Below are 72,089 nucleotides of genomic sequence, written 5' to 3' on the forward strand. Positions count from 1 at the left end.
AAAATAAAAATACAAAAGCAAGTATCAATGTGAAAAACAAAGATCAACAGTGTTTTCTAAGGGCTATAAAATCTGCAGTACATCGTATAGATAAAAATTCAGAAAGAGTTACGAAATACAAAAACGTTGGTTTTGATCTTGATCAGAACTCGGAGACACCCTGCACCATACTGCACATCATTCCCTTGACCTTTTCCAAGTGTTTTCTTGTTTTCTTCTTTCTGGTCTCGTTAGTGGCCAACTGTGCTACATACTCTGCTTTACCAAAGTGAACCTTGTTCATCCATTCTAGTTCTCTTATGCAGTTTGCTCCAGCATTAATTTCCATATGCTGTAGCATTTTCACCCCACCAATGTTGCCATTATTAAAAGCAATAGCATCATCATTGCCCCCCCCCCCAATTTAATGTCTTCATTGCAACGAAAACATGTTTTGTTAAGCGAGTCCATATAAGACTATTGAACGACTCATTGGGATTTTGAGTCTGAATATGTAGACACTTCTTCAATATTTCAGGATTTGCCAGGTCTCTGTAAATAAGTTTTATGATATACTTGACTGCTACTGGAATGGAATGTTCACAGCTGTATGAACTGTTTGAGGACTGACCATTGTAATAATAGCACCATGAATCAGGTCCAGATGGGCAGAGGTGGTTTACTGGTTTTTCATCAGTTGACAGTCTGTGGAAGAAGGTAGCCCATACTGCCTGCTTCATTTTCAAAAAATCCTCAGTATTATTTCTAATGGCCATCCCATAATACTGCTGTAGTTCATCGATAATTTTGTCAGTCAGACTGCTTCTTATGGCTTTACCTTCCGAACGTTTCTTGTCTCTCAAACATTGTTTCAACTTCCTCGACATGGTGCATATGGTCTTCTCGACATGACCTTCATAACACAGCAATCCACAGCTTTCTATATAAAAATTTAACGGTTTTATGAGATCTTGAAGTAATGCATGTAAAAGTGTTAACATTTTCAACTGGTGTAAATTATATTTACAAAATACAATGAAATACTCCCCATGTGAGTTTGATAAAAATCCTAAAATGTGAAAAAAATTTCTGTTAAAACTCGCCTTAATACCAAATAATGAAGATAGATATATTAATTCTGGTAAGAGAAGAGAAAGCTTAAAAAGAGACTTATTGAAACCTTTAAATATATGGCTTCTTCACTTGATAAACATTTTATCAAATATGAAAAGAGATCAAATGAAAAACATCAAAAAATTTCTCCCAGAAGAGTTGTTCAATTTAATGACAAGACAAGGTAAGTCTGTATGATTTCATGGATTCTTGAAAAGAATTTGAACAGGTACAATTACCAGTAAAAGAAGAATTCTGTAGTAAACTGTACGGTTGTGAAATATGTGATGAATATTATAAACATGCCAGAATAGTTCGGAAAAATATAATATTAATAATCTAAGTGGGTATCAACATCTGTATCTTAAAACAAATGTATTTGTTATTGTCTGATGTACATGAAAATTTTAGAAAAACTTACATAAAAGCATACGATTTAGATCTATCTTGGCATTTTACTGGACGAGGATTATCTTGGGATGCAATGTTGAAAATGACTAAACAACCACTTCATTTATTACATGATTATGATATGATTTTAATGGTTCAATAGGGACTAAGAGGAGGAATATCACAGGGTTGTAAAAGATATGTTAAAGCAAACAGGAAATACATGAACGATTTTGATAGTAAAAACATATCAAATTATCTAGCATACACTATATGATCAAAAGTATTGGGACACCTGGCCCTCCATGAAGAAAACGACCACACCATAACACCACCACCTCCAAATTTTACTGTTGGCACTGCACAAGTTGACAGATGACGTTCAACAGCCATTCACCATACCCACAGCCTGCTGTCGGATCGCCAAATTACGTAAGCTGATTCCTCACTCCACACAACGTTTTCCCACTGTTCAGTCGTCCAGCATTTACACACCTTTCACCAAGCGAGGCGTCATTTAGTATTTACCAGCGTAATGTGTGGTTTATGAGCAGTCGCTTGACCATGAAATCAACGTTTTCTCACCTCCCGCCTAACTGTCATAGTACTTGTAGTGGACCCTGATGCAGTCTGGAATTCCTGTGTGTTGGTCAGGATAGATGTCTGCCTGTTACACATTCGACCCTCTTCAACGGTCGGCAGTCTCTGTCAGTCAATAAGGAGGTCTACCTGTATGTTTTGGTGCTGTGCGTGTCCCTTCTTGTTTCCACTTCACTATCACATCGGAAACCGTGGACTTTTGGATGTTTAGGAGTGTGGAAATCTTGTGTACAGACGCATGACACAAGTGACACCCATATTTTTGAAGTAGATTTTGAGTATTCAAAGGAAGTACATGATTTACATCAAGATTTACCACTCGCTCGTGAAAATTAAATTGTGCCTGGAACTAACGAAAGAAAAATGTTAACTACTGTGGAAACCAAAAATAAATGTGTAGTTCATTATAGAAATCTTAAGCAGAATTTATCTTTTGGAGTGAAATTAAGAATAATACGTAGTTTTAAAATGTAATTAATCGGATTGGTTGTGAGGAATCATATAGATTTAAATACAGAAATGAGAACCAAAGCCAAACATGATTTTGAAAAATATTCCTGTAAATGGATGAATAATTCGGTCTTTGGCAAAATAATGGAAAAAATTAAGACAAATTAGAGTGTTTCAGTTCAGGTTAGTTTTGAACACGTGACCCTCCATGCAACATTCCAGTATCATAACCACTACACTACTGCGACTGCGCTACTGGGCTTCTTCTGCGACATTTCTACCACCTTAACAGAACAGCATCTCCGTGTTACGTCGTCCTAGTTCGGGAACGAGGAATCGGTCCTGTATACTCCGACTCTCGCTGATTGATGTTCGCCCTGGGGGTGACCTCCTTAGAAATTCCCTTGCCGCTACTTTCATCGGTACCTTTCCGCTTGCTGCATGTCGCTGGAGCTTCGAATTTACCCTGGGTTACAGGATCCTTATAAGGCTTCATTCGAAGGACGTGGACCATACCTCTGATCTTTCATCGTCTTGTGTCGGGGTCGAAATCTTCAACTTCATAAATAACATCAGACAACTGTCTTACAACCTTACAAGTTCCAAAGAAGCGCAAGAGGAGCTTCTCAGAGAGACCAACGTTCGGAAAAGGACTGAAGATCCAGAAGAGGTCACCAGATTGGTAGGCAACAGGGCGGTGACTCGCATCATACCATGGGCGATCGTTTTCTTCGACCCTTCAGCGTGCGGAGTCGAGCAAACCGCCGAGTTTCCTCAGCTGTGGTTAACACCTGACCGATGTTGTCGTCATCCACGTCATCAGGAGGTAACTGAAACACAGTGTCCATCGTCGTCGCCTCCTCATGCGTATGCACCAGGAAAAATGGCATAAATCGTGTGGTGTCTTGTTTGGCGGTGTTGTAGGCAAACGTCACAAAAGGTAGCACCTCATCCCAGTTGCTCTGTTCAACATTGACGAACATTGATAGCATATCGGCCAAGGCGTTCAATAAGCCTGTTAGTTTTCGGATGGTAGGCACTCGTCATGTGATGAATAATGTTGCACCAACGGTTTATCTCTGTCATAAGATTCGATTTAAAAACTTTCTGTCGCTCCGTAATTAACGACCTTGGGGCACCGTGTTGTAATACAATGTCTTCTACAATGAATTTGGCTGCCTCGAATGCTTCGGCTGTTTTCACAGCTTTTGTTGTGTAATAGCGCGTCAGATAATCAGTGCAAACAATAATCCATCTATTGCCACTAGCAGACTTTGGAAATCGTCGCAGGAGGTCAATCCCAACACGCTGGAAAGGCATTTCAGCTGGTGGAATTGGTATGAGTCGGCCAGGTTATTTCTGAGGAACTGTCTTTTTCCTCTGGCACTCTCGACAGTGCGACACATAGTGACGGACACTCCTAACTAAACCTGGCCAGAAAAATCTCTTGTGGATCCTATCGTATGTCTTAATAAATCCTCAGGTGTGTCATGGAATTTCTGTAGAACATCTAAGCGCATGTGCTTAGGAATCACTGGTAGCCACCTCTTTCCAAACGGATCAAAGTTTTTCTTGCAAATTAATCCATTAACTACCTTTAATTGTCCTTTCATATCCTCTGACCGATTTAAGGCAAGCATAATTTGAGATATTTTAGCGGCCTTCTTCTGCTCATCAGAGAGATCATGGAGTGCAGCGAGACTGTCACTATCTTCATGAAAGTCTTGGTCTTGCACAGGGTTTCTTGAGAGATAGTCGGCATCTTGGTGTTTCCTTCCACTTTTGTACACTATGGTAATGTCATACTCTTGAAGACATAGTGCCCACCTGGCGAGTCGTCCTGTTGGATCCTTAAGCCCTGTCACCAACAAAGTGAATGATGGTCTGCAACAACTGTGAATGGCATTCCATAAAGATACTGTCGAAATATGCACATGGCCCATATCACAGCAAGACGTTCTTTTTCTATAGTTGAGTAGTTTTCTCAGCTTTTGTAAGTGTTCTAGAAGCATCGGGTATAACCTTCTCTTTTCCATGCGAAATTTGCACCAGAACAGCACCGATCCCATACCTACTGGCATCTGTAAGTAGTTCTGTAGGTGCTCTCTCATCATACAGACCAAGTACGGGGCCATTAGTCACAGCTTTTCGCAGCACATCGAAAGACTCTTGTTGAGCACCACCCCTGATTTACACTACTGGCCATTAAAATTGCTACACCAAGAGGAAATGCAGATGATAAACGGGTATCCGTTGGACAAATATATTATGCTAGAACTGACATGTGATTAAATTTTCACGCAATTTGTGTGCATAGATCCTGAGAAATCAGTACCCTGAACAACCACCTCTGGCCGTAATAACGGCCTTGATACGCCTAGGCATTGAGTCAAACAGAGCGTATATGACTTGTACAGGTACAGCTGCCCATGCAGCTTAAACACGATACCACAGTTCATCAAGAGTAGTGACTGGCGTACTGTGACGAGTCAGTTGCTCGGCCACCATTGACCAGACGTTTTAAATTGGTGAAAGATCTGGAGAATGTGCTGGCCAGGGCAGCAGTCGAACATTTTCTGTATCCAGAAAGGCCCGTACAGGACCTGCAACACGCGATCGTGCATTATCCTGCTGGGTTTCGCAGGGATCGAATGAAGGGTACAACAACGGGTCGTAACAGACCTGAAATGTAACGTTCGCTGTTCAAAGTACAGTCAATGTGAACAAGAGGTGACCGAGACGTGTACCCAATGGCACTCCATACCATCACGCCGGGTGATACGCCAGTATGGCGATGACGAATACGCGCTTCCAATGTGCGTTCACCTCGATGTGGCCAAACACGGTTGCAACCATCATGATGCTGTAAACAGAACCAGGATTCATCCGAAAAAATGACGTTTTGCCATTCGTGCACCCAGGTTCGTCGTCGAGTACACCATCGCGGGTGCTCCTGTCTGTGATGCAGCGTCAAGGGTAACCGCAGCCATGGTCTCCGAGCTGATAGTCCATGCTGATGCAAACGTCGTCGAACTGTTCGTGCAGATGGTTGTTGTCTTGCAAACGTCCCCATCTGTTGACTCAGGGATCGAAACGTGGCTGCACGATCCTTTGCAGCCATGCGGATATGATGCCTGTCATCTCGACTGCTAGTGATACGAGGCCGTTGGGATCCAGCACGGCGTTCCGTATTACCCTCATGAAGAGACCGATTCCACATTCTGCTAACAGTCATTGGATTTCCACCAACGCGAGCAGCAATGTCGCGATACGATAAATCGCAATCGCGATAGGCTACAATCCGACCTTTATCAAAGTCGGAAACGTGATGGTACGCATTTCTCCTCCTTACACGAGGCATCACAACAACGTTTCACCAGGCAACGCCAGTCAACTGCTTTTTGTGCATGAGAAATCGGTTGGAAACTTTTCTCATGTCAGGACGTTGTAGGTGTCGCCACCGGCACTAACCTTGTGTGAATGCTCTGAAAAGCTAATCATTTGCGTATCACAGCATCTTCATCCTGTAGGTTAAATTTCGCGTCTGTACCACGTCATCTTCGTGGTGTTGCAATTTTAATGGCCTGTAGTGTATTTGGCATCGCCTTTTAACAACTCTTGGAGTGGCCTGGATTTGATACAAAAGTCTTTGATAGAACATCGGTAGTAAGAAAACAATCCGAGGAAGCTTCTCACATATCTAATACTTTTAGGAATAGGTAATCCGTTATAGCTTTCACGCTTCCTGGGCCTGGCCGCACGCCTTCGTTTGACACAAGGTGTCCAAGTATTTTGATTTCTTTTGCTCCAAAGAGACACTTTCTTGGATTAAGTTTGTTAGACACGTAAGAAAGGCCCTCGGTCTTTCTATGTGTTCATCAAATGACTCTGAGAACACTATAATGTCATCGAAATAACAAAGACACATCGTCCACTTCAGGTGCCTTAGAAGATTATCCATCATCCATTCAAAAGTTGCTGAATGCAGTTTTCTCACGATCAGCCTCATCTATTCGATTTGCCAGTATCCCGAGTACATGTCCATGATTGAGAAAAACTTAGCCCCCTTCAGACAATCTAGTGTATCATCAATTCGTGAAAGTGGATAAACGTCCTGTGTAGTTATCTTGTTAAGCTTCCTGTAATCAACGCAAAAGCGCCAACTGCCATCCTTCTTCCTGACGAGAACCTCTTGAGACAACCATGGGCTCTGCGAAGGCTGAATGATGTCATTCTTCATCATTTTCTCTACCTCGTCGCGAATTATTTGACGTTTCATTGCTGACACACGGTATGCTTACTGGTTCATTGGTTGATGGTATCCAGTGCTAAGCCGGTGCTTCACCATCGATTTGTCTAATTTGCTCTTCACCTGTGGATTGAAGCATTCAGAGAACTCTTGAAGAATGGCAAGTAGCTTCTTTTGTTGTCTGGTGATAGTCGAGCTAGATGATCTTGTCTCGTAATGATAGCGCTTATTTCGCCCACAGACTCGGCATGGGAGGTTTCTATGACGCTCAGCAATTAATGGCTCAGTGTTTGCTACGCACATGTGTCTTGGAAGATTCTGCGGTTCTCGGCAACAGTTAACTATCCACAGTTCACCGAATCCGTTCTTAAACGAGACGACAGAGGCTGGTTCAAATGGCTCTAAGCACTATGGGGCTTAACATCTGAGGTCATCAGTCCCCTAGACTTAGAACTACTTAAAGCTAACTAACCTAAGGACATCACACACATCCATGCCCGAGGCAGGATTCGAACCTGCGACCGTAACAGCAGCGCGGTTCCGGACTGAAGCTCCTAGAACCGCTCGCCCACAACTGACGGCATGGTAGGAATAGTTGCATTGTTCAACCAACGTATGTTTAATCGTAACCACTGTGACCGAAGCAGAAAAAACACTCATACTAAATCAGGCATTGAGGGAGTAGTATGCAACCCATATTAACAACACCACACCTGTCGTAACCCACCGGCACCCAAGCATACGCCAGCGGAAATTGGTGGATAGCGTTGCAGATAAGCATTGTTAGCGGTCTTAGCGCCGAGTACTCCTTTCACCTTCCCCCATTTGTCACCTCAGCGTTTATTAATATGCGATGTCATACTATTAAGAAACAATGGCATGAACAATCCAATGAATAGACAGTTACATGGCTCTGAGCACTGTGCGACTTAACCGGCCGTGGTGGTCTCGCGGTTCTAGGCGCGCAGTCCGGAACCGAGCGACTGCTACGGTCGCAGGTTCGAATCCTGCCTCGGGCATGGATGTGTGTGATGTCCATAGGTTAGTTAGGTTTAAGTAGTTCTAAATTGTAGGGGACTGATGACCACAGCTGTTAAGTCCCATAGTGCTCAGAGCCATTTGAACCATTTGAACTATGCGACTTAACTTCTGAGGTCATCAGTCGCATAGAACTTAGAACTAATTAAACCTAACTAACCTAAGGACATCACATACATCCATGCCCGAGGCAGGATTCGAACCTACGACCGTAGTGGTCGCTCGGCTCCAGACTGTAGCGCCTAGAACCGCACGGCCACTCCGACTGCCAGACATTATAGATGTTAACATTATTCTCACGATTTCCCGCTTCTTCAAGAAGACACACTTAAATACTTTGCTCAACAAGTAATATACACTGCAATAAATGAAACTGACGCTATTCACCATGTACCTTTGTTGAAATGTGACAGAGCTGTGCCGTGCTACTGCCGTTGACTCGTGTGTGGTGTGTGCTCGTCACTACAGCCGCTCCTATCTGAGAAGTCCAGCGCCCCTCATATCTCGCGTATATGCTGACTGTCTATCTGGAGGAAGAACCGCAGTGCCTTCAACGTGTACACAATGCATATGCACAGGTTGCGGGTAACTGTCGTAGAAACGTCCTACACAGAATTGGCAAATGGCGAATCAGCAATGTGTCCCTCTCGATAACGGTCAAGAATTCCTTTTGCCAGCTCATAAATCCCACCAGCTTGACTCGCACCACCCCTGCCACTTGGCAGCAGTGCCCACGCACAGACACAAAAAGGCGTGAGCGCTATCAGTACGCGAGCGACCTCAACCTTTGATCTACTAAGTGGGGCACATTGTACCCTGGTCACACACTTTCTTACTTGTTATTTTATACTCTGGAATAAACTTTTAAGCAGATTGTGTTTTGTGATTTAAGGTGTTATTATTACTTGTGTGTGATCAAAGTTATATATATATATATATATATATATATATATATATATATATATATATATATATATATATTTGCACTGATTGAAATAGTAGTCGGTAAACCTGTGCATTTCAAAATAAATGTTACAGTCAGCTGATTGTCGACAAACAGCACACTAACAGCTGCAGACATTTACGTTGCGAAAATGGATTATTATGAAAAAAGTACGAAAGTAATAGAAAAATGTTACAAGATGTACTAGACGCAAATTTCGATGATGATAGATACCTTCGATGGTGATAATGATGATAATAATAGCTACGTGGCGAGTGAACTTTCAGACGTAGAAGAAGTGAATCAAGTATCTGAAAATGAGGACAGTTCTGACATAGATGATGAAAATGCGGATTCTGGCGACAACGAAATGATCGACAATTACACAGGTAAAATTGCTGGGGTGGGGGTGGGGGGAGGGATGGGCTGGTATAGTGTTAGGTGATCGATTAGATTCAGCCGCTGCGGCCAGAATCCAAACACTCCAGTTGGTGCACGAAGTGTAACCTACTCTACAGGGATCGCACATGGCACTGGCGATACCACTACTCGTCACCTCTTTAGGTGCGTATAGGTAGCGCTGTGCTAATTCCGATACATAAAGTATTTATGTGCGTCTTTTGTTGGCGATCTTGGAAATCGGTGAAACTGCGGTGGTTACAAAATTCTGCTATGTCGTTTCACATTAGTGTCTTACGTCATTTATATTTTTAATGTTTGCAGAGAGTACAGAGAATTTGCAGAATATTCTGTGGCGTCATCATTTCTGCCAATAGGAGAATACGATCATTTTAACATATATACTATTATATCTCATACACCTAATAATCTTAGAGTGGCTTAGCAAGAGTTATATACATATATATCGTGCTATGGTACTTGTTTGACTCTTAAAGGATAGAGACGTCAGTATTTGGAAAATATCGGTAAAAGTTTCAACAAACAGCAAATAATTACGGGATTTCTTACATATCTTCTTATTCTGCCTGAACGTAGAGGCTGATCTCTACTGGCGTCTCAAGTGACTAAATTCATGGAATTGTAATAATAATAAAATTAATTTTCATAACGAATACTCATACCTGGATCCTCTCACTATAGAGCATGTACTTCGAGTGGCGAATAACAGAGCATCATCGATAAGTAATTCTGATAGTTCACATCAGCACTGACTGCGTTGTAATTGGCCTAGAGCATAGTGACGTTGACATAACAAGGTGTTGATGTGACGCGATGTTGTCGTGTTGAGATGTTGATGTTATGAGAGAGTGTCAAGACATTGTGTCGAGAGCAATGGGACAAAACTCGCGTAACTAGAATAATAATAAAATTGTTATCATTATCATTTATAACAAACATCTACATACTCTCCCTATTGTGCACTGAACAGAACTGATGTCGCCCACTCAGTCACTTTACTCATAAAGGATGAGAAGGGGGAGTGTGGCTTGATTCTTATCGGTTCACAGAAGAGGGGAAGGGGACAGGAAGTGGGTGCGTGGGTAAAATGTAGGTTCCCGCGGGTAACCCCAGAAAACTGGGTAAGGCTGGTGGGCTGGATGATGGTTCCCCATGAGGAGTAGAGTGAAGACGAACTTTCCCGGTTGCCTCAGGTGTAACCAGATGGCTGTGAACTTGAGATAAGATTGAGATTTTCACTCTGCAGCGGAGTGTGCACTGAAATGAAACTTCCTGACAGATGAAAACTGTATGCCGGACCGAGACTCGAACTCGGGACCTTTGCCTTTCGCGGGCATGTGCTCTACCAACTGAGCTACCCAAGCACGAATCACGCCCCGTCCTCACAGAGAAATTAGGGCTTATACGGAGTCATATAGAGAATGGTTTCTCCTCACGCTAATTGCGAGTGGAACAGGAAAGAAATGGCTAGTAGCGGTACAGGGTACCCTCCGTCTCGCACCGTGCAGTAGCTTACGGAGTATCCATGAAATGTAGATGCAGATGTAGATGTAGAATAAACCTAACGCGACTCAAATAATTCACCTTTCACGGTGGCAAGTACTTCCGCAAAGCCGGTGGAATATTTTTAAAAAAAGCAGAGCGTTCAGGCAGAGTTAACCAAGACAAAACTGAAATTATAATTATCACTGTAGACCTCCTGCAGCTACTTAATATGCATCTAAAGGAATTGCATATTGCAGATATAATTCGTACAGTTCAAATGTTTTCGCAATCTGTGCCCTATATCATCCAACAATAATAATCTGAAAACTTTGTAGTAGCAGAAATGGTCTCGATATCTGCGTTCCCGCTGGCTTCTGTGCAGAAGCTCAAAGCCGTATATTTGAAAACTTTACTTAGTAAAACTGCAATCTCTGCATAAGACAGGATGTTTCCTCACAGTTTTAAATACAATTAAAAGGCATGTGGTACTTTCGATAACGTGGTTCTTGAATGAACACAAGTGGACGTATGGAACACGTGGAAGGTTAACTTGAACGCAGACCAGGGAAAGTGATAATAAACCCTTAAAAATCTCAGTAATGCTCAACGTACAACAGTGACCGGTATTTTGAAAACAAGATAACGTATATCACTTAATCAAAAGCTTCCGGGCACGCCCATGTAATGCAGAACTGACCACCGGATGACACGAGAGGAAAATCTGCCAGTATAAAAGTATGCGGGGAATATTGTGTTGTTGGTAGAGAAACGGTAATAGCAGACTGCATCGGTTAGGAAAACTCCGTGGTTCAGATGGTTCAAATGGCTTTGAGCATTATGGGACCTAACTTCTGAGGTAATCAGTCCCTTAGAACTTACAACTACTTAAACGTATCTAACCTAAGGACATCACACACATCCATGCCCGAGGCAGGACGAACCTGCGACCGTAGCGATCGCGCGGTTCCAGACTGTAGCGCCTAGAACCGCTCGGCCACTCCGGCGGGCAAAACTCCGTGGGTTCGATGTGGTTTAGTCACGGATGTCACCTGAGTAACAAATTCATCAGGGCCATTTCAATTCTTCTAAAGCTGTCCACGTCGACTGTCGGTGAATGTGACTGTGTAGCGGTAACGTGAAGAAACAACCACAGCCAAAGCAAGACTAGGGAGTTTCCTGCGTTGCGGAGGGTGTTGTAAAAAGTCTAAATAAAATCAGAGTAAGGAATGACTCATAAGTTCGAAAGTGCCACCAGCAGTCCAGCTAGCACACTGACTGCGCGTAAGAAGTTAGAGAGTGGGATACAACGGTGGAGCAGCTCTACGTAAGCCACAGGTTCCTGTAGGGAGTGCCAAGCGACGTTTGACGTGATGTAGTGAGCGCCACCACTGGGCAGTACATAAATTTAAGCGACTTATTTTAAGTAATGAGTCACGCTACACCCTACCGTACGATGATAAATGCTTGGGTTCTGCGAACATTTGGAGCCTTACCTGCCCTCACGTGTAGTGACAGCCCTGGAGTACAGAGGAGATGGTGCTATGTTATGGAGATATTTGTCGTAGTTAAGATATGGTCCCCTTATTGTGTTTAAGAACATTCTAAATTCTGAAGGATATGAACACTTTTACACCATACAATGAAGACTTTCACGACCGGATGTTTCAGCTGCTGAGAACTCTTCCGGGTTGTATGGCCATGGTCCATGGAACTCTTCTGTCCCTGACGTTTCGTCCAAAACTACGTTGGACATCTTCGGGAGTGCTCCTGATTGAAAATTTCACACCACTGTGTACTGTGTCCAGTCAAGGTTCGGTTAGAAAATGACGACTGTTCCTATCTGCACGACGGTTCACACTGTCACAAAGCAGCATCTCTGAGGCAATGGTTTGTGAACAATAATACTCCTGAAATCGAACGACCTTCCCATAGTCTCGGCCTCAGCACACTATAAAATCTATGGGATAAGTTGAATCGTCGACATCGTTCCAGACCCAAACGTCCAACATCACTGCCATCTCTCGTTTCGACTCTTGAGGAAGAATGGGTTGCCATTCCCCCACAGATATTCACATATCTAACTGAAAGTGCCCCAACGGAGTTAAAGCCTTCATAAAAACAAAGGATGGACATATCCCACATTAACGTAAACTAATAGGTGACCGCGGTGGACACGCGGTTCTAGACGCTGCAGTCCGGAACCGCGCGACTGCTACGGTCGCAGGTTCGAATCCTGCCTTGAGCATGGATGTGTGTGATGTCCTTAGGTTAGTTAGGTTTAAGTAGTTATAAGGTCTAGGGGACTGATGACCTCAGATGTTAAGTCCCATAGTGCTCAGAGCCATTTGAACCAATAGGTGTCCAGGTACTTCTGATCAGACGGTATATTTCATGGGCAAATACAATGCAGCGAATTATGAGCACTTATATTGCCGCCAGATGAAGCAGACAAAAGAATCTCACCACGTATTAATACTGATGCCTGAAATGTCATTTCACAATTCGAAGAACAACGAGATAAGCCACATGAAATCAAGGATGACTGAATGGTAATTGGGTATTGATCCACACATGTTCTAAAGGATTTATACACACACAAAAATCGAACATTTCCAACATTCTGCACGACTGCAAAATGTATCGTGGAAAGAAATCTATTGTTTCACAATCTGCAAAGCCACAGAATGTACAATCACGTAAATGCAATCTCACCATACTCCAAAACGAATTTGGATGAATATTCCCATTTCACTATCACAAGACAAAGCGTTTTACATCTTGGCAGATCGGCAAGTCTTTACCACGGCAGCAGGAAGAAGAGAGAATACTTACGTGCCGGTCACGAGGCCTCAAAAAACTAATTCTTTCGGTTAGCTTTCCTCTTGGTTGGTTCGCGTCAAAGCTCGTTGGGCGCACCACTACACGGCTTGAAATGTGTTCCACAAATTGCAGACGCCTTTCATGTATAATTAATTTTTCTTTTTGATGCTGGAACCTTAATACATCGTTCACTCACATTAAAGTGACCACCTGTCAGAATCCCGAATAACCATCCTTTGCAGCGCGGGCGGGTACCACAAGTGCGGGAAGGGAGTCAGTGAGGATTTGGAAGTATCTACGGGCATGCCGTGGTCAGCTGCTCTACGTTTCTAGATTGAGGATTCGTGGCGGAAACATTCCGAGGTGGTCTAACAGATTCTCTATTGCATTTACGTCCCGGGAGCTGGAGGCCCGGGGACTACGGTAAACTCGTCCTGGTACTCTTCGAACCACGCACGTGCATTACGAGCTGTCTGACACGTTGCGTTGTCCTGCTGGTGGATGCCATCGTGCCGAGGAAAAACAAACTGTATGCAGAAATGGACATGGTCTCCAAGGATAAATATATATATGTATTGATCCACTGTGCCTTTCACAATGACGAGATCACCCAAGGAATACCTCTGCCTAGAGCCTTCCGAGGATTGTTGCAAGTTGTTACTGAAGTTTGAGGCCGTTCATGCCAACGGTCATCTGTCAAATGGCGCATAAAACGTGATTCGCCTGAAAAGGTCACCTGTCACTACGCAGTGGACGACCAGGAGGTACTGGCCTGCAAATTTCACCCTTCGTGGCCGATGAACAGCAGTAAGCCAGGGTGCATGCACCAGGCGCCTACTGTGGAGGCACATACGCAGCAACGGGCGGTGAGGAGACCCTGTTAGTAGACCCTTGGTTCATTTGGACAGTCATTTGCTCAACAGCTGCATGCCTATTTGCCCGTACACATCTCCGCAGCCGTCGTTCACCCATGCCATAAGTGGATCGTGGCTCACTACAGTCGCCTCGGCGCCTGATTTGATAGTCGTGCTCTTTTGGACGTCATAGAAATCTCTCCGTTTCCACATTACGACAACAGCTTCATTGTAAGGAATATATATACCCTCCTCGAAATTGAAATAAAAACACTGTGAATTCATTGTCCCAGGAAGGGGAAACTTTATTGACACATTCCTGGGGTCAGATACATCACATGATCACACTGACAGAACCACAGGCACATAGACACAGGCAACAGAGCATGCACAATGTCGGCACTAGTACAGTGTATATCAACCTTTCGCAGCAATGCAGGCTGCTATTCTCCCATGGAGACGATCGTAGAGATGCTGGATGTAGTCCTGTGGAACGGCTTGCCATGCCATTTCCACCTGGCGCCTCAGTTGGACCAGCGTTCGTGCTGGACGTGCAGACCGCGTGAGACGACGCTTCATCCAGTCCCAAACATGCTCAATGGGGGACAGATCCGGAGATCTTGTTGGCCAGGGTAGTTGACTTACACATTCTAGAGCACGTTGGGTGGCACGGGATACATGCGGACGTGCATTGTCCTGTTGGAACAGCAAGTTCCCTTGCCGGTCTAGGAATGGTAGAACGATGGGTTTGATGACGGTTTGGATGTACTGTGCACTATTCAGTGTCCCCTCGACGATCACCAAAGGTGTACGGCCAGTGTAGGAGATCGCTCCCCACACCATGATGCCGGGTGTTGGCCCTGTGTGCCTCGGTCGTATGCAGTCCTGATTGTGGCGCTCACCTGTACGGTGCCAAACACGCATACGACCATCATTGGCACCAAGGCAGAAGCGACTCTCATTGCTGAAGACGCCACGTCTCCATTCGTCCCTCCATTCACGCCTGTCGCGACACCACTGGAGGCGGGTTGCACGATGTTGGGGCTTGAGCGGAAGACGGCCTAACGGTGTGCGGGACCGTGGCCCAGCTTCATGGAGACGGTTGCGAATGGTCCTCGCCGATACCCCAGGAGAAACAGTTTCCCTAATTTGCAGGGAAGTGGCGGTGCAGTTCCCTACGGCACTGCGTAGGTTCCTACGGTCTTGGCGTGCATCCGTGCGTCGCTGCGGTCCGGTCCCAGGTCGACGGGCACGTGCACCTTCCGCCGACCACTGGCGACAACATCGATGTACTGTGGAGACCTCACGCCCCACGTGTTGAGCAATTCGGCGGTACGTCCACCCGGCCTCCCGCATGCCCACTATACGCCCTCGCTCGAAGTCCGTCAACTGCACATACGGTTCACGTCCATGCTGTCGCGGCATGCTAACAGTGTTAAAGAGTGCGATGGAGCTCCGTATGCCACGGCAAACTGGCTGACACTGACGGCGGCGGTGCACAAATGCTGCGCAGCTAGCGCCATTCGACGGCCAAAACCGCGGTTCCTGGTGTGTCCGCTGTGCCGTGGGTGTGATCATTGCTTGTACAGCCCTCTCGCAATGTCCGGAGCAAGTATGGTGGGTCTGACACATCGGTATCAATGTGTTCTTTTTTCCATTTCCAGGAGTGTATTCAGTGGCGAATGTCAAAATACCCAGACTCGTGAACAGGGGTCGAAGAGGTTCGTGAACTTACACTACTTATTGGCCGACCCGTCCGTTTCTGAGCCAAAAATATTCTTTTAGAATGGGAAGAGTTACCCCAAAATATGATACCATATGATTAAGCGAATGAAAATAAGCAAAGTAGACTAGTTTTCGTGTCGAACGATCACTGAGTCTTTGAACAAGATCCTGAATGTGGGCTTTCCACGACAGCTTACTATCTATCTCAACACCTAGAAATTTGAACTGTTCAGTTTCTCTAATAACATGCCCGTTCTGTGAAATTAAAACGTCAGGTTTTGTTGAATTGTATGTTTGAAACTGTAAAAACTTTGTCTTACTGTGATTTACCGTTAGTTTATTTTCTACAATCCATGAACTTAGGTCACGGACTGAACTATTTGAAACCGAGCCAGTCTTGCACACAACATCCTTTACTACCAAGCTAGTGTCATCAGCAAACAGAAATATTTTAGTTACCGGTAATACTAGAAGGCATATCATTTATATAAATAAGAAACAGGAGTGGCCCAACAATGATCCCTGGGCAACCCCCACTTGACAGTACCCCACTCAGACCCTACATCACAGCCGTTATCAACATAATGAATACTGACCTTTTGCTGCCTGTTGCTAAAGTAAAAGGTGAACCAATTGTGAGCTACTCCCCGTAATGGTCCAACTTCTAAAGCAATATTTTGTGATCAACTCAATCAGATGCTTTAGTTAAATCAAAAAATATGCCAATCGTTCGAAACCTATTGTTTAGCCCATCCGGTACCTCACAAAGAAAAGAAATAGGATTTCGAGTTGTTAAACGAATTCTAAAGTCGAACTGTACTTTTGATAGCAAATCGTGTGACATGAAATAATCATTAACCTTACATACACAGCCTTTTCAATACCTTTTACAAACACTGATGGCATAAAAAAGCGTCTAAAATTATCTACATTATTCCTTTCCCCATTTTTATAAAGTGGCTTTACAACTGATTGCTTTAATCGCTCAGGAAACTGACCATTCCTAAAGGAAAAAATACAAATATGGCTAAATACTGGGCTAACATGTGCAGCAACGTACTTTAATATTCTGCTCGACACTCCATCATTACCATGAAAGTCCTTAGTCTTCATTGATTTAATTATTGACTCAATCTCCCCCTTGTCTGTATCACAGAGGCGTATTTCAGACATCAATCTCGGAAGGGCGTTTGCCAAGAAAGTTATATGATTTTCTGTAGAAACTAAATTTTTATTTAATTCACTAGCAGTGCTCAGAAAATGATTGTTAAATACTGAACACATATCTGATTTATCAGTAACAAAAATATTTTTACTACGAACTGACTTTATATCGTCGACCTTGTACTGCTGACCAGACACTTCCTTCACAACTGACCATATGGTTTTAATTTCATCTTGTGAATTAGCTTTCTATTTGCATACCACATACTCTTTGCGTTCCTAACAACATTCTTAAGCATCGTACAGTACTTTTTGTAGTGGCCTACTGTAGCTTGATTGTGACTACTTCAGACATTTGGATATAATTCCCACTTTGTTCTACAAGATACATTTATCCCACTAGTCAGCCACCCGGGCAGCCCATTACTGCTAGTACCCCGTTTAGAATGTTCTAATAGGAAGCAACTCTCAAAGAGCATGAGAAATGTATTTAGGAAAGCATTGTATTTATCATCTATGTTACCAGCACTACAAACATCCTGCCAGTCTTGATCCTTGACAAGATTTTAAAAACTCTCTATTGTCGTTGGATTAACTTTCATAGATAGTTTGTAATTAAATATGACATTGGTATGAGTACAAAAGCCTTGTAGTGTTAAAAGTTGTGCATCATGGTCGGAAAGGCCATTCACGTTTTTACTAACATAATGCCCATCTAGAAATGAAGAATGAATAAAAATATTGTCTATGGCTGTGCTACTGTTCCCCTACACCCTAGTGGGATAGATCACAGTCTGCATCAGATCATATGAATTTAGGAGCTCTACCAAATCCTTTTTGTTACACCATCATATACAAAATTAATATCTAAGTCACTACACATAACCAATTTCTGGTGCTTCCTACAAAGTGAATCAAGGACCTTCTATAGCTTGAGCAGAAATCCTCTGAAGTCGGAGTTAGGGGACATATAAACAACAACAATTACAAGTTTAGTTTCGCTAAATTCAACTGCCCTTCCACAGCATTCAAATATCTGTTCAGTGCAGTGTCGTGATACATCTATGGACTCAAATAGAATACTGTTTTTTATGTGCATTGCCACTCCCCTACCCCGCAAGGAACTGCTTGAGGAACAGGCTGCTAATCTGTATCCAGGTAAAGGAAGCCTCTGAACTGTCAAATTACTTAAGTGGTGCTCTGATATAGCAGTAATTTCAGAGTCATCATCTATAAGTAGTACACTAACTTTATCTCTAATACCTCTTATATTTTGATGAAAGATACTAATTCCTTCCCTACTTGGAAACATTACATCCTCGGAAGGTGAGCCCTTAGTTAGAGGGACTTCCTTTAAGCAGGTTTACTTACCAGCTGACTTCAGTGTAAAAACGGTGCAGCTGTAACACCAACTACTACATGAATTTTTCCACGAGTGACCCCAACACCACTACCACCCACTACACTAGTGGCAGAAAGCGACACGAATTTGATGCAAATGCTGTTAAAACTGGACTCTGCTTTAAAATAAGCCAACGATTTGTAGTAGGTTCAGATACTTTATTTACTGTAGAAAAGCAAATTTGTGTGTTTTTAAGTTATTTATCTGGAATTCAACATTTGGCCATCGCCACTGAGACGGCGACATTATAAAATTAATTTGTCGTGAGCACATCTCTCGAGATGAGAAACACCGTCACTGGCACAGCTGTTCTAAATTCAGTGCCTTGAAAGAGTGTTATATTATCTCTGGCTCACCTACATGGTATTAGATATCTCTGTAAAGTAGCTCATAACAAACAGTTGTCACTGAAGAAATAACTAGTACTCATAGTACGCAACAAACAAAATTCAATATAAATAAACTTGATTTTGTTAAGGATTACCATCGTGACAGCAAGTGTAACTCCACACAAATTTTTATTAGAAACGAATTCCGTCAGTACCTATTTGGCAATTTAACTGTAGAACAGGTATGTGGGTTCATTACTGACAATTTCGTACTGGTGCTGTAAGCAGGCGAGATATTCGTTGATTTTTTGCGTATACAGGTGACTTGTTTCAGCCCATCAGCGATCGAGCGCGATAAAATGCTTCTTGTGTGCAGAATGTACACTGATAACTGGAATTGGCACTATTTACAATCGTTTACTCAGAGGGTAAACTGTCAAAGTCAACGTTTTCACCATACTTAATATTACAATATTTTGTTTCCGATACATTTTTCAAACCAGCACTGATCCATATGACAACAAAAGCTTCCTGTTCACGGTAAATAACAGTAGTACGTCATGTCCAATGCCTAACAGCTAAGAGGCAAACATCTACCATAGGCAGACCGTTACGTAACATCCAAAATTGTGGGTGCCAAGTAATCCAGCTTTGAATCGCGGTCTGGGAAAATTCCTCTTGTCCAAAAATACGCTATTGACAGATGGAATTCTTTGCAGCCACAGTTTGGGATGTTATTTGGGAGAGGATATAAAATGTAGACTGGCAATGGCAAGGAAAGCGTTTCTGAAGAAGAGAAATGTGTTAACATCGAGTATAGATTTAAGTGTCAGGAAGTCGTTTCTGAGAGTATTTGTATGGAGTGTAGCCACGTATGGAAGTGAAACATGGTCGATAAATAATTCGGACAAGAAGAGAATAGAAGCTTTCGAAACGTGGTGCTACAGAAGAATGCTGAAGATTAGATGGGCAGATCACATAACTAATGAGGAGGTATTGAACAGAATTGGGGAGAGGAGGAGTTTATGGCACAACGTGACTAGAAGAAGGGATTGGTTGGTAGGACAAGTTCTACGTATCAAGGGATCACCAATTTAGTATTGGAGGGCAGCGTGGAGGGTAAAAATCGTAGAGGGAGACCAAGACATGAATACACTAAGCAGATTCAGAAGGATGTAGGCTGCAGTACGTACTGGGAGATGAAGCAACTTGCACAGGATAGAGTAGCATGGCGAACTGCATCAAACCAGTCTCAGGACTGAAGACCACAACAACAACAACAACAATTGTTAGGGCACGGACATGACATCCCACTAGTGCTAGATTTGAGATACACCTAACATTTGGGCTAAGACCTCAAAACCGTGGTATACTATAGCGACTTCTTTCTGGCGAGACTTCGGTCAATAAAGTATTTTACAACTGTAGTTGATTTGTTTACCATGAACATGTTGCTGAATATTTTTGGATGTCCCACAAATAAAAATAATGTTAAACGATACCTTGAAAGTCTCTTCGGGTTTGCTGCACCATCCCTGGAGTCAGTTCTCAGCGTGACTCATCAGCAGAAGTGGCGTTTTCCTGAAGAAGGCGAACAGTTGGATCGCCGAAATACCGAGTCCAGTTGATTTTAGGATCCGGCAGCAAACCCGAAGAGACTTTCAAGACTTATTGCGACGGGAAAGGCTACGGAACCACATTAAAAGCTACCTGTTACGTAGGTCGATTATATCAATCTGAATTTGTGGAATTCGATATTGCGTCAGACTAGGTTGGCTTGTTATTACGAGTAGTAATCAGTAGTGTCCCCCATCTCCTCCTTGCATACGGCAGTTTTCTTCTACACTGTTAATAACTGTAGTTGCGTAGAGCTTGGGTGCAATGAAGCAACATTTCCACACGTACCAGATTATTCAAATAGTATCACTGTCATTAGTTATTACATATATTTAAACCCTCCCATCATGTCTAGCCACCCCCACCCCCGGCCAGGCAGTTACAAATGTAATACATTGAGTTGACTAAAGTCAAGAGAGACTTCCTAATATCATACTGTACCTTCATTTGCCGGGCGTAGTACAGCAACTCGATGTGGCATGGACTCAGCAAGTCGTTGGATGTCCCCTTTCAGAAATATTCAGCCAAGCTGCCTCTATAGTCGACCATAATTCCCGAAAGTGTTGCCGGTGCAGGATTTTGTACAGGAACTGACTTCTCTATCATGTTCCATGAATTTTTGATGGGTTTCACTTCGGGTGACCTGGGTGGGCAAATAATTCACTCGGACTGTCCAGAATGTACTTACATGGCACATTGTCATCCATAAAATTCCATCGTTTTTTGAGAAAATGAAGTCCATGAATGTTTGCAAGTGGTCTCCAGGTAAACAACCAAACACTACCATTTTCCTTCAGTGATGGGTTCAGTTGTACCAAAGAACCCAGTACATTCCATGCAAGCACAATTCAAACCATTACGAAACCACCCTCCCAGCATGCACAGTTCTTTGTTGACAATTTGGGTCCATGGTTCAAATGGCTCTGAGCACTATGGGACTTAACAGCTGAGGTCATCAGTCCCCTAGAACTTAGAACTACTTAAACCTCACTAATCTAAGGACATCACACACATCCATGCCCGAGGTAGGATTCGAACCTGCGACCGCAGCGGTTACGCAGCTTCAGACTGAAGCGCCTAGAACTTGGGCCCATGGCTTCGTGGGGTCTGTGCCATATTCACACCCTACCATATGCTGTTGCCAACTGAAATCGGGACTCATCTGAGCAGGTCACGTAATTCCAGACGTCTAGCGTCCAATCAATATGGCCACGAGCCCAGCAGAGGCGCTGCTGCCGATGTCCCACTTTTAGCAAAGGCATTCGCGTGGTCGTCTGCTGCCATAGCCTGTTAACGCCAAATTTCATAGCACTGTTCTAACGGATATGTTCGTCGCACATTCCACATTGGTTCTGCGGTTATTTTACGCCGTCTTTCTTGTCTGTTAGCGCTGACAACGCGAAGTAAACGCCACTGCTCTCGGCCGTTAAGTGAATGCCTTCGGCCAGTGACTTGTCCTTCGTAGGAGGCAACGCCTGAAATTTGGTATTCTGGGCACACTCTTGTCACGGTGCATCTCGGAATATTGAGTTCCCTAACTATTTCCGAAATTTAATGTCCCATGTGTCTAGCTCCAATTACCATCCACGTTCAAAGTCTGTTAATTTTCATCTTGTGGCCATAATCACTTCGGAAGTCTTTTCACATGAATCACCTGAGTACAAATGACAGATCCGACAATGTGCAGCCGTTTTATACTTCATGTACTGGGCACTACCGTCATATCTATACGTACATATCGCTGTCCCATGATTTTGTCACTCCATTAAATGTTCAGATAAACATGCGGAAGACATGTTAGACGGGAATGGAAGGGAGGAAGGAGGATTAGGCTTTAGAATCCCGTCCGCGACGAGGCCACTGGAACGGAGCACAAGCTTTTGTGGAGAAACGAAATCGGCTTAGATCTTCCCAAGGGACTATTCGTCTTAAGCAATTTAAGGAAATAATGGAAAACCTGAATCTCGATGGCTGGACAGGGATTTGAACCGCTGATCTCGCGAAGTGTCGTACCGCGGCACTACTTGGGTCGTTTTGTTGATGCGGGTTCTTAGTTCTAGGACATGCAATATTGTCCCGGTGTCGTCTTTAATAATTAACTACCATACAGCTACAATTGGGAAGATTACCTCTCTGTTGTTAGTTTAGTTTCAGAGATTCGGCTTTTGGCAACATGTACAGCTGCACGGATCCTGAGTCCGGCATGTTGATCATGTGGATCTGATCGTGATTGCTACGTTTGTCGAAACGGGTTTTATTTCCAGAGACAATAATAATTATATTTTTGTGTTACCAGCATGAGCTGTATTAAACCTTCACCTTTAGGTCACTGCGTGGCGTGGTCGACTTAAGCCTCGTTGAGGTTAGTGACATTGTGAAATCCTCAAGGGGACTGCGCCAGCTCTACTGTTTGTAGATATCTAAATAAAAATAATTTAAACCCTAATGATGTCTTCTGTCGAGAAAGAGAAGCCGTGAACTTTATGCTGGAAAATGAAATGAAAGTAGTGGAATGAAATGAATGGGTTAATGGGAATGAAATCAGTCACATAAAATGATGTCACTTCATTGAGATGCGAGATGATGCATTTTACATTGGATATTATTGAAATTATTATCTTCTACGTACTTTAAGGGTTCCCTTCGAGAATTGCTGCTTCTGAAAACTTGTAAAATGAACGGAAGTTATACTCTTGGACACATGTTTTTCACAACAAACCATGGTCATGTCCTAACTATTATATTGGAGCCCTAATTACTGCACGACAGATATCGTTTGTTCCCTTACTTTCTAACATGTCGTTAGTGGATATCATTTGAGATATGGTCACATGGAAACTGTACTGGAATTACATTGCAGCAGTCAGGACTTCTGAACAGCGGATTCGACAAGTAATATCTCAGAAGCATTTCAGACGGCTGTATAATTATATCTTTCCGTAGTAAATGTTTAAGGGCATCTCAGTATAGCGTGTCAAGGAAACACCTTTTACTTCAAGTAACGTAGTTGTGTACATCTAATCTTCAATCGTTAACTGGTATCACCTTTAATAACATGTGATAGAAAGGATAGTTCTAACTCCGAAACAACATTGAGGCACTCTCTATCACTCATTTATCGTACGGAAAAAATTTAAAAATTTTGTTATGCGTCGTTGCCATATATCATCTTACCGAACACTTGTCTTTCTTTCACTAAGATTAAACTGAGTGTTTCCAGTCAACAGTCTCATGTACGGCAAAAGAAATAAATGAAAAGGAAATTAGATCAGTCACACTGTAGTGGACCTAGGACTTTTCGTGGTATAAAATGTCCAAAGTCAACAACAAAGCTCTTAGTATAATCTACGTTGGTCATTTACGTATTCCGAAATAAGTGTTGTAAGTAGCTGGGTGATCTGTTTTCCGGAAGAGTCTGTTTTCGATCATTTTGCGAATGTACTTACGGCAGACATTACTTTGGACACGACTGGTGGTTTCTTATCACCACATTCATTGTGGAAGTCTGAGTACATTCAGACTTGACAGCGCCATTTTTTTTCATTTTCTTTCCTCGTGCTTGAGCTATTTGTAAAGTGACAGTTTTAATTTTGGCGGGCCGTCAAAACAAACTTGGGCATATCTGTTTCTGTGGATTGGAATAAATAAATTTAAATGGCATTCGAGAAATCGAATGCTGCAGAAGACGTCACCGAGTTATTGCAGACATTTGCATATTTATTGCGTTTCTAGTGTCATCTGAATATTGACGTTTCATTATTTGAGTCTTCGAGTGGAGCATTAATATTCATCACTTTAAGCAATTCGTCTAGTATCAGAGCAAGAAATGCACGACGTAGGTTAGTGATACTACTCCGGCGTGCAATCAACGGAACATTTTTCGCGATGTCTTTGTTTTCTTGCGTTTCCTGATACAGGTTTAGTTACTAAGGTAAGCTCGGATTTGCTTTGCGTGCAGGAAGGTAATTGAAATGTGGTGACAATTTCGATATCTTCACTCCGGGCAGTAAAGTCTTCGAAGAGTTCTGGCAGTAGGCCCCTAAAGACAACTTCTGGGTGAACTTAAAGAGCAGCTACGTAAGGAAAATCTTTGAAGTAGTTGTCTTCTTTCTGCAATGTTGCACCTGTTTTCAGGTGACTGTTGTCTACAGATGACCTGACATGAACATTTGCCATCTTGGAGGTAACAAAGAGTTTTTATTTCCTACCATAGGAGCCAAATAGGGGCGACCAGTACGTTACTGAATTTCCGGTTAACTGAAGACTAGTTAATGGACACAAATCAAATAACAGTAATCCGCAGACTTTACTTTCTCAGATCCTCCAAAATACTCGATTAATAAGGCACAGCAACAACTTGGAAATAGTAGGCTCAAGCGGACAAGTAGACTTCCTCTTCATAGGGTCTCCAAAGATATTTATCACTACGAGTTTGTCGACTCATAACCAAGATATGATAATACGGAGTGTGATGAAAAATATTTGTCTGACTCGAAGAAAATTTTGCTAATAGAACCCAGAAATTCCTAGAGCCCTTGTCGCGAAATGATTTAAATTACATATTACGTCTTACTTTTTTGCACCGTATCTTCCGATAGTGGACTGTATCGTCGGTGTATGGTCGTAACGGAAAAAGCACAAATTACGTAGTATTTTATCCGGTGTACTGAATGGCAGCCGTCTTTAAATGTTGATAGACACAAAAAATGTCTATAACAAAGGGAAAAATACCGTTAATATGATTACTAGATCAGTGCCTATGTTACAGAGCGACTCAGACATATCCAGGATGTAATAATACGAAGTGATGTGAAATGGGAGTGATATATGTAACCAGAACGAGGGAACGGGAGTAAAAGACTGAAATATATCGGAGGAAGGGAGTGTGAGAGTTAAGAATTGTGAAGAGAGACCAAGGCTAGAATAAAGTATGCAGATTCAAATGGATGTAGTTTGCGGTAGATATGCAGAGATGAAGAGGCTTGCACATGATAGACTAGCATGGAGAGCTGCACCAGACCAGTCTTTGGACTCATTAACACATCAACAACAAATATGATGAGAGGATTCTGAGGAGATGTTTCGAAACGAAACGACATAATAGTGAGACCATTTCTAGAATTCCAACGTTTGACATTCAAGTATGCGTGACAGACATCGTGCGGTTGAAGATACAAGCTGCTAGTGTCGTAACAGTGACCGACCTCAGTATCATCTGCATATGGCGTCATTTTGATGTGGCGTGGATGGGAATGGAGTCAACTCTCCAGTCAGCTCTCCAGATCTTGGAACCGCTACTTTTCACTCACGTAACTCCTCAACTGACCTAATGAGACTGAGAGAAATACATTGCATTCCACCCACCAAAGAAAAGTCCCTTCCAGTTCCAGGAACCGAGCGAGGTGGTGCATTCGTGAGGACGACGGTTCAATCCCGCGTCCGGCCATCCTGATTTATGTTTTCCGTGATTTCCCTAAAATCGTCCCAGGCAAATGCCGGGATGGCTCCTTTGAATGGGCACGGCCGACTTCCTTCTCCATCCTTTCCTAATCCGATGAGATCGATAACCTTGTAGTTTGGTCTCTTCCCTCCAAACAACCCAAGTTCCAGGTATAGAATCTGAGGCCTTCGCAGGGAAGTCAGTAGCGCTGACGCCCTACTATGGAGGTGGAGTCAGACGAAAGTGTGAAAGAGATATTCAGGGGACTTACGTCGAAATCATGGGATCTTGCTCCTACGGAACTCTGTGAATTAAGAAAAACCGGATACGAGGAAGACTTTACAACAATTCTGTTGCCATCACCACATATTTCCCGCAGGGATCCTGAGACTGAGATAAGAGAATCACGGGGCGTATGGATGCATACAGACAGTTTTCCCTCGCTGCTAATGCAAATGGAAAAGGACGGAAAGTCACTAACATGGGTAGGTCATGTCGTACATATCTCTGAGTACATGGTGATTAAGCAGCCCCTACAGAAAAAATGAACAGGACCTTTTTGTAGGAAATTTATTCCATTTAAGTTTTGTACTGCGATACGTTTTCGCTAGAGGCCGCAATTTTCGAATTTTTCAAGTAAAACGTACAAAAGAGGCCTTCAAACTCACCCCCACTTCCACACTCAGCCTCCAACGGTCAGAATTTCTAGTATATTGTTCATGACACTCCCCCCTATCTCTGTACAAATATTTGCGACTTGAAGAATCATTTCCTATATTCGACCGTTTTTAGTCTTCGGTAACTTGACCTTATTAGGCCAACGGCTTAGTCAAGCGCTTACAAATTGAAGTTTGTGTAAGTTTTACATATCTATTCTGTGAATTTTAACAACATAAAACAAACAATAACATCGACGTATTCGTGACGCCTTCGGACTAAGAAACTTCTGTGCTTGTAGGGGTCAAGTTTGGATGGAAGAGTCAAAGTAATTATTTTTAGCGTAATCTTTACAAAAGTCGTTTTTCGTTCATTACCCTCATGACCACGTTTAAATTAATAATGTTAACGAAGTATCCGCCTATGCTGGTGGCGTAATAGCACAATCAATAGAGATCAAAAGAGGTCGAATATCGGGAATAGCTGGTGTAGTAGGAACTTTTTGTACGGTGTTAGGAGGGATGAGTGTGGGGTGGAGGTGCGTTCAATAATATTTTTGACTTTCTTTTTTTTTAAAAAAAACTCGCAAACCATGGCCTTCAGCGATAGCGTGTCCTAGTACAAAATTTAACTTCATTAAATTTCCTACAAAGAAATTCCAGCTCATTTTTCCTGTAAGGCTAATAGTTTGCTCGTAGCAAGCGATAGAATATGAGAACCTCTGGCGAGGTTTATTAAAGTCAGCTATAACATTGTAGGTTGCATAAAACGACAGCGGTAGGGGCAGCTGAATCACCCTGTATGTAGATGTACAGAGTGATCACAAAGTCCTATTACGTCCTGTGTATTAATTAATGTTAATCAATTGTTGTTTGTTGTAGTTGCACATGTTGATATAAATTTAAATCACGTCTGATGAATTTACTTACACCATGGAGAAACGATTTGTAATGAGCGCGCAGGCTCACGAACGACTCCGTACAGTAAAATCATGAGAGATATGCAGCATAATTTGACTGCAAGGGTTCAGCAATCTTCCCCACCAAAACCAACAATTTTCCGGTGGGAGAAAAAGCTCTTTTCAACCGGTTGCAGAAAAGATAAGCGCCGCTCGGTTTAAGAAACTGGCAGTTATATATTCGATATTACAAAAACATACGAGGAATGATTTGAATTTAAACGCATTTAAAGATTCGTTTGTAAACAAACTGAATGATAATGACATGCAAAAACGTCATCAGCGAATGTTCGAGGTCGTTACAGCTCTTCCTTCACGATGGAAAGTGTTTCTCTTGGACCAGTTGTAATATATCGCACTGCAAAACCTAGGATCATTTATTTCTGGAATAAAGAAAATCGACATTTTTAACAACAAGTCGAACACAACCCACCAGATGTCATGATCTGGTCTGCAATGTCTGCAACTCGCTTGGTAGGTCCATGTTTCTTTAATGGAGCTGTGAATCACATTACGTATCCCAACAAGTTATGTGATTGGTTTACTAAACATCTGTAAGATTCGGCCCTGCTCGGTCGTGTATGGTTCCATCAGCATGGAGCACCAGCCAGCCATGTTACTGCCGTTAGGGAATATCTGCCGATATACACTCCTGGAAATGGAAAAAAAAGAACACATTGACACCGGTGTGTCAGACCCACCATACTCGCTCCGGACACTGCGAGAGGGCTGTACAAGCAATGATCACACGCACGGCACAGCGTACACACCAGGATCCGCGGTGTTGGCCGTCGAATGGCGCTAGCTGCGCAGCATTTGTGCACCGCCGCCGTCAGTGTCAGCCAGTTTGCCGTGGCATACGGAGCTCCATCGCACTCTTTAACACTGGTAGCATGCCGCGACAGCGTGGACGTGAACCGTATGTGCAGTTGACGGACTTTGAGCGAGGGCGTATAGTGGGCATGCGGGAGGCCAGGTGGACGTACCACCGAATTGCTCAACACGTGGGGCGTGAGGTCTCCACAGTACATCGATGTTGTCGCCAGTGGTCGGTGGAAGGTGCACGTGCCCGTCGACCTGGGACCGGACCGCAGCGACGCACGGATGCACGCCAAGACCGTAGGATCCTACGCAGTGCCGTAGGGGACCGCACCGCCACTTCCCAGCAAATTAGGGACACTGTTGCTCCTGGGGTATCGGCGAGGACCATTCGCAACCGTCTCCATGCAGCTGGGCTACGGTCCCGCACATCGTTAGGCCGTCTTCCGCTCACGCCCCAATATCGTGCAGCCCGCCTCCAGTGGTGTCGCGACAGGCGTGAATGGAGGGACGAATGGAGACGTGTCGTCTTCAGCGATGAGAGTCGCTTCTGCCTTGGTGCCAATGATGGTCGTATGCGTGTTTGGTGCCGTGCAGCTGAGCACCACAATCAGGACTGCATACGACCGAGGCACACAGGGCCAACACCCGGCATCATGGTGTGGGGAGCGATCTCCTACACTGGCCGTACACCTCTGGTGATCGTGGAGGGGACACTGAATAGTGCACGGTACATCCAAACCGTCATCGAACCCATCGTTCTACCATTCCTACACCGGCAAGGGAACTTGCTGTTCCAACAGGACAATGCACGTCCGCATGTATCCCGATCCACCCAACGTGCTCTAGAAGGTGTAAGTCAACTACCCTGGCCAGCAAGATCTCCGGATCTGTCCCCCATTGAGCATGTTTGGGACTGGATGAAGCGTCGTCTCACGCGGTCTGCACGTCCAGCACGAATGCTGGTCCAACTGAGGCGCCAGGTGGAAATGGCATGGCAAGCCGTTCCACAGGACTACATCCAGCATCTCTACGATCGTCTCCATGGGAGAATAGCAGCCTGCATTGCTGCGAAAGATGGATATACACTGTACTAGTGCCGACATTGTGCATGCTCTGTTGCCTGTGTCTATGTTCCTGTGGTTCTGACAGTGTGATCATGTGATGTATCTGACCCCAGGAATGTGTCAATAAAGTTTCCCCTTCCTGGGACAATGAATTCACGGTGTTCTTATTTCAATTTCCAGGAGTGTATTTACCGATAAATGGACTAGACGTGATGCTATCCATTTACCTGCAACTTCAAAGTGGCCACCCAGAAGTCCTGATCTGTCATCCCGTGACAATGCATTATGGGGGTTCATTAAACAGAACGTTGATGCCAGTCGTTACGAGACAATTGATGAACTTAAGGATGCAGCAATATTGAGGATTACAATTATTGAACTATAATGAAAAAACGGAAATTAGTTACAAATTACGGCGTCCACTCACATTATTCAACATGTAAAAGTCACTACACATCAATCGGGGCCAATGCCAGTGACCTCTAGGTACCCCAGAGCCAGAATGCGGTCCCCAAAATGCACCTCCATGACATCAAACACTGTCCTGTTTCGATGGGGTCGCTCTGTTTTGCATGAACCACATCTTGTTGAAATCAGTTTCATTTTGGATAACGGGGATGAAATAATCTTCCAAAACCTTCACGTATCGTTCAGTAGTCACCGTGCTATTAAGGAATATCGCACCTATTATTCCCTGACTGGACACTGCACACTACACAGTCGCCCGCCTAGGGTGAAGAGACTTCTCGATCGCAAAATGCCTATACTCAGTCGTCCAAATGCGCCAATTTTGCTTATCGACGAACCCATCCAAATGAAAGAGGGCTTCGACGCTAAACCAAATCATGCATGCGCATACAAATTCCCATCATGCCCCGTGGCCTACCGTGTCGTGGTTTATGGGCTCCTGACGAGGTATCAGCGTCCTTACTAAAATAATTAGAAACTAACGTGGTTAAAACATCTGAAATATTAAAAAGAGATAAAAGGAAATTTTATTTAAAACTGTACTCTTTCTCTCCGAATCTCATTTAAGTTCAGCTGGGCAATAACGCAATCATCCTTTATAACACTGCAAATGTAGAAGCATGTTGTAAAATTTTCTATTGAAACATATATAATAAGAGAGGAAGGCTAAAACAACTACGCTGAGGTATGTGGTTCGCTAATCACTTACAAAAAAACATGTATGACCTAATACCCTGCTAAAAATATATTAAAAAGTTCTCATTTGTACTTTAGGGAGGATGTAGGACATTTCACAGGATCTTAAAAGTCATACCACATTTCCCTCATTGTCAGGGCAACAGAGTGTTTATTTGCAATTAAATAAGACGCTGCCCTCTCATCAGAAAATAATACATTTAACTAAAATCTGATGCTCTGTGATCTGCACGCGACAATCACCGTGCACAGGAGGGTCCTCTCGCTGAAACACGAAGCCATGCGTTCTCGAGCTCTGTCCTATGCGATATCGACTGAGAAGGACTTCTTCGTGCCATTACTTTTCTAGCCGTAGCTTATTCTCTAGCCAGTTTTATTCCCAACTATGCATAACTCTGTCCTAAGCAACGAGGTGCTAGCTTTTAGAGTGACGCAACACTGGTCCATTTTATTACAGGCCTTCTTAGTTGCTTAGTCTGCTAATCGATTCCCATGCATTCCAATGTGCCCTGATACCCTCCAGAAGCATATACCCTTCCCTTAACACATCTCCTCTGCTCCCGTGCTTCAAAATCGTATATCACTTTGCATTGTATGCAGTGAATTACTTAGGTAAATGGATTTTGCGGACATGGTCAGGGAAAACGGCACATCAGCCAAGGGACATCTCTGCTTAAAACCACCTCTGAATGCAGCTATATATTTGCGGCCCTGATATACAATGAGGTAACAAAAGTCACGGGATAGCGATATGCACATATACAGATGCCGGTAGCACCGTCTACACAAGGTATAAAAGGGCAGTGATTTGGCGGAGCTGTTGTTTGTACTCATGTGATTCATGCAGAAAGGTTTCCGACGTGCTTATGAGCGCACGACGGGAATTAACAACTTTTAACGCGGAATAGTAGTTCGAGCTAGATGATGGGACACTCCCTTTCGGAGAGTGATAGGGAATTCATTATTCCGAGATCCACAGTGTCAATAGAGTGACCAGCATACCAAATTTCATGCGTTATTTCTCAACACGAACACGCAGCTGCCGGCGGCCTTCACGTAACGATCGAGAGCAGCGGCGTTTGCGTAGACTTGGCAGTGTTATCAGACATGAAACACTGCATGAAATAATCGCAGAAATCAGTGTGGCACTTACAACGAACGTATACGTCAGAAAAGCGCTCTACGGCAGCAGACGATTGACGGGGGTGCCTTCCCTAACAGCAGGACATCACCTGCATCGCCTCTCCTGGGGAGGTGACTATATCGGTTGGACCTCACACGACTGAAAAACCGTGGCCTGGTCAGATGAGCCCCAATTTCAGTTGGTAAGAGCATATGGTAGGGTTAAAGTATGGCTCAGACCCCACGATTCCATGGGGCCAAGTTGTCAACAAGGCACTGTGCAATTTGGTGGTGGTTCCATAATGGTGTGGGTTGTGTTTACATGGAACGGACTGGGTCCTCTGACCCAACTGACCCGATATTTGACTGGAAATGGTTATGTGTGCCTACTTAGAGACCATTAGCAGCCATTCATAGACTTCATGTTCCCAAACAACTATGGTATTTATGTGGATAACAATGTTACAGGGTCACATTTGTTCATAGTTGGATTTTAACAACGTTCTGGACAATTTGGGCGAATGATTTGACTTCCAAAGTCGCCTGATATGAAACCCATCGAACATTTATGGGACATAATCGAAAGGTCAGTTCGTGCACAAAATCTTGCAACGGCAACACTTTCGCAATTATGGACAGCTGTAGAGGCAACATTGGCTTCATATTTCTGCAAGGACTTCCAATAACTTTTTGAGTCCGTGACACGTCGAGTTGGTGCCTACGTCGCGAAAAAGGAGCTCCGACTCGATATTAGGAGGTATCGGCAGTGGTATCAGCCATAACAAAATGCTCAATCAAAGACTGGATGATGTCTTTTGGTATTGTTTGGGGACAGCCCTGCTTCACCACCGCTGCTTCAAGTGACAGACGACATTTACTGGAAGTTCTTCTGGTGGCCTTCCACGTTTTTTTAGAACATGTAGACCATCGATAGGGTCCAGGAACACTGTCCGCGACCTTTCCTTGCTCTTCTTGATTATGCTTCGAGATTTGGCCCTCGCTAGCCGAATGGCTGCGAGGTTTTCCGCTGTTAGTCGGAAGTAAAGTCACAGAGCAGCACATCTAATCCGAACTGCTGAGCTGCAGTGATCATCAACGTACAGGCAGGTCGGCAGCGAAATCACATTATGACCCTTCGTCCCACATGGATTTCAGCAGCAACTGCTTAAGCTGTGATCTCCGTTCCCTGTGACATGCAACGTTCCCCCGGCGCCCTGCACGAAGGACGCTTAAACGAGTCTAATATTTATGGTTACTGGAGATGAAATAATTTTAAAATGCAATTAAATAAATGCATTTTAAGTTGGAAAAAAAATGGTTCAAATGGCTCTGAGCACTATGGAACTTAACATCTGTGGTCATCAGTCCCCTAGAACTTAGAACTACTTAAACCTAACTAACCTAAGGACATCACACACATCCATGCCCGAGGCAGGATTCGAACCTGCGACCGTAGCTTTTAAGTTGAATAACAGAGTTAATTACCTTAAATATTTGAAAACAGCTAGCTTTCTGCAACAATATATATTGACATAACTTTATAATGAAATTAAATAAATGCAATTTTGATTGAATAATCGTCAACACATTCACTACATCGAGTATATTACGCGAGTGTTCGGTTGCGTGATTATTTGTCTGCCTATGAATGATTCTACTAGTATCTTAAGAAACAATGATTTAGCTGAGTTGTGAATTGCAAATGAAATATAATGCCACTTTCAGTCTACATTAACAGAGCTTTTACTCCAGAAATAATTACTTACACAGCTTTCTTGACAACAGCGTGAATCTTGATAATGTATCTTCTTCATAACAGTATGATATGACAACGTTTGTTTGACAAATAAATACCATTTCGCAATCGCGGGCAATGACAAACTTTTTTGCATATCCTAGTAGCTACTCATTACAATTAGTGATGGAGATTTCAGAATGAAAATAGTTCTGAGCGTTCACAGTAAGGCACAAAACAGTTTACCCGCATAAGGAAACTTTATGTAGTAGCATCACTTGAAGTTGTTTCTTTTTTTCATTTTCATTGAGTGAAAAATTCGAAGCTTGTGCTATCATTCTGCAGAGAAGTTACTTGTTGTTATTGCTGGATACAGTCGTCTGCTGTTCAGAACTGTTGCTCTTGTCGGATTAAGCAACATAGTTCTGAATCATTTCCAGTTTCTGACATCGAAAAACTTAACTAACCGTCACTGTGCACTGCCGCAATGAAAATGCTGCGTCATCAAGGACTTGGCCTTTTTTATTGACAAGCGATATGACAGGTAGTTTATCATTGTAGGAATATATAATAACAAATTCAGGTCAAATGAAACACACATATCACAGTAAAAAGTGCCGTAACAGTGGCGTCAATACACAGTGTACCTCCTCTCTGGCGGCAAAGGAGGCGTGTGTTCTTGCATGAAAACTATCGTATTGGTGCTGAATGACATCTTGTGATAGAGTCTCCAAAGCCCCTTGCACCCTTTGGTGCAATTCGTAAATGGTTCTTGCAGAGTCTGGAGAGCGAGTAAGTTCCTGCTTCGCCATGTCCCACACGTGTTCAGTTGGTGAGAGATTTGGTAATCCTGCTGGCCAGGCCAGATGTACACCATGATGAGCAGGTTCCGTCACAGCAGCCGTATGTGAACGAGCATTATCCGTCTGAAAAGCGCATCACCTACCTATTGAAGGAATGACAGTAGCACCAGGATAACAACCTCTGAAGTGCAGCACGTATTCGGCAGATACACAAGATGTGAAAGCTAGTTGTTACTGATGCTCCCTCCACACCGTGGAGACTGGCTTGCGACTGTGTGTCGTGGGCGAATACACTCCATAATAGGTCTCTCAACAGGCCTACGTCGTATTCATCTACGTCCAACACTGGTACACAGACAAAATCTACTCTCGTCACTGAAGACGACAGAGTACCATTCCACCCTCCAGTCGAAACTTTTCGCGAAATCAGAGTAGCTGTGCTTAGCGGTGTCGTGGTGTCACTGGTAGCCTAACCAGAGGCACGCGTGATCGTAGTTCTGCTTCAAGCAGATGGTCCCCAATGATCCTTGGTGACAGATCAGTTGCAACATGTGTCCGGATTTCTTTCCTGGTCAATGTTCTGTCGTCTACCGTTACTGTCATAATGCGTCGATACTGTCGTGCGTCTGTACTACGTGGACGTCCAGAGCCTGGTCTACGGGTGCGGAAACGTTCCACAGACCACTAATAAAAACAGCAACATACCACCGATATACTGTGAGCAACATGTGCAGCAATTCGTCGATACATCGATTCAGCTTCCCGCAGGTCCAAAATGCGACCCCGTTCAAATGTCTGAAGCCGTTCAACAGGAGTACGTACTTGTCAGTGGTTGTACCCTAAAATGAATGTTGCGAATACTGTTCACCTCTAAACTGCCGTGCGGGGTAGCCCCGAGGTCTTGGGCGCCTTGCCACGGTCCGCGCGCCCCCCCAAGTCGGAGGCTGGAGTCCTGCCTCGGGCATGGGTGTGTGTGTGTGTGTGTGTGTTTTGTCCTTAGCGTAAGTTAGTTTACGTTACATTAACTAGTGTGTAAACCTAGAGGCCGATGACCTCAGCAGTTTGGTCCCATAGAAACTTACCACAAATTTCCAAATTTACCTTTAAACTCAGCACAGTTACCGCCTGCATAGCCAAAACAGAGGGTGTGCACGCAGGCCTTCAGAGCGCCATCTGGTCGCCGATTACCGAGACAAATGAATCACTAACGCTACAGCCCCTCAGTATGCAGATCATATCCCCTAGTGCCATTAAACATAGTCCTTCGGGGCCTTACTTTTTCCGGCAGTGTATTAGACGTTTATAACAGACGAGAGTCGCCTTTTGCAGAATCTCTTGTCGAATAATGCATTATTCTGGATGGTGGTATAAACGTCTGGTATGTCAACAAAATCTACGGATATCATCTTGCCTTCATTGAGTTCCTGTGACTGTATTCTCCAGAACCATGGGACTATGAACACAACTTTTCCTCTGTTATCGTCAGAACCGAGACTGAGCAAGTACCTATTGTTCGCTATACAGCATTCGTCACTCTGATATTGTCCTCCAACGGCAGGTTAGGCACAGGAGGAGTCTGCTGCTCACTGGCAGTCCAGGGAAGTTTACTTCACTTTTATTCCTTTTGCATTCCGTAACATTAATACTTGCTCCATAAATAATGAAAACGACATTTCGCAAAGACGGAGAAAGTATCAGTTTACCATATGGTTTCTTCACATAATACAATAATTTCAACAATTACTACTTCGTATGTTAAATTAATCTGTTGAGTAGAAGGAGTTGTCATTCTGAAATTTTTAAATTTGATTTTAAATGCTGATTGACTCTCTGTCAGACTTTTAATGCTATTTTGCAAACGACTAAAGACTTTCGTGGCAGCATAATTCATTCCTTTCTTTCCCAAAGTCCGATTTAACCAAGGATAGGGGAAATCATCCTTTCTTCTAATGTTGTAGATATGCAATTTTCTATTATTTTTGAACTGGGATTGGTTATTAATAACACATTTCATAAGGGAATATATGTACTGAGAAGGTTCTGTGAATGTCACTAGTTTCTTAAATAAATGTCTGCAAAGTGGTCGTCTTATTCTGATAACACGCTTTTCTGCAATAAATACTTTTTCTATCAATGATGAATTACCCCTAAATATGATGCCACATGAAAACAGCGAATGAAAGCAGGTATAGTAGGCTAATTTATTGATAAGAATATGAACAAATTTTGCGATTACCCTAATTGCATAAGTAGTTGAACCCAAACGTTTCACCAGATTATCAATGCGTTTGTACAAGTTGAATTTCTCATCAATGCACACATTCAAAAATTTTGGATGTTCTGCCTTAGTAACAGACTTTTGTTCGAAGTCTATATTTATCAGTGGTGTTATGCTACTTACTTTACAGAACTGTACATACTTAATTTCCTCAAAATTTAATGAGATTCCAAGTGCAGAGAATAACTTAATAATTTTCAGAAAGCAATTATTCACAACTTCCTCAGCTAATTCCTGTTTGTTGGTTGTTATTACTATACTTGTATTATCAGGAAAAGAACTAGCTTTGCATCTTCATGAATATAGAGTGGCAAGTCATTACCACATATTATGAACAATGACGAACCCAAGACCGAGTTCTATGGAACATTGTTCTTGATACTTCCTCAATTAGAGGACTCTGCTGATTTTTACAGACTATCTCTACTGTTAATTTCGACCTTCTATATTCTTCCAGTTTAATATGAATGAAATAATTTGTTCACTGTCACACTCACACCACAATACTTAATCCACAATAATTTCATGATTCACGCCATCAAGGGCCTTTGACAGATGTCAAAACAACCCATATGAGTGATGTTCGGTTATATGTAGCAGTTTATATTTGATTAATGAAAGCGTACATAGCATTTTCTATTGAAAAGCCTTCCTGCAAACCATACTGACATTTTGTTAGTACCTCATCTTTACAAATACAGAAGTTGCTCTTGTATACATTACAGTTTCAACAATTTTGTATAAAGCTGTCAGCAGCTGTTATCATCAGACCTATCCTCCTCTTTATGCAATGGTTCGACAATAACATATTTTAGTCTATACAGAAAAATACCCTGTTTCAGTGAGCTGCTACATATGTGTCTGAGAATCCCATTTATATGTTGGGAACGTGCTTTTAGTACTTTGTTGGAAATACTATCAATTCCCTCGAGCTTTTATTTTTAGTGGATTTATTATTTTCCTGATTTCAGTAGTGGAGGTGGTCTGAATTTAAGTTTTGTCAAACTGCATAGGTATCCCCTCTTCCATATACAGCCTTGTATTTTCTAATGAACAGCTGAACCCTGTTTTGTCTACAACACTCAGAAATCATTATTATTAAAAATATATTCTGGTTCTGACTTTTTGCGAACACGCTTTCCATTGAATCCGAAAAAAATACAGTCTTCCTGTCTTTTCAGTTGCCCCATTTATCCTTTAACAATATTCCAAATTGTTTTAATTTCATTATCAGAGGTGCTAATATAAGATATAATGCACATACTTCTGCACTTATTAATAACTTTTCTTAATACAGTGTAGTAGTTTTTGTAATGTTTGACTGTTTATGGATCATTACTCTTCTAGCTATAACATACATTTCCCATTTATGTTTACAAGATATTTTTATCCCTTTAGAAGTCGACGGGTTTTTAATGGTTCCTTACAGTTATTTTTCACTGTTTCCTTAGGGAAACTATTTTCAAATATACTCACAAAGGTATCATGAAGTTAGTTAAATTTTAAATTAGCATCCATTTATCGTCATGTTATGTCACTTACAAGATATTGCAATTATGATATTTTTCTTCCATGTTATCATCCTGATGAAGGCTTTCTACAAACCAGAGCCGAATCTGAAGAAAGTCTTCATTTTATGATTAGTATATGTCATGTGCACTTATAACTAGAATTTAGGTAATGAAGTTTGAACACTGGAATATAAGTTTTAAGTTTCCTTTGCTGTACTACTACTTAACCACAATAATTATTTCTAGTTAAATTAAATGTAGATGACACCTCTATTTAACACGTAACAAACACAAATTTTCTAAGAATGAATATTAATTATCAGTTGAAGTGGTGTGAACACACAAAATGTTAGGAAACAGGATGTCATCAGTATTCTGCGCCTTAGAGTCTTTCATCGGCCAGTGCCTCACTGTCGCATACATTTCATATGTACCTGTACACTCAGCTCTTAGCTATGGAACTCTTCTCTGGGGAACAAATGAACAGAATATGAACACAGTTTCCAAACTATAGAAAAGGACAAGAAGAATAATAACCAAATACAGCAGTTGAAATTATTGCAAAGATTTATTTTTACCAAGAAGGAATAGACATGAAACACAAAACAGAATTTTCTACCAATAAATACAATAAATTACCAAAAGATATTAAAGAAATTACTAAAAGAAATGTATTTAAAATGGCAATTAAAAAGAATCCGTTGACCCAAACATTCTATACATTGAAGGCTTACTTACATAGTGCAGAGTAGGCGTTTCGTAAAAACTGTGACACTTATAAATAATAATATTGATAATAATATAAAAGTTGCCTCTCATGTCACTTTCATACTTTGTTTTCACTTTCTTGCTTCCCGTTCTGGAAAAATTTACTTCCAAAGCGACGCATTGTACAATATTAACACCTTATTCACTCTCTGAGCTCAACATCTCACTCTTTGTAGAAGGTTGCTGACACAGTCTTTTAAGCAAATGGGAGGTTGTGGTACCCAAAATGCAAACAGACATCGTTGCTATCGTCCTGATGCCTCCGTCGTGTAGTTCTACCCTTTTACATTATTCAATAACTTATTTTTAAAAGAATATTGTACATGAGGTACAAACAGAATGAGGTAGCACTGCTTTAAAAAGACTGACCTTATATCCGGGATGGTGAAGGCTCGAAACTTTATTCGGCCATTCTGATTTGGGTTTTCTGTGGCTTCCCTAAATTACTTCTGGCAAATGCCCGGATGGTTTCTACTTTTAGGCCACGGTTGATAACTTGTCCCATTGTTGTCAAACTGGACCTGTAAATATGTAAATGCCTGTATAAATTATTTACGTTATTTTTCGTCTTATTAACTTGTAATACCAAGAAGTTTTCAATATCTTTGTAAAGGTGATTTACGGATGAATAAAACTACTGCTACTACTACTATTACTACTACTACTACTACTAGTAGTAGTAGTAGTAGTAAAAGTGCCCATGTTTCACTGGCTACTTATTCTGTTACAAGGAAGTTAGATACCGCTTGATGTCCATAGATTAATTAACTGTAGAAATCAGAGTGAGATTCTCAAGTTTATATAATTCAGGTAATGTATCCTTCGCATCGACTCAGACAGCTGTTTAAACAGCGTTAATTACTTACTCCTATGTTCCGAGTAGTATTTTCCAGATTATCTATCATAACATATTTCACCTCTAAAGTTATGACTACTTTCACAAATTCTATGGATAGGGGACTACTAAGCAACTTTTCTAAACTACATTCATCATCAACTTAACACGATTCAGAGTCTTTCAATGACGCTCATTTGAATCAGTGGGCCGTCCGACTACGCTTCCCAACGTACCAAAATTCTCAGCCTGTTACACACTACAAGTATAGTGTCACTCTCCGATGAATCCTTCCCTAGCTGTTTCGGATTCCCGCAAGAGAAAACGTAATAAAAGAATGGATAATTATTCGTGGCACCTTGTCTCTGTGGGGGACGGGGGTGTAAAATTGTAGAGGGAAATAAAGAGGTGAAAACAGAAAGCAGATTTAAATGGATATGTTGTTGTTGCAGTCTTCAGTCCTGAGACTGGTTTGATGCAGCTCTCCATGCTACTCTATCCTGTACAAGCTTCTTCATCTCCCAGTAATTACTGCAACCTACATCCTTCTGAAAGTGTATTCATCTCTTGGTCTCCCTCTACGATTTTTACCCTCCTCGCTGCCCTCCAATACTAAATTTGTGATCCCTTGATGCCTCAGAACATGTCCTACCAACCGTTCCCTTCTTGTTGTCAAGTTGTGCCACAAACTCCTCTTCTCCCCAATTCTATTCAATACCTCCTCATTATTTATGTGATGTACCCATCTAATCTACAGTATTCTTCTGTAGCACCACATTTAGAAAGCTTCTATTCTCTTCTTGTCCAAACTATTTATCGTCAATGTTTCACTTCCATACATGGCTACACTCCATACAAATACTTTCAGAAACGACTTCATGACAATTAAATCTATACTCGATATTAACAATTTCTCTTCTTCAGAAACGCTTTCCTTCCCATTGCCAGTTAACATTTTATAACCTCTTTCCTTCGACCATCATCAGTTATTTTGCTCCCCAAATAGCAACTCATTTAATACTTTAAGTCTCTCATTTCATAAGCTAATTCCCACAGCAGGTCCTTTGCTGTCTCTGACAGAATTACAATGTCATCGGCGAACCTCCTAGTTTTTATTTCTTCTCCATGGATTTTAATACCTACTCCGAATTTTTCTTTAGTTTCCTTTACAGTTTGCTCAATACACAGATTGAATAACATCGGGGAGAGGCTACAATCCTGTCTCACTCCCTTCCCAAAAATTGCTTCCCTTTCATGTCCCTCGACTCTTATAACTGCCATCTGGTTTCTGTACAAATTGTAAATAGCCTTTCGCTCCCGGTATTTTACCTCTGCCACCTTTAGAATTTGAAAGAGTGTATTCAAGTCAACATTGTCAAAAGCTTTCTCTAAGTCTACAAATGCTAAAAAAGTAGGTTTGCCTTTCCTTAATCTTTCTTCTAAGATAAGTCGTAAGGTCCGTATTGCCTCACGTGTTCCAAAGCATTTCTACGGAATCCAAACTGATCTTTCCCGAGGTCGGCTTCTACCAGGTTTTCCATTCGTCTGTAAAGAATTCGCGTTAGTATTTTGCAGCTGTGACTTATTAAACTGATAGTTCGGTAAGTTTCACATCTGTCAACACCTGCCTTCTCTGGGATTGGAATTATTATATTCTTCTTGAAGTCTGAGGGTACTTCGCCTGTATCATACATCTTGTTCACCAGATGGTAGAGTTTTGTCTGGACTGGCTCCCCCAAGGCCGTCTGTAGTTCTAATGGAATGCTGTCTACTCCCGGGGCCTTGTTTCGACTCAGGTCTTTCAGTGCTCTGTCAAACTCTTCACGCAGTATCTTCACTACTTCATCTCTCAAAGCTAGCCATTCTTCTTCTACTGTATTTCTTTCCCCCTTCCCTGTCAATTGCTCCCTTATGCTCTCCCTGAAACTCTCTACAAACTCTGGTTTAGTCTCTTTATCCGGGTCCCAACTCCTTCAATTCCCACCTTTTCGAAGTTTTTTTCAGTTTTAATCCACAGTGCATAACCAGTAGATTGTGGTCAGAGTCCACATCTGCCCCTGGAAATGTCTTAAAACTTAAAACCTGGTTCCTAAATCTCTGTCTTACTGTTACATAATGTATCTGAGACCTTCTAGTATCTCCAGGATTCTACCATGTATACAACTTTCTTTTATGATTCTTGAACCAAGTGTTAGCTATGATTAAGCTATGCTCTGTGCAAAATTCTACCAGGCGGCTTCCTCTTTCATGCCTTAGTCCCATTCCATATTCACCTACTACGCTTCCTTCTCTCCCTTTTCCTACTATCGAGTTCGAATCACCCATGGCAATTAAATTTTCGTCTCCCTTCACTATCTGAGTAATTTCTTTCATCTCATCATACATTTCCTCAATCTCTTCGTCATCTGCGGAGTTAGTTGGCATATAAACTTGTACTACTGTGGTAGGCGTGGGCTTCATATCTATCTTAGCACAATAATGCGTTCACTATGCTGTTTGTAGTAGCTTACCCGTACTCCTATTTTTTTATTCATTATTAAACCTACTCCTGCATTACCCCTATTTGATTTTGTATTTATAACCCTGTAGTCACCTGACCAAAAGTCATGTTCCTCCTGCCACCGAACTTCACTAATTCCCACTATATCTAGCTTTACCCTGTTCATTTCCCTTTTTATATTTTCTAACCTACCTGCCCTATTAAGGGATCTGACATTCCACGCTCCGATCCATAAAACGCCAGTTTTCTTTCTCCTGATAACGACGTCCTTTTGAGTGGTCCCCGCCCGGAGATCCGAATGGGGGAGTATTTTACCTCCGGAATATTTTACCAAAGATGGCGCCATCATCATTTAACCATACAGTGAAGCTACATGCCCTCGAGAAAAATCACAGCTGTAGTTTCTACTTGCTTTCAGCCGTTCGCAGTACCAGCACAGCAAGGCCGTTTTGGTTAGTGTTACAAGGCCAGATCAGTCAATCATCCAGACTGTTGCCTCTGCGATTACTGAAAAGGGTGCTGACCATGGGGGGAGGGGGGGCCACCTTATTGATGTATTGTTACATCAAAGGTTGTGGAAATTTCAAAGACCAGAAAGAATAGCCCAAATAAATCCTAACTCGAAGTGTGTAACAGCAGTATGGCTGCAGACAGGCGGTGTACACGTAGGCCCGGTAGCTGGCAAAGAACTGCAAAATTGACTAGGAACGAGAAAACAAGGGCCATTCAAACGGGCAGAATGACCGGAGTCTAGCAAATGGGTTTGCCGTAACTGTAACTGTAACTCTATGTTCCATGTGGCTCTTATACGATACTATGGTGCTGAAAGATGAACAGCGTATAAATCATTCTGGTCAAGGAAGAATAGAGTTTCCCCTTTTAAAATTATTTTATAAGTAGTGAAGGTAAGTTACTAAATTATTGACAATGAAAAGAGAAGTAGAACGAAACCGACTGGAAGAGAGAGGTACCCCTTAAGGGATGTTCAAGAGGGCACAAATACTTTTAAAATTCATGCAATTACTACACAGATCTATTAAATCTATAATATTGATGATCAGTAGTGGCCTAATTCCAATTAGGACTAACCGACCTGATTAAGATTACAGTGTTAATAAACATAAAAGTAAGTGCATCCAGAAGTTGAAATATTACATAGCTAATTCACAAATCTATAATATCCACAAAATAGGGATATTGTTGAGGAAAAACGGTGTTATGATTTCAGGTAAAATAACAAAACTCAGCTGAGGTTGTAATATAAAATGAAAGCATGAACTTACAGAAGTTGAAATATTATATAAGAAACAGTTGTTTTAGTCCATGAGACAAGTCCATGAACAAATAGTTGAGGAATAGAATTGTTACAATTCTCTGATAAAAATAGTAGTGGTAAATTCAAACCACAATTTTAATGTAAGTGTGATATACAAAACTAAGAGTACTATCTAATTCGTAGCTCTTGAAAAATCAAAAAACTGATTAATATTTGGCGGTAGATAATAATACAGTTTCGAATGAAGGAACCCAAGTCCTTTAAATAACAATATTTTCGAAGGTGCAGGCACACTCACCATAAGTTATTACATAATATGAAGCAGCATCCTTCTCAGGGATGCAGGAGAGGGCGTGGGAATAGAAGGGGAATGGAAAGGTAGTGAGAAGTGGGGGAACAGGTGAAGTACATGATGAAGGGGTTACAACATCCTTGTCCCTTATGTTAATGATGGATAACTGTAAGTTATTACATCATATAATACTTCTCAGGGAGGAGGAGGCCTTGGGAATTGAAGGGAGATTGGAAACGGTAGGCAGGAGGGTGGGGGAAGAGAAATCGGAGAGGTAAATGGTGAAAGGGACAAAATATGCTAGTCGTTCTTGTTAGTGGTAGGCAGCTAAAATTCGGGGCCATAGTTCAATATGAACCATAATTACGTACGAATCAATGTGAGATCAAAGTGCTATAGTCATGTAGGGCAATAAATACTTAACATGTTTAGAATTAATTGTATCCTTAGACAGTAATAAACATAATCACAATATTGTATTAAGTTCTACTTGTCTACTGTTATCTCAGACAACTAAAAAATGTAACATGACAAAGTTTAAAAATATTGCTAGCCCTTTGCAGCTGAATACAATATGAAACTAGAATGTGTTCTAAATTAACATACTTGAAAAGTAGACACCTTCTTCAGAATTTTGGAAAGGTACTAGTCTAACCATCAGTGAGGATCTATTATATATTACTTTTCTTTTTTTTTACTAATAACATAGACTTCAACAACAATTGTATACACTAATGCCCAAAAGATTATTACCACAATTTTATTAAAAGCAGGTTGCTATATATTTCATGTTATACTATAACAAAATAGTTATTTGACTGGAATATAAAATCGATATTACCATACACTTAATAATAATTACCCATGATATTAATATATGCTGTTACACCATCTATTCTGTGACCAAAATCAGTTACATTAACATATAACCAGTTATTAAGTTCTTAGATTACATTACTATGTACCTCAGATGTAGTCCTTCAATGCAACAACAGCTACCTAATATGATTCACAATTTCTGCCATTCGAGGGAATTATTTATTGTGACACTTCGATTTAAAGATTAATAACAATGCAGCTTTGAGATCCCCAAACCTTATATTGATATTTAATTCTTAAGTAATTATTATATTTGGACAGTAGACAGTAGTGCATTATTCTTCATTAGTACGTGGTATAATTGGATACCACACCTACATATTGTAAAAGAAACGTATGACGTAAGTAGTGCCTTACAAAAGTTCAGTGTAGTCAGAAAAGAGCTTGCAATATTTTTAAATTTTTTCATGTTGCATTTTTAGCTGCATGGGATAACGGCAGATAACTAGAACTTAATACTTCAGCACGACTACATTTAGTATTGTTTAACGGTACAATTAACTGTGGCACCACACTGGTACAGTGTGATCTATGTTACAACCATACAAAGTATTTAATGCTTCCATAAAACTATAGCACTTTGGTCTTACATCGAGTTGTTACTTATTTATGGTTCATATTGAAGTAAACTGCTCAAATTGCAGCTATCTGCCGTTAACATAAACGATAAGGATGTTGTACAGCCTTCATAATGTGCCTCACCTATTCCACTCCCCAATCGTACTCCACTCTCCCTTCTATTCCGACGACCCCACCCTTTAACTGAGGAAGAGCTACATGATATGATTTAATAAGTTTTATTGGTTACAAGTGTACCTTCAAGAAAATTATTATTTAAATGGGTTGGGTTCCTTCACTCATAACTATATCATTATCTGTCCCCAAAAATTTATCAATTTTTAGGTTTCAAGGTACTACGACTTACATTGTACTCTTACTTCTGTTATCCAGCCTTATATTAAAATTACGGTCTTAGTTTACCTAGACTACGTTTGCCATGAATTACAATACTGCTGTTTTTCAGTGGTTCCTCTGTTCATGGACTTGTTTTACGGACGAAAAAAATTGTGTGTAATATGACTTCTGTAGATTCATACTTTCATTTTATATTAAATCTAAGCTGATTTAAGTTATTTTACCAGGAATTACAATATCGCTTTACTTCAAGAATTTCGCAATTTTTAGATATTATAGAAGTGTGAATTACTTATGTAATATTTTACCTTCTGGATGCCTTTACTTTTATGTTTATTGATTTTAAAACTTAATCAATTGGCTTAGCCCTAACTGGAATTCTTATATAATACTGTAACTACTGTAACTTGATACTTTCTATTTATGTCACAATCCCAGCTGAGTTTCCGTTTTTTACCTGCAATTATAACATCGCTTTTCCTCAGGTCGTCAAGAACTTCACCATTTTATTGATCAGCTGGATTACTTCTATCTCTTCTCTTTCATTTTGCTTCAGTATACTTGCCTCTTCATTGTCAATAAATTAGCAACTTGCCTTCCCTACCTATAAAAAATAAAAAAAACAATTATGCACTATGTGTACTAGAAGCACTTATACGCTGTTTATCTTTCAGCACAATAGCACCATATAAGAGATACATGGAATTTGGATATTTTATGTATGTACAATGTACTATAACTACAGCTTCATGTATTATGTACGAATGCTTATGTTGGTATAAATTATTCTGTTCTCCTGTTAATAATTTACTAACAGAGGTTTTAGCATCAGTCTCACTAACGTGCTCCATGAGGATGCCATGGAAGAAAAGAAGTCAGTTCCTCAGTGTGCATGGAGCTGTGTCAGGCCGTTAGACGTCAGGCACACAGCGTCAGGTAACTCCAGCCACGGCATTAGGTTCAAATGCAGCAACCGGCCAGCAGATCGCAGGAGTCACACAAATGCCGACTGCACATTGATGAACCTCAACAGGCTCTCTGTGTGCTGTTGATGTCAACCAGCATTAAGTCTCCAGCTGGAAGGCGCCAATTCAGCTCCTGGCAGCATCAGCACAAGACACAGGCCATAGACTCATTGCTAGCGGAAGGAGCGTCTAGTTGTAGTTGAGAGAGGATAACACTTTCTGTCGATTGCTGGAGTTTGCTGCTAGCTGTAAGTTGTGGTCGATGGGAGGTACTGCACAGCTGGGCCAGGCATTATTAATAGCACTTGAACTGGCTCTGTTATGACAGGAAATTATGTTTGGTCATGAAAACCACATAAGGGGCATAGTACCATACCTAGAAAGATGTAATCAAGTTCATCAATGTAGTGTCCCAGCACCCGCTTCATGCTGCTTCGACAATGTTCCAGATCTGGCACCAGCCCCTGGTGTTTGGTTAACGAGCTAGGTTCAGTGTTGGAATGGATGCATTCGTGATGTCACCTCAGCACATTTCAAGCTTCTCCAGTGGTCTGTGATAGGGCGCTTGGGTTCAAGTTTCATATGCCAACTTGGAAATGTAGTGGCATAACATAAAAAATTTCGTAACGCATCACCATTGTTACAGCAATGTTGTAAGATAGTAAAATTTCCCATATTTTGCTATGTTCACAAAACCTATGTGGGCTCCATACTCTGTTTAAAATAATTTTTAATCCTGACTTGATATTTTTACCGTGTAAAGAGGAAAACAAATAAAAAACAATTGTATAAATAAAACTATTGTATAAATGATTTATTGATTTATGCATATACATCAACAAAAACATTCTTTATTTATCTCCTTTTTTTCGTACATTCTGCATCCTCTTACCAAACACACAAGTGGTAGTAGCAATGATAGTACTCGTATATGTTTCTTTTCATGACACTCTTTGTTAGCTCTTGATGTCACAACGTATGGTACATGCTCCCACCTTGGACTTTTACTATCTGTACACCGCATCATTGTAGAGTAATTGTCTCTGGAATTATCTGTGTAATATCTCGATGTGTTCTACACGCTTCTTGCCAGGTTTGTCATCTCTGAATGTGGTATCCAGCATCAACTCTGCAACCGGTTAATTGACTTCTGTTGCTTTCAGTTTATTATTTTTGGTAATCATTGCAAACTTTAACGAGTTCCCAATGATTCTTGAAACTCCTCTTCAATAAGTATTACTTCATTATCATTAGAATTACTGCCTATTGGTTTTCAAGCTAGAAAGAGAATGAATTGCTCCACCAATTCATTTGAATTATTCCAACCACGTACATCAAGTGTACTTCCATTTTCTCTCATACTGATATGTCAGTCACCATCTCTCAATAATGTTATGTGACTTTCAAAAACGTAGTCTTGACTATTTGGGTAGCATGAATTTAATGGTCCGTTGAAGAGATAGCTTTGCTAATAATTACTGATAGCACTGAGAATTTTACCATAGATTTAAATATTTCATTCTTGGGTAACTTGTTTTAGAAGGTTCAATTTTAAGCAATAGGTTATACAATGCTCTGGTTCACTAGTATCTCACATTGTGAATTATTAAAGAATCTTCTTTAACGATTACTTGTGTGTTGCAAGCATCCACACTTTTGATATGAGATCAAATCTGATGTTGTATATAGTATCAGACATTCTGTCTATTTGTTTACCGTAAAATGATGCTGCCATGCTACAAACTGTCTCTGCTGTAATTTTCATGTGTGACTCTTCTTCATTACCATCTTTCGTATCATATTCACCTTCTTATTTTTCTTCTTCTTCCTCTTCTTCTTCTTCTTCTTCTTCTTCTTCTCCTCCTCCTCCTCCACTTTCCGCTTTCATAAATCGATTGCTTTCTTTGTTCATCGTCTTTTTCTTGCTCTGTGTTCGGCTTTCGGAAGAGTTCTTCACCTTGAGTAGTGGATGAGAAGTATTCTGATGGGAAGTTTAAGTGCATATTTCTTGATCTGAATGTTCAAACACACTGTAGCTTCAGGTTTTTAAAATGCTGTGCACATTTCCTTCTTCAGTTCGAGTCCAGTTCAGTTTCACTCCTTAATCTGATTTCCAATGTGCTAAAAGGTATGTTAAAATCTTCAGCTGCTTTCCTAATCGATAAACTTTCAGTTACAGCTGATTTTACTTATTCAAATATTTTGCATCCAATTTAAATTAGTTTGTCTTTCTTGTATATTTGTAACCACTCGTAGCATTAAAAATGTATAAAAGTGGATGCTATTAGGACAGTATTAGTGAGTATAAGGGGAGGGCGGGGTAACACTATCCTAAACAAATGGTCTTATACAAAAACAAAAATAAAAATGTGCTTCATTTCCATAATGATTAGCTATAGTGACACAATAATAGGGCTTACGTAGATACTATGTAATCATTAGTATGTCAGCAGAAGCATGAAACAAGCAGTTAATTGTGATTTGTATTACGGCTTTGCTTGTAACAAATACTCTATACTACGCTCCATCCAAACGAAAACTGCCAAGATGTCCATATAATACCTCATTAGTTTAGAGTGCTGCTGGGCTGCGCTCATAATCGTAAATGCTGGTAGTTAGCTGTATTGATGTATGTTAAGTACCAGTCTACACACACACATAACATCTGTGTGGTTCAGCCACCTACAAGGAATAAATGGTCAATTAAATCACAGGGTTGTCACCAGCCCAAGAACTTCATAATATATGAGAAAAGACTGAAATGCAAATTATTAGACTACTTGTACGAAAGGAAATGTAGAAAAATCTGATGAAATAGATAAAATCAGAGAAAGTAATATTGTTAAAAAAACTCAAAAATTAACCGACAACTTTTAATTGTGGAGCTTTTAAAACCAAGCTAGTATTGTAAAGTACAAAGGCTCGCAAAGCATTAATTTGCAAATGAGGTAGCTACCTGGTGAACTATAAAGAAAATAACAGGACACTCAATATTGTTAATTACATTTATTTACAGATAACCAGAAACAATCACGGATGGGAACACACGTCTTTGTTCATCCAATCTAGAACTACACGAAAAAAGACAAAGTTAAGAGGAACAAACCACCATCGTTACGTCTATGCACTAACTGCTAACAGGTTTATACCGACTGGAACATCTTGTCGGCATAAATACACTACTGGCCATTAAAACAGCTACACCAAGAGGAAATGCAGATGATAAACGGGTATTCATTGGACAAATATGTTATACTAGAACTGACATTTGATTACATTTTCACGCCATTTGAGTGCATAGATCCTGAGAAATCAGTACCCAGAACAACCACCTCTAGCCGTAATAACGGCCTTCATACGCCTGGGCATTGAGACAAACAGAGCTTGGACTGCGTGTACAGGTACAGCTGCCCATGCAGCTTCAACACGATACCACAGTTCGTCAAGAGTAGTGACTGGCATCCTGTGACAAGACAGTTGCTCGGCCAGCATTGACCAGACGTTTTCATTTGGTGAGAGATCTGGAGAATGTGCTGGCCAGGGCAGCAGTCGAACATTTTCTGTATCCAGAAAGGCCCGTACAGGTTCTGCAACAATCGGTCGTGCGTTATCCTGCTGAAATGTAGGGTTTCGCAGGGATCGAATGAAGGGCACAGCCACGGGTCGTAACACACCTGAAATGTAACGTCCCCTGTTCAAAGTACCGTCAATGCGAACAACAGGTGACCTAGACGTGAAACCAATGGCACTCCATACCAACACGTTTGGTGATACGCCAGTATGGCGATGACAAATACACGCTTCCAATGTGCGTTCACCACGATGTCGCCAAACACGGATGCGACCATCACGATGCTGTAAACAGAACCTGGATTCATCCGAAAAATATGACGTTTTGCCATTCGTGCACCCAGGTTCGTCGTTGAGTCCACCATCGCAGGCGCTCCTGACTGTGGTGCAGCATCAGTGGTAACCGCAGCCATGGTCTACGAGCTGATAGTCCATGCTGCTCCAAACGTCATCGAACTGTTCGTGCAGATGGTTGTTGTCTTGCAAACGTCCCCATCTGTTGACTCAGGGATTGAGACTTGGTTGCACGATCCGTTACAGCCATGTGGATAAGATCCCTGTCATCTCGACTGCTAGTGATACGAGGCCGTTGGAATCCATCGATTCCATATTCTGCTAACAGTCGTTGTATCTCGACCAACGCGAGCAGCAGTGTCGCGATACGATAAACCGCAATCGTAATGGGCTAAAATCCGACCTTTACCAAAGTCGGAAACGTGATGGTACGCATTTCTCCTCCTTACACGAAGCATCACAACAACGTTTCACCAGGCAACGCCGGTCAACTGCTGTTTGTGTATGAGAAATCGGGTGGAAACTTTCCTCATGTCGACAAGTTAAAGGTGTCGCCACCGGCGCCAACCTTGTGTGAATGCTCTGAAAAGCTAATCATTTGCATATCACAGAATCTTCTTCCTGTCGGTTTAATTTCGCGTATGCAGCACGTCATCTTCGTGGTGTAGCAATTTTAATGGCCAGTAGTGTACACGACGCGAGAATTTCCACACACAACGTACATTGAACATAATTGACAACGTGATGGACTAAGCCACTTGTTTAACCGTTTCAAACATAGATAAATGAAAGTCACGATATCTATAGGATCAATGAGGGAACACGACTACAAGAACAAACATATCACGAATCAATGCGAAATGATACTAAAACCAGCGGGGTGGAAGATCACGATCATACAAGGTGCCCACCAAACAGAAACAGTCACCAAAAGTTCCCAAAAAAACTGAAAATCTGGCACTAAGGAATTAAACTGGAACAGACAATGTGGAGATAAAGGCTCAGAGAGTAGAAAACACGTGGGACAACACCAGAACAAGACAACATTATAACATGAGAAATAAAAATACAGCAAATGGAAAGAAATATCGCACACGCAAGAAGTTATAAATACTCTCACACTCTCACAAGATTAAAAGTAACATAACTCAGCCTTATCATATTCCGTGGAGCACACTCCACATCGCAATGCTCTAAAAGAACAAAGCAAATTTCGATCACGGATAAAATCCTGAACTCAAGCATTGCTTATCATCAGCAATACATAGCACATTCCGACGACTTAATCGGAATACTTCAGTTAGGCTGAGGAACTTAAGTATTCTTAACTGCTTAACAAGTGAAAACAGCGTTAAAGCTACAATCTATCTCATCACTGGTATCATTAGGCTTACTTAAGAGCCATGAACCATACTTACCAACAAGCAGTAGTAGAGTGTCGCGTTGCTCAGTACACCCCATAAACCCATGTGAGAAGCGGAAGCGACCAGAGAGGTCGTTTCCGCCACCAACCTAATAGATAGACTACTCTCGAACGAAGAGGATAGACCTCTTTGCCCAAGCGAGAGGTACAAGCTTGCCTGACCAGAGCTCGGAGCAGACGAAAAGTATCTCAACTGCTATAAACAAAGTAAACCAAAAAAGACAAACGAAAACACGCATTCAAACACATTCTGGGACAAAAAAGGTAAAAAGGAAGGACATGACAAATATGGGTCTGGATTACACATGGGCTAACAAATAGATCACTTAAAGTATTGACATACTTATGCACAGCAAAAGTTGCTTGCATTTAACTTCATATGAACATTGAATTTTCGTCAATTCCACTGCTCAGTCCTTCTGGGCGAGTTAATGGAACTATACTGAAGACCAACTGTGCAGAGGATGACATGGGCAGAATCAAATGGGACAATAAATCTTCGGAAAAGCGACTCTACACAGACGGTCCAACCCAAAGAAATCAATGTATTTATGAAAACATGCTTTGGAGAATGAGAAGAAGACGATGGCATGGATATGCAGGTTGTAATCAAGTTGTAGAAGAGTCACGAAAGAAAGTTATAGCAGACAGGAGGCAGACAGCAAGACCAATGTTTCGTAAACCAATAAATAGAACGCCAACGGCCTTGCCACATTGGTAGGACCGGTTTCCGTCAGATCACCGAAATTAAGCGCTGTTGGGCTGGGCTATCACTTTGATGGGTGACCATCCGGTCTGCCGAGTGCTGTTGGCAAGCGCGGTCCACTCAGCCCTTGTGAGGCAAACTAAGGAGGTACTTGATTGAGATATAGCGGCTCCAGTGTCTGAAACTGGCATACGACCGGGAGAGCGGTGTGCTGACCATATGCTCTTCCATATCCGCATCCAGTGACGCCTGTGAGCTGAGAATGGCACGGCGGCCTGTCTGTACCCTTGGGCCTTCATGGCCTGTTCGGGAGGAGTACTAGATAGAACACTTGATAATGTATACGGCATCAGATTTGATCTGATAGCAAAAGTGTGGATGAGTCGTAATTTGCATGTAACTTTCGAAGAAGACGATTTAATAATTCACAATGTAAGATATAGCGAAACGAGAGGATTACATAATCAACTGTTTAAATTAACCCCCTAATCTAAGTTAAACAGCACGAGAGCTTCAAAATGACGGTAATCTTCTCAGTGCTACAAATATTCATAAGCAAAGCTGTCTCTCCTACAGACCAAAAAATGCAGAGGCTATGTACCCAAATAATTAAGTCTACGTTAAATTAAACTGTCAGATCATCATTTAGAGATGGTGATATGTGTATCAGTATGGGAGAGAATCAAAACGCAATGAATGTTTGTGACGGGAATAATACATATGAATTGGTGGAGCAGGTAGTTTTCTTTCTAGCTTCAAAAGAAACAGGCGATAACTCAGATAATAACAAAGTAATACCTATTGAAGTGGAACTTCAGAACGCCTTGGTTATTGCTTAAAGTTTACGATGGTGGTCAATTTTATTAAAATGAAAGAAGGCAGAAGTCAAATAATAAATGCTGTCCAAACACAAGTTGCAGAGTTGAAGCAGGATACTCCATTCAAAGATGACAAACCTGGCAAGAAGTGGATACAACTGCTTTTACAAACACATCCAGATATTACATAATTCCAGAGAAAATAATTCCTTCAAGGTACAATATTAGTGACAAAATACCAAGGAGTGACCATTTAACATACGTTGTGTAATCAACAGCTTACAAATAGTATCATGGAAAGAAAATTACACCACCACCTCTACTACTACTACTACTACTACCACTACTACTACTATTCCTACTACTAGCGTGTTTGGTAGCACAATGCAGAATCTACAAAAAATGGTAAAAAGTAAATAATGTCGCTCCTTTATTTGTGCACATGCAGAAATCAATAAACCATTTATGCAACGGTCTTTGGTGTTTTATTTATGTCAATATCCCTCACTGGAAACAGAACAAGCCAGGCTTAATTACATTAAAGTTAGTATATGGAACCCATATGTGTTTTGTGATTATAGCAGCGTACAGAACATTTTGCTGGAATTGTTCTGCAACAGTGGTGAACTATGAGGAAATTTATTTCAATTGTTACAATTTTGCTGTAGCATGGGGCAGTTTGTTTTGATTTCTTTAGTGTGTGGTAGGCAGACTGAATTACCTTGATCAGCTGACATATAATGTATTTGAGAGGTACCAATAAATGAAATGTATAGTTTTGATAAGTAATACAGACAACTTTCATATGTAAATATTTAATTTGAGGGTCCATAGTGCTTGAAAAATGTGGTAAGGATATCGAACTTAGGTCATCAAAATATGCTGCTAACCTGTAAGTTTTATCAGTAGTGACAATATGCAAAACATCTGCTGTCTTTAAGACCCTATAGAACCATTAAGTTATGAGTCAAGCCAGATGTGTTTCACACTCGAAATCCTGTGACGGAACCTAATGGTTACTGTTAACGTAGTTGCTCTTCCAAACAGCGACCCATTCGAGCAAACCAGTTGCATTTTACGTGCGGTTACTCGTTTTTGGGCTATGCACGGCTCTATTTAAGAAGCATAGCTTGATGTAGTCATAAGGTCGAGCCGTGCACATCTCTTTTCATGCCCCACAGTTGATTCACTACAAATAATAGCCTGTATCTGTGATCCTGCAATTACATAGTCTGTACATTGCCTAGAATGACTACACAGAATGACTTCACAGAAATAGAAAAAAAGGTAAAATAATTTAATAAAAAGTGGTCTGTTCCAACGTCCCTACCTGATGTAGACAACAGAGAATTATGTTGAGTGATATTTATTCGAGATAGGATATCTAAAATAAACGAGAAGTGGTCCTACGATGTTCATTTAAATTACAGACAGAAAATAATGTGATCAGATGCAGTAAAGTTACGAGAATTGAAGCAAATTCCCCAAACTAAATAATCGTCAAAGATAAGCGAAACTAAGTCCCTTTTGTAATCACAAAACACGATATATTGACTAGCTCAGAACAGTTCAGAGTTCATGATGATGATTTACAAATTAACACATGCGATACAAATAGCAGTGGCTCATGCTCTGCCTATACCCAGTTCCGTAATATAAGTAGTAAAAGTAAGAGTCTTATTCTCGATCTCTTGAAATATAATGTCCCTTCTAAACCTAAGTATGTTAGTAGCTGTACACCACTCAGAGTCAATCAACCACATGTCCGAATAAAGCACTATATCATAGGTAGGTCTACCATCGTCAGGAACGAACGTAAAAGTGTCCAGAATCGTTACCTTGAGGTCTTCAGCGAAAAGTCCCAGGCTACATAGTGTTCCGCTACTGTGTGCTTTTCCATTGGGTGAGGACCATTTTCACCAAAATTACATCTTTATTGAGCTCTGCATACATGATCTGAATCAACATGATCACTTCCTGGACTAAATTAAAATATTAGAACAATATTTAAATAAAGAAATGTCATAAATATTCGGTTACATTAAGATCGTTTACAATAAATATAAGTAACAGTATTCTTGCACAAGTGTGCTCTTAATAAATGACAACCGATTGCCGCTAAATATTTTTAAACGATTATTCTTGACTTCCTGGCAGAAGCGTCGTTTGGTTCTCTTTTCAGGTTTTGTGTCGGCTAAAACATACGACTGACCACTTTTAAATTAGCGCCGTTTTCTAATAGCACTTGCAATCAACATTTAAATAAAGTTAATGGTAAAATAGTAGGCTATTCATTAAATAACTGCACAAGTACATAAATATATGAGGTATCATGCTGTATTTATTTGCAGTGTAATTATGGAGGATACGATGTTCTGATAAGGAATTTCTTAATAAAAGAGGTACAAAAAACGTATTAAATCAATAAATCAGATAGATTCAGATGAGTGGCTTTCTGATGTGACAGCTATCGTACAATTCTGCCATCTGACATGTCGCGTGGTAAAATCACATGAAGTGTTTGGAAGTTGTTAATTCAGAGGTTCATTATGAAAATTTTTGTCACAGTGAAGTATTAACTTCTGTAGTTTTAAAATATTGAAATACTGTTGTCTCACTGGATGCGGCTCATTTTTTTGAGGTCGCAGATGTATTGAGTATGAGTATGCTTTAATATCTGACTGTGAACTATCATAGATTCTTGAAGAGTTGTAAGAAGCCATTTTTCAGCTCTTCTGACACTCCGCAATTTCTTGGAGCATTTTTCATTCACATGCGAGCAACGGCCATCGAAATTCCCAGCCTTAGGATTTACACATTTCTGGTGATGCCGCTCATCTTTGTACCTGGACTGGCCCATACCGATCGTCACCTAGCTGAACCCGTTGTGGTGTTCCCTGAGCCCTGCACCAGCTATGGTTCAGCCATACCACAGTTTCGCCTCCCCTCATACTACTTCCAGGCGGCCAAATCGCTCGCCTACATACCCGTAATGAAAGAAATGCAATTTATTTTAGTGAAAAATTCAAATCCCCATTTTTAATCAGAGCTCTGCAGTTGTACATATGTATATGTGCGTCACAAAAAGGAACCTGTGTGTGTGTGCATGCATGTGTATGAGTATGAGAATGAGTGTATGTGCGTGTGCTGCTGACTTAGTTTAGATGTGAAAATACTGCGATTTACACCCATGACATAATTTTTTGAATAAAAGAAATTGAAAATCTACAAAACAAATTCAGATCGATCAGAATCTTTCGCACAGCCAAGACGGCTGCCCAGATGCTACATTGTGATCGGGTGTTTCATTTCAATAGCAGCTAAAGTACTAGGATATGGTTTGTTTAATGGGAGGTAAAATACTGGAAGGGTGTTTGGAGGAGATTGTAGTGGAGGGAAAGGATGATGGGGAGGGGGGCTTATCTTGGCACATGATGATGATACTTCTAATAAAGGACACGTGGTTTGTCACATTACAGATAAGATTACAGGGCTTGTAACATCATGTGTGAGGGAAGCATGACGATCACATGATGACCTTCAGCAGCTGGTTGAAGGTCAAATAGATCGTAGCTTTCATGATCATACTAACTTCGATAAATCTGAATACTGCACTAGCCGACTGGCCTGCCAAATGAAAGCCCACAATGCGGTCCTTTCAAACTCTGTGAGGTGATGATAACGCTGTCCCAGACGAGAACGTAGCCTTTCTGTTTCCTCCACAGTGATTATAACACCTGACGATATTCATGCCCCTTATATATCCTACCAGACCTGCTAACAACACTGCACACAACAACAGTAATACACTTTGGCGAATGTCCTACCTGTCACAGGTATGCAGCTCTATTTACATACCCTCCGACGGTGACTAAGTGTGCAGTTTTATCGTCATTCAGTCATACCTATTGTATACTTTACTTTTCGTGTCCGGCACTGTATTTAAATGACAGGTGCACTTCTGTATACATCCACACAGTGTGACGGCGTAAAATTATGACAACTGAGACAGCACTTGGAAATGACACATCGCCAAAATCATTTGACTGTGTGATGTAAATGACAGTAATTTTGTAACACCCAAGACGGAAAATGGAATTATCTTATAATAGCTGATGTGACCGCAACAATGGGAATAGTTGGAGTTGTCACGTAATTGGGTGTCGTGAGACACTGCGCTGACGCCGATGTCTCTGTCGGGCTTAGGATTAGACAGATGCAAGATATCAGCGCAGTTGATTGTGAGTGCGCAACGTGTGAGAATCAATCAACGAGTTGGTACAGGCTCTGGTGTATTCTCATGCCATTTCGTCAAGCATGAACAATAAGTACAACGTTTAGAGGAAAATCCACGCCATCAGACACAACTGTAGCGGTGAACACCGTGTTGACGACCACAATCATCGTCGCACGTTTATTGCGTGTAATACCACCCACAGTGCATCAGGTAACTCAGCAGTTCAGCACAGGACGACAGAAACCGATGTACAGCTATCCTCGCCTCACACGTGTACCTCTGATCACCAAAGGCCACATGACAGAGAGGTCAAAATAGATGCAGGGGCACCACCACTGAATACTAGATGAATGGTAAATGGCACATGATGAGTTTCGTTACACGTTGGCAGGCAGTGATGAAGGGGTAGTAGTATGGCAAGAGTTATACGAGGCAATGCAGCTCGCCTCCCAACTAGACCCAGTGCCAGTAGGAAGTGGAAGTATTTACACATTAGCGATATTTGTATCGGATGAAATGCTGCCTCTGATAGATTTGCTATTGTCTCTCACCAGCGCGGTCCATAAGAATCTTCTGTGTGACTAAGTGCACAGTCTGTTTACCAACACCAGCCAGCTTGGCGAACAGTATTTTCAGCTAAATAATGCACCAACCCATCACTTCTGATTTCATAAGGGTAGTTTGAGAAAGTCTCTAAGGATATAAGGGTGTGGGTTTTATGTGCCGTTGGACCGTAATAACACACTTTTAGAATCGAAACGACGTTTATTTCGTCGCTTAATAAAGCGAATACAGGAAGATGGCTGCCGAACATAGCGCTAGAACACAAAGACAAGAAGGCAAAACCAAAGAGCAAAGTCAAAGAACAGTCTCTTCGCGTCAGAGATGCCACAGAGTCCCTTCCCGGCAGTTGAGAGATTCATACCTCATAAATTGGTAAGAGATGGAACTGATCCCCCATGGTACACAAAACAGGTCCGAACGCTGTTGCAGAGGCAACGGAAAAAGCATGCGAAGTTCAGAAGAACGCGAAATCCCGAAGATTGGCTAAAATTTACAGACGCGCGAAATTTGGCAAGGACTTCAATGCGAGATGCCTTTAATAGGTTCCACAACGAAACATTGTCTCGAAATTTGGTAGAAAATCCGAAGAAATTCTGGTCGTATGTAAAGTACACAAGCGGCAAGACGCAGTCAATACCTTCGTTGCGCAATGCCGATGGTACTGTTACCGACGACTGTGCCACTAAAGCGGAGTTATTGAACGCAGTTTTCCGAAATTCCTTCACCAGGGAAGACGAATGGAATATTCCAGAATTTGAAACACGAACAGCTGCTAGCATGAGTTTCTTAGAAGACGATACCTTAGGGGTTGCGAATCAACTAAAATCGCTTGATACGGGCAAGTCTTCAGGTCCAGATTTCTAACATTCTGCGTGGTGTCTGTTTGTTCTATATCGTGTCTCCCTACCACTTTCGCGCAACGACGCTCTGAGCGTTTTTTTTTTTTTTTTTTTTTTTTTTTTTTTTTTTTTTTTTTTGGAATTGACTAGTTTGAACCTGGGACCTGTTGCTGGTAAGGAGACTAGCCATGATATAACCACATACTTAACGATTTCAGCGTCAGCTCCACTGCACTTCCTGTAAAAGAATCTTAATACTAATTAAATTTAGTGGAAGGCGTTCAAGGCTTTCCTATTTTTAGTTAGCTGGTAAAATAACGTCGAAAAAAAGTTAAGTTTACAATTGAAAATTTTATTCTACTCACAAAACATTGTTTATAAATTGCCCTATTGATAAAAGGAAATGTTTTAATACTGGATGATAAAAACCAACTGCATTCAACAAAAATGTGAACGAATATTCCCTGAGTAGGTTTCCAAGTTCTACAATTGATCGAAGGATGACCTATGTCATATCACATCTATAATCTAGGTTTAAATTAAGTTGCAGAAGAGAGAAAACTATCAAAATGGTCTACAGTGACAGCTCCGCTCGCCTCGCCGTCTTGGTAGCAACCCCCTCCTAACTTCTCCTTACTACAATTTACCGAAGTTGGTTTAAAATAACTATCTGGCTGTGTTTTCATCGGACCAACCAGGGTCTCAATCTTAACCTTAAGCTCCGCCTACAAAAATTCTGTCTATCCAATGAGAAACGTTATACTTTTCATGGTGGGCAATGTTTATAAAGTTTGCAACGTAACAGAGATGCGAAAAAATCTCACGCTAAAACTTGCAGCTGGTGTGGTCCTTTTAGTGTTATCGTAAGATCTATACTGTTCTTCTGGAGGGCTCTATCTTTTCACATGGGCTATGGGGTGGTCCTGACATAACAGAGACGCGAAAAGTCTCACGCTAAAACTTGGGGCTGGGGTAGCCCTTTTTGTGTTATCGTAAGATCTATACTGTTCTTCTGGATGGCTCTAGCTTTTAACATAGGGTGGGGGGGGGCTGGTCCTAGCGGTTAGCTGAAGACGTGAGTGTCCGTCCCTTATCGTAGGGCCTTCCAGCTTAATACGGTTCTGTTCTCGGCTTCTGTTCTCGTTTCTCCCCTCGTAACTGCGTCTGTCTCACGGTGGGATGGTATGACATGCATTTAGGCATTCTTGTGTTAGTCTGTGGTATTCCATTTGCTCACTCGTTACTCGTATTACTTTGGTTAATTTCATGTCACGACTTATTAGGAGCTATGTGACATACTACTGGATTTGCTTATCATGTCAGGGTTTTCATGGAAGGTGCTATATTTGCCTGACACCTTACCGATTGTATACCCATTAGGTTCCTTTCAATAGCTCCCTACTTAGCAATCATATACAACCACTCGCACACCGATAGATCTGTACCTACAGATTGGAAAATTGTGCAGGTCGCACCAGTATTTAAGAAGGGTACTAGGAGTAATCCATCGAACTACAGACCTATATCATTGACGTCGGTTTGCAGTAGGGTTTTGGAGCATATACTGTATTCAAACATTATGAATCACCCCGAAGGGAACGATCTATTGATACGTAATCAGCATGGTTTCAGAAAACATCGTTCTTGTGCAACGCACCTAGCTCTTTATTCGCACGAAGTAATGGCCGCTATCGACAGAGGATCTCAAGTTGATTCCGTATTTCTAGATTTCCGGAAAGCTTTTGACACCGCTCCTCACAAGCGACTTCTAATGAAGCTGCGGGCCTATGGGGTATCGTCTCAGTTGGCCGACTGGAATCGTGATTTCCTGTCAGGAAGGTCGGAGATCGTAGTAATAGACGGCAAATCATCGAGTAAAACTGAAGTGATATCAGGTGTTCCCCAGGGAAGCGTCCTGGGACCTCTTCTGTTCCTGATCTATATAAATGACCTAGGTGACAATCTGAGCAGTTCTCTTAGACTGTTCGCAGATGATGCTGTAATTTACCGTCTAGTAAGGTCATCCGAAGACCAGTATCAGTTGCAAAGCGATTTAGAAAAGATTGCTGTATGGTGGCAGTTGACGCTAAATAACGAAAAGTGTGAGGTGATCCACATGAGTTCCAAAAGAAATCCGTTGGAATTCGATTACTCGATAAATAGTACAATTCTCAAGGCTGTCAATTCAACTAAGTACCTGGGTGTTAAAATTACGAACAACTTCAGTTGGAAGGACCACATAGATAATATTGTCGGGAAGGCGAGCCAAAGGTTGCGTTTCATTGGCAGGACACTTAGAAGATGCAACAAGTCCACTAAAGAGACAGCTTACACTACACTCGTTCGTCCTCTGTTAGAATATTGCTGCGCGGTTTGGGATCCTTACCAGGTGGGATTGACGGAGGACATCGAAAGGGTGCAAAAAAGGGCAGCTCGTTTTGTATTATCGCGTTATAGGGGAGAGAGTGTGGCAGATATGATACACGAGTTGGGATGGAAGTCATTACAGCATAGACGTTTTTCGTCGCGGCGAGACCTTTTTACGAAATTTCAGTCACCAACTTTCTCTTCCGAATGCGAAAATATTTTGTTGAGCCCAACCTACATAGGTAGGAATGATCATCAAAATAAAATAAGAGAAATCAGAGCTCGAACAGAAAGGTTTAGGTGTTCGTTTTCCCGCGCGCTGTTCGTGAGTGGAATGGTAGAGAGATAGTACGATTGTGGTTCGATGAACCCTCTGCCAAGCACTTAAATGTGAATTGCAGAGAAGCCGGCCGCGGTGGTCTCGCGGTTCTAGGCGCGCAGTCCGGAACCGTGCGACTGCTACGGTCGCAGGTTCGAATCCTGCCTCGGGCATGGATGTGTGTGATGTCCTTAGGTTAGTTAGGTTTAAGTAGTTCTAAGTTCTAGGGGACTGATGACCACAGCAGTTGAGTCCCATAGTGCTCAGAGCCATTTTTTTGAATTGCAGAGTAATCATGTAGATGTAGATGTAGCGCGGAGCCCGGAGGGGCGGAGCTAGCACACTTCCACAAAAAATCTTCGTGCCAGGGCAGCGGGCGGAGGCGGCGTCCGGCTAGCGAACTGTGCGGCTCGGGCGCGTCGTCGTCAGGGTCCCGAGGGCCGGACAGCTGCGCAGGCAGTGGCGAGTCGAAGGGGCCCGCGGCGGCGAGGCGGGCGAGGCGTCGGCGGAGGCAGGTCGGCAGCGAGAGGCGAAAAGTGGATCCGGGAGGAACTATGCAGGTTTTAAACGTACTGAAACTGTACTCGGGCGGCCGTTGAGTAGAATCACGAATGTACTGACGCCGCGGCGTAATACGCGGTGCGGTCCGGAGTACAGAGATTGCAGAGCCGCACGAACAGTCATCTCGTAACGTGACGAAATCGCATGATTTTGAGCAAACGCCTGGGCGTGGTATGAGCGCTAGGTAGAGGCGAGCGAAGGCAGACCACGTGAGCACACACTCGTTCGACGTGCGCCGGCAGGTCGGTAACGTCTGACGGAGAAGTGTCCTCGATGAATTCGGCGGGCACGACGAGCGGTTCACCATACAGGACCTCCACCAATGAAGCAGTGAGGTCCTCCTTGTGTGCTGAGTGGATTCGCAGAAAAACGCACGGCAGAGCTTCAGACCAAAGCCCGCCATAGCACATGAGTGCAGCTCTTAGCATTCTGTGCTATCGCTCCGCTAGTCCATTGGGCTGCGGATGATATGCAGTCCTGTGAAATTTCGCCATCCTGCACAACTCACATAGGCGAGCGAAAAGCGAAGACTCAAACTGGCGGCCTTGGTCCGTGGTAAGTGACAGGTGGCAACCAAATCTAGCCACCCACGCCGGAATGAACGCGCGAGCGATTGTCTCAGCCGTAACGTCCACCAGGGCTTCTGCCTCAACCCAACGAGTGATGCAGTCGATCATGGAAAGGATGTTTGTATCCCTCAGATGGCGGAAGAGGACCGGCCACGTCAATGTGCACGTGGTACAGGTGGTCCCTGGGGACATCGAACTATCCTAAAAAATTGCTCCGTGGACAAGGAATGCATGCACGTGACCATGAGCAGCAATTGTGCCACACACACGGCCAGGCGAAACGTCCGGTTACGAGTCGTGTCATTGTCTGCGCTCCGGGCAGGGCAAGACTATGTAACGCGCCAAATATCCCGCGTCGAAGGGGAGAAGGCACCAAGGGGTGGGGTGAACCATTAGAAACGTCACAGATGATAGCAGTTGACGACCCATGCAGGACGAAATGTTTGATGACGAGCGAAGATCCGTCGTCCGAGAGCAGACGTTGTGTGTCCGTGTCCTCAGCCTGAAGCCACGCCAGTTTCTGTAAGTTCAACTAGACGGAGATCATCGAAATGTGGGAATCCACACCGTGTATGTAACAAGGGTCCGAAAAATATTGGCAAATAAAGTCCATGTTCTGGAAACGGCGCAGTGGGAGATCTTTTGTCAGGTTGCGGATCGCATCAACAAGAGGTTAATGGTCCGAATAGATGGTAAAAGCGCCTCCTTCAACGTCGCTCCTGAAATGTTTGACTGTCTTATTAACAATGAGGAGCTCGCGGTCGATGGCCGACCATTGACACTGACTCTTTGTTAGCCTTTTTGAGAAGAAATGGAGCGGCTGTATTGAATCTGCAGTGTGCTGTTGGAGGACAGCACCTATTGACGACTCGCTTGCATCGGCAGAGATAGAAATTATCGCTTTGGGGTCGGGGTGCGTGAGAGTGATAGCCTGCGTGATGACCGATTTCAAACTGTCGAAAGCGTCCAGCATGGGCCTAGTCCAGTCCAGTTTACGCTTTCCCGTTGTATTCTTACTGGAGAGGGCACCAGTTAGAGCCGACTGAACGGAGACAGCCCGAGGTATATGTCGCTGATAAAAGTTCACCATCCCTATGAAATGGTGCAGTTGTGCGTAATCCTTGTGGAGAGGCAAAGCCATGATGTTTACGATTCGTCAATCAGTAGGGTGGAGGCCCTCAGCTGAGAGCTTATGACCAAGGAAAGTAACAAATGTGGAACAGAGCTCCGATTTTTCATGGTTGATAACCATGTCGTTGGCCGCAAGAGCTGCACGAACTGCACCAAGGTGAAATTGGTGTTCCTCCACAGAAAAGGAAAAGATAAGTATGTCATCCAAACAGGCAAAAGCGAAAGGAAGTGTTAGCAAAATCGAATCAATGAAATGCTGCCACGTCTGCGCAGCGTTTTTTAAACCATAGGGCATGAAGCAGTATTCCAAAAGGCCAAAAGGCGTAATGACCTTCGTTTCCGAAATGTCTGGTGGGTACATTGGAATTTTGGTGATATCCTTTCGAACAGTCCAAGACAGGAAACAACTTCAGCCATGCAGTAACTAAGTGAAATCCTCGATATGAGGAATCGGATAGTTGTCTATAATAGTCCTAGCACTAAGGGACCTGTAGTCGCCACACATGCGAACTGTCTTTCTTAGGCACCAGGTGGATGGGAGAGGACCAGTTGATGTCCGATGGCCAGGGCACACCCGAAACCAGTAAATCCTAAAATATCTGTTTGGTTTGCAACAATTTCAAATCGTTAAGACGTCGAGCTTTTGACATATGCGACGGCCGCTGATGGTGCGGATTCGGTGGCAGGTGCCATTGCTGACTGCTGAGACCCGTGAAGGGAGGCACACGTGGTGGGTGGTGGGGCGAGAGGGAGGTGGATCACGAGCGGCAGTGATTGACTGACCTTGGTGTGCCAGGATGGCATGTACAAAGAGTCGGAGCGTCGGCAGTAGGCGACAGCTGAGCACGCAGCGAGGTAGCCACGGAAAGCAAGCGATCCCACAAAGCGGGAACATGAGCGTCTGAGCCGGGACAGAGTGACGTGGGCAGTGCCTCGGCAAGAGACGGCGACAGTGAGTGTGGCGCGACGGCCACACGATGCGAAGGATCCCACGACGCATGGGCAGGAGCGTCCTGCAGGTCCAACTGCGTCCGCGTGGAACCAGCAGCAGGAAAGGTGCAGCTCAGCACAGCAGCAAAGCCATCCGTCGATCTGCTTGTGGATGTCTGATAAATCAGAGAGGCAAGCCGTAGTATCTTCGCGGTGAGAAGCACATGTTGAAAGCGTGGCCACGGACGCGGAGAGTGGAGACGTGCTGCACTTGTTTCAGCACAGAAGAGTAGAATCAGACACATGTCGGAGCATAGCAGTCTGCAGGTCCAGCGAAGGCTCGTAATAGTGTAGAAAGTCCAACCCAATCACAGGTTTGTCCATAACGGTGACGTGGAGGGTCCAAGGAAATGTCGCGCCCGTGGACAGACACAGCGACAACTTCATGGAGCCGAGCACTGCGATATGAGAGTGATTTGTGGCGATCAGTGCAAAGCTAGCAATAGAAATGATGTTGCCCACATGCTTGGCCGGGATAATGCTGACATCGGTGCCAGTCTCAACGAGAAAGCACGTGCCCAATGACAAGTCCATAACATAGAGTTGTTGTGCCGTTGATGCAAGCGGTGTGGCGTCATAAGGTAGGCACTATTGATGATCATGGTGGGACGTGGCGCCTAAATGTGCACACAGAAGTCGTTTGGGTATGCACAAGGCTCGCAGCAGTTGCGAGCAGCATCCCCATAGGTTGCATGGTGACAGCAAAGTAGGTAAACTTGAAGGCGATGCACTGTGGGGCAGGTGGGGGATACAGCTGGCTGCGTCGTAGCTCGAGAAAGCTCGGGCTGCTGCTCGGGTGAGATCGGCTGTTGTTGGGAGGGAGCATGTAGTACCTCCTGTAGGCCACCAGTAGGCAGCTCCTGGCAGGTTGTAGAGCTGCTGAGGTGCGAGCACTAGCCTCTACTGGCGGCCCGTGGAACTGCCGAAGCTGGGGCGCCAACTGAAGACGAAGGCGATGTGTAGGTGACGAATGATTGCGTAGGCCCGATCGACCATGCGTAGGCGGACATAGACAGGGTCGCCGACGTGCGATAACAGGTGTAGCTGTAGGTCTGACGGAAGTTTGAGCACCCACAGAATCCACAGCACAGATTCGGTAGTAGGTGGTCATCAGTCAATGGACGAAGGCGCCGTCAGAGCTGCGAAGGTGTGCGGTAGCCGAGGTGCTCGACATGGATGATGTGGTGGATGGCCTCAACCGAACGGCGAGAAAGGCGTTCAATAAGCAAAGTTTTCGCTGTCACATACTTGGGCGAAGCGGGCGGCGAGAATAGCAGATCACTGGTGGTCGACGGTTTAGTAGTTCTGCATCAAAACACTTCCCTACCAAGTTAGATGCCTCATGAACTGATGGCTACCATTGACCCCGATGCATATTTTTATAAATCTGTCTTTTATACGAAGAAATACGTGGAGCCTTACCATCCACATACTGTCAAAGAAGCTATTCCGTACAGTGAGCCATAGTACACCATCCAAATTTGCGTTAAGAAGAGGAGCGTGGCGGAGGGTACTGCGTACCACTGCTAGTCCATTCCTTACCTGTTCCACTCGCCAATAGCACGAGAGGAAAACGAGTGCTATATGCCTCCGTATGAGCCCTAATTTCTCGCATCTTATCTTCGTGGTCCATGCACGCATTGCATGTTGGAGCCACAGAATCGTTCTTCAGTCAGTTTCAAATGACGGTTCTCTAAATTTTTTCAATAGTGTTCCTTGAAAAGAATGTCGTCTTCCCTCCAAGGATTCGCTTTTCAGTTCATGAAGCATCTCTGTAAAACTTGTGTGTTGCTCCTACCTACCAGTAACAAATCTAGAAGTCTTCCTCTGAAATACTTCTATATGTTCCTTTAATCTGACCTGGTACGGATCCCAAACACCGGATCGGTGCTCAAAAATAGGTCGCACCAGCGTCCTAAATGCGTTGCCCTTTACAGGTAAACCACACTTTCCTAGGATTCTTCCAATAAACAGAAGTCTACCATTCGACTGTCCTACCACAATCCTCCCACGCTCGTTCCATTTCATCTCTCTCTGCAGTGTTATACGCAGATATTTAGTCTACTTGACTGTGTCAGCTGTATCGACGAGTCTGTTTCTTCTACTCATCCGCACTGACTGACATCTTTCTACGCTTAGAGCTAGCTGCCATTCATCACACCAACTAGAAATTTGGTCCAGGTCACCTTGTATCCTCCTACAGTCACTCGCCTTCGACATCTTACTGTACACCACAGCATCATCAACAAACAACGGTAGATTGTTACCCCCTCTGTCCACCAAATCATTTATGTATGTAGAGAATAATTGTGGTCTTACCACAATTCCCTGGGGCACTGCTGTGAATACCCTTGTTTCTGATGAATGTTCGCCTTCGAAGACAACATATTGGGTTCCATAACTTATGAACTCTTCGATCGTCTCTTATATCTGTGAACCTATTGCTTGTGCACGTACCTTCTTTAACGGACTGTAATGGGGTACCGTGTCAGGCGCTTTCCGGAAGTCTGGAAATATGGAATCTGCCTGTTGCCATTCATATACAGTTCGCAGTATATCACGAGAGAAAAGGGCAATCTGAATTTCGCAAGAGCGATGTTTTCTAAAACCATGGTGATCCGTGGACATAAGCCTCTAGGTCTCAAGAAAATTTATTGTATTAGAAATAATAATACACTCCTGGAAATGGAAAAAAGAACACATTGACACCGGTGTGTCAGACCCACCATACTTGCTCCGGACACTGCGAGAGGGCTGTACAAGCAATGATCACACGCACGGCACAGCGGACACACCAGGAACCGCGGTGTTGGCCGTCGAATGGCGCTAGCTGCGCAGCATTTGTGCACCGCCGCCGTCAGTGTCAGCCAGTTTGCCGTGGTATACGGAGCTCCATCGCAGTCTTTAACACTGGTAGCATGCCGCGACAGCGTGCACGTGAACCGTATGTGCAGTTGACGGACTTTGAGCGAGGGTGTATAGTGGGCATGCGGGAGGCCGGGTGGACGTACCGCCGAATTGCTCAACACGTGGGGCGTGAGGTCTCCACAGTACATCGATATTGTCGACAGTGATCAGCGGAAGGTGCACGTGCCCGTCGACCTGGGACCGGACCGCAGCGACGCACGGATGCACGCCAAGACCGTAGGATCCTACGCAGTGCCGTAGGGGACCGCACCGCCACTTCCCAGCAAATTAGGGACACTGTCGCTCCTGGGGTATCGGCGAGGACCATTCGCAACCGTCTCCATGAAGCTGGGCTACGGTCCCGCACACCGTTAGGCCGTCTTCCGCTCACGCCCCAACATCGTGCAGCCCGCCTCCAGTGGTGTCGCGACAGGCGTGAATGGAGGGACGAATGGAGACGTGTCGTCTTCAGCGATGAGAGTCGCTTCTGCCTTGGTGCCAATGATGGTCGTATGCGTGTTTGGCGCCGTGCAGGTGAGCGCCACAATCAGGACTGCATACGACTGAGGCACACAGGGCCAACACCCGGCATCATGGTGTGGGGAGCGATCTCCTACACTGGCCGTACACCTCTGGTGATCGTCGAGGGGACACTGAATAGTGCATGGTACATCCAAACCCTCATCGAACCCATCGTTCTACCATTCCTAGACCGGCAAGGGAACTTGCTGTTCCAACAGGAAAATGCACGTCCGCATGTATCCCGTGCCACCCAACGTGCTCTAGAAGGTGTAAGTCAACTACCCTGGCCAGCAAGATCTCCGGATCTGTCCCCCATTGAGCATGTTTGGGACTGGATGAAGCGTCGTCTCACGCGGTCTGCACGTCCAGCACGAACGCTGGTCCAACTGAGGCGCCAGGTGGAAATGGCATGGCAAGCCGTTCCACAGGACTACATCCAGCATCTCTACGATCGTCTCCATGGGAGAATAGCAGCATGAATTGCTGCGAAAGGTGGATATACACTGTACTAGTGCCGACATTGTGCATCCTCTGTTGCCTGTGTCTATGTGCCTGTGGTTCTGTCAGTGTGATCATGTGATGTATCTGACCCCAGGAATGTGTCAATAAAGTTTCCCCTTCCTGGAACAATGAATTCACGGTGTTCTTATTTCAATTTCCAGGAGTGTATTTTCAACGATTTTTCAGCAAACCGATGTTAGAGGTATTGATCTGTAATTTTGGGCGTCCGTTCTTTTGCTCTTCTTATACACAGACGTCAGCGGCGCTTTTTTCCATACGCATGGGACTTATTGCTGTAGAGTACTCTTTGAAAAACTGAACTGGAATTAAATCCGGAGCTGCTATAATGACATCATGATCGCTAATCCCCCTTTCTATACCCACACTATCGATTAAGTTTGGCCTGTTTGTAGCTACAAGATCTAAGATATTTCCATTCGTGTCGGATGCCGAGCTAGCTGCTCCAGATAGCTTTCAGAAAACACGCTCAAAAGTATTTCGCTCGACTGTCTGTCTGTACCCCTCGCAATGTATCTATAAACATCCCACGCTCCAGTCGGTAGGTTAAAGTCGCCTCCAACTCGCATTACATGATCTGCGTATTTCCGCGCCACTGACAGTAGACTTTCATTGAATGATTGTGCAAGTGTCACAGTGGAGCCGGGTGACCGGTAGAAATATCCAACAGTTAACTTGGTTTCAACTACACCTGTTATACGCGACCAGGTAACTTCACTGTCACTCTCAATTTCGACCTCAATAAAGACAATACTTTTATCAACTCCAATGAGCACTCCCGCTCCTATAGCCTCTAATCTGTCTTTCCGATATACGTTCCATTACTCGCTAAATAACTCAAAGCTTTCCACTTTGAATCTTAGCCAGCTCTCGGTCCCGAGAATTATTTGAGCTCTAGAATTTTCCTGAAGGGCAGAAGATTCGGGTAATTTGTTACGAATACTTTGACAATTTACTGATAAAATTTTGACAGTCGAAATATCTTTACTCTGAATATGATATGCCTTCCCTTGCTGCGTGCTGACTAGCTATTGTTCGTCAGATTACATCTAACTACCGCCTAGCCTAAAAACCCTAATTTGCACTCCACAAGTACGCTGCTACTCGAGTAGCTGCTTCCTTTGTGTGGTGCACCACTGACCAATCAATGGGAGTCCTATAAATCCCCAGCCAATGATCCAAATCTAGAAATCTGCAGCCAAGATTGTCACAGAGTCGACGAGGATTGCGTCAGCACCCATGTGAAAGGCTTCGCTGGTCCCGATGTAAACCACAAACTGCAGACTGCTGCACCCTGCAGGCTGGATAGCGTGTGTGTGTGTGTGTGTGTTTGAGGTTTACGGGCGCTAAACAGCGTGGTCATCAGCGCCCAAGCGCATAGAAACAGGAACACAGGCGGTGAAGGGACGAAGACGGACGCCGAACAAGGAGAACGGCTAAAAGACACAGGCCTAACGCAGTTCCAAATGCGCACATACAGAGGCAAAACAAGAGGAGAAGAAACACACTAAAAAAGGAAAGGAAACACAAGGAAAAGAGAATAGATACCGAAGTGAAAGAAGGAGGTAATCGTGACTGGCGGACCTCTTACCTAAAAACTGGGTGAGCCAGTCACCCAGCAGCACATTAAAACCTTCTCCCTAAAATCCGAGGCAACAGATTGGACAGGACACAAAACCGTAAAACCTTAACCACAGTCGCTGCGTCGTCTTGCAAAATAGAGGGCAAATCCGGTGGCAAGGAAACCACCGCCCTCTGGTCAGAGAATAAAAGACAGTCAAGTAAAATATGGCGGACAGTAATCTGGACGCCACAAGCACTGCAGATTGGGGGGTCCTCCCGCCGGAGTAAAAAACCATGCGTGAAGGGACTGTGTCCAATGCGGAGGCGAGTGAGGAGGACCTCATCCCGCCTGTATGACTGGTAGGACGTACGCCATGGTCGCGTAGTGGCCTTTACCAGACGCAGCTTATTGTCAGAAACTGCCAACCACTCCTCTGGATAGCAACAGGCGAGGCCGCCTCCGCATCTCGGATGAGGCCCATCAGCACACATACCGAGTGCACGTTGGCTTTCCTTCCATCGCTGAACGCTGTCTGCCAAAGTGGCTCCATGACGCACCTAATGTTGGAAATCCCGATAGCTAGTAACCGCCCCTCCGCCTTCCCGTTTGCCTGATCGGACAGTACTGAAGAAGCGGCCATCTTTCTACTAACAGGATGAATGGACGAGACCAGACAACCAGTCTCCACATTGGCCCTCCGCCTCCAATGCGTTTCCACCCGCCACTCACACTGTTGTGAGAGCGAATCCACTGCGTCGGGTACACTAGGAGATGCCTCGGCAGCAGGGCCCGTGGGCGAGACAAGAGACTCCAGAGGTGTCACATGCGACGTGCCAGATTCTCCATCACCGCTACACACCTAGGCTGCAGCCTGAAAGTTACTGACCATAGCAAAAAGCACATTCAGCTATTCGTGGGCTGCGGCGAGCTCCTCCTGCGTCAGCACACAGCATGCGCACATCGTACCCATTCTAGCAAGACTAACTGAAGAGGTAAACCACAGAACCAGGTCGACTCCTAAATATACAACCTGATATACTGAGCGAGGTGACGCAGTGGTTAGCACACTGGATCGCATTCGTCAGACGACGGTTTTAAACCCGTCTCCGGGCATTCTGATTTACGTTTTCAGTGATTCTCCTAAATCACTTCATGCAAATGATTTAATGGTTCCTTTGAAAGAACACGGCCTACTTCAGTCCCCATCCTTCCCAAGTACGATGCGACAGATGACCTCACTGTTTGGTCCCCTCCCCTCACGTCAGCCAGCCAACCAACCAACCAGCCAACCAACCAACAACTTGATACTCTCCTGAAGTCTCACAAGTGGATGCTAATGCCTTAGTGACTTATCTAGCTGGCCGTTCAGAAGAAATGAAAACTGCGCTACAGACTGCCCGAATTTACATTTACAAAATGCGAGCTTACACATCTTAAACAGAAACAGGCACGAAATTTTAGAAATACACTGCGAGGAAAAGAAAGGAAGAGATAAACAGTTAACTTGGCCCTCTGTGGATGTGTATCAGCCGAGAGCTGGAGCCTCATTGGCTGACTTACTAAACGAACGGAAGTTTGTCTTCAAAACAAAACAGATGAACAACTACTGCGCTACAGACTGAAAGGA

Source organism: Schistocerca gregaria, chromosome X (assembly GCF_023897955.1).
Source record: "Schistocerca gregaria isolate iqSchGreg1 chromosome X, iqSchGreg1.2, whole genome shotgun sequence".
Classification (NCBI taxonomy): domain Eukaryota; kingdom Metazoa; phylum Arthropoda; class Insecta; order Orthoptera; family Acrididae; genus Schistocerca; species Schistocerca gregaria.